This window comes from Cucumis melo, chromosome 11 (assembly GCF_025177605.1).
Source record: "Cucumis melo cultivar AY chromosome 11, USDA_Cmelo_AY_1.0, whole genome shotgun sequence".
NCBI classification, from domain to species: Eukaryota; Viridiplantae; Streptophyta; class Magnoliopsida; order Cucurbitales; family Cucurbitaceae; genus Cucumis; species Cucumis melo.
Genome location: NC_066867.1, coordinates 27,783,534 through 27,844,481, shown reverse-complemented (window position 1 = coordinate 27,844,481; position 60,948 = coordinate 27,783,534). Strand labels below are relative to the sequence as shown.

Sequence of the window (60,948 nt, the reverse complement as noted above, 5' to 3'; positions counted from 1 at the left end):
TAATTTTTTAAAAACTATTTATTGTAGCTCATATTATTATCATAATTTATATAATTCTTCTTAAGTATAAATTTGTCATAAAAGTTATATTAATTGAATGAGAAATGAATAATAAATGTAATAAAAGAAAAATGAATGAATTAAATATTAGAGGGAGAGGGTGCATATGAATAGATTTAGGTGTAGATGTGTCCATGTGGACAATTAAAAACAAGAGAAGGGTATTGTAATTTAAAGTTTGTATAGATACCATTGGGATTGGGCTTTCAGAATTGATGTCCCAATGCTATCCACTCAAACACATTTCTTGCAAAACATTATCCTAACACACCATCAACTCTAGGTTTAATTAATTAATATATGCACAATTACATTTCTTACTCCCATTATTTTTTTTAATTTTTTTTAAATATTTACATGATATCTAAAATTAAAAAAAAAAAAAACACTCTTAAGAAATAACCCGAAAAAAAAAAACTTTTAGATGTTACACATGCATCTATTTTTTAAAATTTAGGAGTATTTGGGACACTGAGTTGATTATTACGATATGTGATTTATAATAATGTATACTACATTGTTGGTATATTGATGCAGAAAATATTATATTACAAATGAGGAGAGAAAATGGTTTTAAACACTATAATAACTTAATATTCAAGATAAGTTGAGTATCTAAATAGGGTCGTTGGGAGTTGAAAATAGGTTTTAAAATTTTAGAGAGGAAATTATAAAAAAAAAAAAAGAAAATGGAGGGACAGGAAATTTTGAATGAATTGAAAAATGAAAATGAAAAAAAGTGTTATGTGCGTTTGTGGTTAATAATTAATATGATGAGGTTGAGAGGAGAGGAGAGGAGAGGGAAAAAGGGGTGAAAGTAATGTGAGGGATTTTGTGTTGGAGAGACAAATAAGAGAAGTCGGTGCTGCCTCCTTTTGTTTTTCTCACCAATATTATTATTAAACTTATTTCCCCTCTAAATTAAACTTAACTTTTCCCATCATCCTATGTTCCCTTTTTCTTTTTCTTTTTCCTTTTTCCTTTTTCTCTCTATTTCTCTACTTTTAAATATTTTCTTATTATTTTAATAACAAACCTTCCCATTCCATTCTTATTTTTCTTTCTTTTATCCCACAACTTTATTTGATCAATTTATTCAATTAAATATGTATTTCATAATATAAATTATATATTACGAAAATAAATAAAAAATTATCGATTTTTTTTTTTAAATTAAAATAGGTATTTTGTATTGTATTATAAATTATATGATAGTAAAGATTATACAACTATTTTTAACATAAAGCATTTATTTAACCTATATTTAATTAGTTAATTTGCTCTAAATTTTTTTTTTTTTTCTTTCGATGTCTTATTTAATACGATACCTTTAAACCTTTTAAGTTTATATTCAATAAAAATTCTTGAGCTTTTAATTATTCTATTTTAACTTTTTTTTTTTTTTTTATAAGGCAAAGAAAGTGGTTTGATTTTGGGTTTAGTGAAAGTTATTGGTTGGTTGTTTTAGATATAAGGTTATTTAATATAGGAATTAGTTATGAAAAGAGAAAAGAAATTTCTTTTTGTTTGGTTGGATTAAAATGTAAAAACGTTGACATGCACTACAAAGACATGAAACACATACGACCAAGAAACGCAAAAAAATGTCTGTAGTTTAATAAAAATGAAATGTAATGGATATTGAAACCTGCCGACAGCATGCGGAATCAACACCCAACCATAAGGATCAACAAATTAAATCAATCAATGTGTTTTTAATATGTTTTAGTCCAACCTTTTGATTTTGCATCTCTTTCCTCTTTATCAATTTGTTTATTTTAAATTTCAATAATCACCCAATATTTCTGTTCACACCAGTTAGTCTCCTACCTCCAACTTATCCTTAATTGAATTTCCCAACCTCTCATCTAATTCTTGTACGTAAATAAATCTTAATCGATTTTTTAATGTTCTCTCTGCTTCAAATTACAAATTTATCATTTGTTGTCGTGTAAATGTTATGTTTGTCTTTTCTCATTCAAAATTTAACACCATCTCTTTTACTTACATATAGAGCTTAGTTCAATATGTATCAAATAACATGTAGATAAAACTTTTGTAATTGTATCAATTTACACCCTTCATTACGTTTCGTTTGATTAAACATGGTGTGAGATTTAATAACTTTTGAATCAAACTTGTAAGTTATTGTAAACTAATCAATTTAGATTCTAAATTAATTATTTTTTTCAAACTCTTGATTCTAATTAGATTAGTACATTGTATTACTTCAACATTTTGAATTAAGAAAGTCTATAAACACAAAAAGAATCTTAAATTGCATTAGACAATTTTCAAATATATAATCTTAACAAAACAGTATACACTAATATCAATTTAGAAGTCTAATTGAAAACGACCATACATTTCACACGACAAACTAAGTTTGAATGAGACGGGGGGCCATATAAACACGCATACAGAGGAAAGGAGTTTGAAAAATATAGTATGAAAGTGATGGAAGCTAAGGAAGGGGATGGAGGAAGAGAAAGCAACAGCTTAACAGCTTCTTTCAATGGCGGCTAATAACACAGAGAGTTTGACAGAGAAATTAGACCAAACTTAGGCTACTTCCTCAACCCTTCTTCTTATCATAGATTCGATACATACACATCGATCCAACTTTTTTCTTTTTATATAAAATCAAACTAAACCATATTTTTTTCATTGATCTAAAAAAAACAAGATATATACATGGAATATTGTGGATATCTATTTAATTATAGTTTTAATTTTATTATACACGAGTGTTTTTCTTTTTTCTTCGAAAAAGACTTGTCACAATGTTTCATGTTATATATTTGAAATTATGAGTTTGGATAGTTACATTTCATTGGAGTACACTCGTGCATCCAAACACATTTATATATTTTTATAATATGTGACCTTTGTGTGTTTGGTGTTGAGTTTGTGGAGATGTATTATTTTTCTACCTATATTATTATTGGATTTGAGAATTTTGAATTATTGTAATTTGATTCTTATAAGTGCTATGTCCTTTCATTTTTTTTTTAATATATGGTGTAATTTAATTTTGTATAGTTTATAACTTTGGTTTTAACCTTTAGAGTACTTTCCCTCGTATAAAATTCAAGGTTTAAAACTTTAAATATTGGATTTTGTTCATTAAACATATTAGTATAGAGGTAAAAGTGATTATCTTTGGAAGAAGAAAAAAAAGGACAAAAATGACTTTTTATTTTCCCTAGGCCGCTTTATGCATTATAAAAGAAATATTTATGAAATCTACGATTTTATAGTGTGAACAGATGGAGTATGATAGTTTCTTTATACTAGAAATTTATTCTTATATTTATATTTCTATACTATGAATAAAATATAGAAAAAAAAAATAATATTATCGATTTAATTTCTAGTTTTGTCTTTGGTTGTTACGATTATTCAAATAGATAATGATGTCATTTGTATGGTTATAAATATTGAGTTGGAAGTGATTAGAGAAAGGAATGGTATGTATATATAGTTTTATGCATAGATTTAGAAATTTTTTTAAAAATCAAACCTAAAATATATATAAAATCAAAAGTGTATGGGGGGGGTGATTTAAATTTTATTTATTTACCATTATCGTACTCTACAACGTTTTACACATCTCAACTTTTATTCAAAATTTTTAAGAAATGTTTCCACCAAAATGTAGTTTTGAAACATTGGTAAGTGGTCGAAATCTTCTTATTGCAAACATTTTAAAAACAAATGATAAAAAAAAAAAATTTAGAGCGTTTTGTTTTGTTTTGTAATAATGAAACCTAAAAAATAAAGATGTGGGTCCTACAACAAAACAAACTCCAATTTATATTGAGCGTTGTAATTAAAAGGATAAGAAAGGAAAGGTTATCTTCTTTTCCCCTTTTTTTTCTTCTAATGATTTTTAGTTAATATTCTCTATGCCCCAATAAAATCCAGACACGTCTATGACTCAAAGGTAAAAAGAAAAAGAAAGAAAAAGCCATCCATGGAAATCATTCCAACAAAGAAAACAAACACAGAAACACCCATGATCTTCTTCTTTTTCCCTTTTCTCTCTCTCTCTCTCTCTCACGACATACAAATACAACCACTTATTCAGTTGATATTTTTAATCGGCATTGAATTGTTAAGGTTTGGGTAAGTAGTTAAATTACAAAAACAAGAAGATTAGACGTGGAATGGAAGTTTAAATTTTGAAGGAAAAGCAAAAGGAAGGTTATGTTTAATTAGGATTAAAGTGGGTGTTGACAACACTTAGGTGATTGTAATTAATAAAATAATTAAAAAGATGGGGGGGTGGGGAGAGGCATAATTTAGGGAGCTTCCTTTGTGGACATTGGTTGAATTCAAATACATTGAAAGAGATAGTTGCCTTATCCAAAAAGGCAAAAGCTTTGCAAAAGTCATTTCCTTCTTCTCACTCTCTCTTTAATTTTGTCTCTCCATCCTTAATTCCATTATTTCACACATGCATCAATTCCTTTTGCTCTTTCCAATTTCATTTATAATATACATACATATATATATCACTAACTCTAATATTTAATTTAATCACAGTAATTTAACAGGTTGGTATAAGAAGAATTGCAATAGAATTGAAAGACGTAAAGAAGAAAAAGAGAGGTGAAAGGGGTCTTGGAGAAGAAGTTGTTGTGTAGCTAAGTGTGGTAGGAAAATGGACACAAACCAAAACCAAAACCAAGACCAAAGGCTGCGGATTCATTCACAAACATTAGTGCAAAAGACTCCGTTTTTATCTGACTAGGATTTCCACCACTCAATTCCATTTCTTTTTTCTTGGAAACTGCGAATTCAATCATAATTTTTAATTTATATAATTTCAATTCTTTTTTTTTTTTTTGTTTTTTCAAATGAAAATACATAAATTTCCACACAAAATCATTAAACTCTTGCCCAACACGTAAACAACCCTATCTAGCTTACACATTAAATGTTTGTGACATAACCCATACACTAAAAAGGTTTGGTCCCAATTTGTCTTTCAATTAGTCAAATTGATGCTCATAGTTTTTCACTTCCACATCCTCTCAAGAGGTGAATTAGTATACATTATGACAAACAGGAATTAATACATTCTTAACATTATAATAGTTGAAGTTTTTAATTCCTTTATAATCCACACTTGGTTATGGTTATAGTTGGTAAAGTTAATTAAAAAAATAGGTTTTTTAAAACCATTATTCTCTCTTCTCATTTATAACGAACACTACTGAATAAGCATACACCCCTCAAATACGAGTATAATAATCAACTCAACATCTCCTAAACAATGTTTCAAATATTATGTTATGTTTTAAACTAGGTAGGGTAGGGGAAGTCTCCTTTATTGTTAATAAAAGAGATAAGGTTAGAATTGTGTTTGGTTTAGAATGGGAGAAGGATATGATTCTTGATTAATAGAGAGAACATATATATGTATATGTATATATGTGTATATATATATATATATATAATGAATTTGATTTTTGTTATATATAAAATAAAAAAATTAGTGACATATATGATGAGATTTTTTAGGGTATGGAAAGTTTAGAAGAAATGTAATTTGGGTGGTAGACCCAATTGCCATATTTGGTGAAACAAAATTGACCACACTTATCTTATTTACAGGTTTTGGACTCTGATTGGTTCGCTCCAAATTGAAAAGAGGGTTCCCCCAATGAAGGGGTTATTTTGTTCCTACTATCTCCAATTATGACTTCTTTTTTTTTTCTTTTTTTCATAGTCATATAGTGCCCTTTCTCAAAGCATATTCTTCCATATCTTGTCCCCTCCAAAGGGGGGTGGGGGAAGATGCCCACGTGTCACTCAAGGGACTCCCTCTCTTCCCCCCCCCCCCCCCCCCCCTCCCTCTCTCTATCTTTTAATTTGTTTCTCCTCCTACCTAAGCTACCCATCTACGAGACCCATTGGGAACCATGTCTTCTCTGCTACCCATCTATGAGACCCATTGGGAACCATGTTTTCTCTACTTCCATGGACAAAGCCATCAAACACCAACCCAAAGCCCAAACAATTAGAAAAACGACACATACAGTAATTTTCTAAGAGTGTGTGAGAGCTATGTTTATAGATAAAAAAGACAATATCCTTAATATGAAAATGTACCCTTGCGTTTGTCCATTACGATCTATAGGATTTATATTATATGTTGAGATTGTGTGCTTCACATTTCTTCTCAACACACTTTTAACTTATTAACTAACATGCTTTTTTCCTAACAGCAAGCTATCGAAAAAAAAAAAAACATGAAAGTGTAAACAATAAAGACTAACAGAGAGATTTGCGTAGTTTACTAACATGTTAGTTACATGGGTAAAGGAAGAGAGTAGCTAATTTGTTATTAAAGAAAAATATCAATTAACATGGATGCACGATACCTATGGGACCTAGAAAATTTATAAATACCCTCCAAAATTCTAGCTCAAAAATGTAAATGCGTACCATGTAACATTGTTTAGGTTTTAGGAACGTAGCACTCGAGTTCTAACCAAAGCTCGTGTGTCATTCAAAGTATCAAATAACAAATTTAAGACATACCAACAACTTCTATTTCTTTCTTCTTTCAAATCATTCCTACGATTTGATTTACCAAAAAAAAAAAAAAAAATTATATATTTTTGTTTAACATAAAATTTGGATGAGTTATGGGAAGTTTTGCATCGAGGTGTGTGTATGAGAAACAGAAGCAATAATGGAGGAGTTGGGCTTTCATATATGTATTTGAAATTGGCAATGTATATATATATATCTTTGTTTTTACAATATCTTCTTATCTGAAGCTTATATGGGACAACAGTGACGCATGCAGTTCTGATATTATACCCATTCCTTTATGCTCAACACAAGGATATGGGAAAAAATAATAATCAATATTGTTATTATTACAATATATAATTATATAAACTTTGATATATATATATATATATATTTCCTTAAATCAAATTTCACATCTGGAAATGGATAAAGACCCAACAAAAGAAACCCTCTTTACAATCTTGCATGCATGTGTAATGTCATTCTTCCATAATATACCTTTCGCGTCAACTTAAGCTTTTCCACATTTTTTTGACCAAGATTCTTTTGCGTCATCCATGAACATGTGTACCTTGTCTTATTGTGCTTAATTTTAAAGTGAACAATATTTTCTTTCGCCAAAATTTGTGATATTATATCATATATATATATATATATATACTTTTTTTTATAACATTAATAATATGAGAGCTAGTCGAATAGACAAAAACATATTATGCGGTTTTAATATTTTATGTTATTAATAAGGTATATGCATGATCATATAATTGAAAGTTATTTGAACTTTTGTTCAAAACGGTTGAGATTAAGAATAATAATGTATAGGAAGTGGAGGATGATTTGTTTTTCCTTTTAACAACTTAAATTATAAGTGTTTCCTATGCTTGTAGCAAGTTTGTCCAGCAATGGATTCCCTTTCTTAGGCACAACCAATTAGATGTCTTTCTTTAATTCTCCACATAATTAAATTAATTGCCTTCCCCATTGATCTCTTCTTTATTTTGTCTACTTATTGTTCCTTCTACAAACCCATTATTACTTTATTAATGTTTCATCTTAACACACACAAACTTTAATTATATTTAATAATTATATTAATCACACCCTTAATAATTTCCAACAATCTCTCGGACTAAATTGGAATAATCAATATATTTAAATTAAATGAAAGTAGCTAGACCCATTATGCGGAAAGTAATTAATAAGATGTGTGTGTAATAAATTGTTTGTACTAATTAATTAATCTCAATTAAGTACTTTCCATGCATGCAATACATTTGAGTAATATTAAAGTATATGGTTTGGTTTCTCTAGACACATTTGACTTTTAAAATGATTGATTATGTTGGGTCAATATGTGAGCTTAATTACAAGATCTAAGGCCAGTAAAGATTGGTTCTTTCATGTAAAAGTAAATGATAGGTTACAAAAAAAAAAAAAAAAAAAAAGCTTGTGCTTTGTTTGTTAAAAGACAATGACAACAAAAGAGTGTGACATTTATTGTGTCGAAACATCACCTTTAATGTTATTTATTTTAAATAACCATCATTATTGGCTATTTACAAAGTAAATATTTAATGTCAAAATATTTGCTTTTACGTTTCTTCTTTTTTCTTTTACTTTCAAATGTACAATTTTAGTTAATATATATTTTTAAAAACTTTAAATTTTGGTCTCTATTTATCTATAGTTGGATTTTTGGTTTATTTAATCATGTTTTAATCTTTTCACTATAAATTTTTAAATCATATATTCACATAACTAGTATGTTTCTTACCAAAAAAAAATATATATATTTTAACATGAAAGTTAGCCTTTGAATGATAAATTCATTATTCATAAAAAATACATTAACTAAAACTAAACATTTAAAATTACATAAACTTCTATGATTTTAAAATTAATGGAACCAAAATGATATTTTAAGGAATATTTAATATGTTCTTATCAAAAGAATTAATTTCGAATTCTGCTTCTCACTCCTACTATTTAATATTTAATAAAGTTACTACAATGCTATCGTGAATAAAAAATATGTGCATTATCTACTAGCAGTGGTTTAGGCCTCCAACTTTCATGTTATTATAATCCACACTGAGTAAGAGTAAAACTATATGAAAAGTCATATCTATTATTTTGTAACCATGCTAAACTAGTATGCACATTTATTATTATAGATTAGTTTAACTCATACTAAATTACTTCAAACATCGACTATTATAATATAAGCTAAAATAGTTCCCGTCTCATAATCCAAACGATAAGAACGTAACTTCACCGGATAATTTCTCCTTACGTACCTGTGCAGAAGAGAAAAGAAAAAGAAGAAGAAGAGAAAAGAAAAAGACATGAACATGTGAGGACGGTTTTGATTTCTAGGTTTAAGAGGTACATTGGATAATGTATACACAAATATGAAACAAAGTCCTAGTCAGATCAGCCCATTCCCTAAAAGCATACTATACACAATACATTCAATCAAAATTATTTCATACAAACGTCAAACTTGGGGACTATGGCCATGCTATGTCCTTGTGAAAAACTGTTCACAGCCGAACAACCAAAAAAAAAAATCAATTTGCCACGCATCATTATGTAAAGGCAACATCTTTTTGGTTATTCAGTCAAAAATAAGGCAAAAGAAAGCAAAGAAAGTCATTTAAAAGTTAGTGATGGCTTATTATAATTTAATGGGTTATCTTACTCAATTAATAGAGTAAAATTAAAAAAGGAGATATTTTTATTGGTGGGTAATGGTAAAGATTGGAAATTTTCGATCAAGGTTAATGCAGTCACTTTCCTTTGTCCTTCCTCAAAAGAGTGGACCTAGAGAGAGAGAGAGAGAGAGAGAGAGAGAGAGAGAGAGAAGAAGAAGAAGAAGAAGAAGGAATTAAGAATTAGCAGCGTCAATATTTTTTTGTTCCTTTGCAGTGGCAGTGGCAGTGGCAGTGCAGCCTATATATTTAACCACACCATACACCCCTTCTTTCTTCACCAACTTCATACCTCACCACAAAATCAAAAACACTGACTCTGAGGCACACTCTCTTCTTTAATGGAGATGGAGAATCAACCCAAATCACCCATTTTCAAGAGGATTTGTGTTTTCTGTGGTAGCAGCCCTGGCAAGAAAACTAGTTATAAAGATGCTGCCATTGAACTTGGAAAAGAACTTGTAATTTCTCTCTTTCCTCTGTTTTCCCCCCAACTCTGTTTTTGTTATGCTCATCTCTTCTCTTATTCATTTGGGATTCTGGGTTATTGATTGAAAAGGGGTTTGGATTTTGGACTGATTTTCACTTTTTTTTTTTTTGGTTGGTGGTTTAGGTTTCGAGAGATATTGATCTGGTTTATGGAGGAGGTAGTGTTGGATTAATGGGATTAGTATCTCAAGCTGTTCATAATGGTGGTCGTCATGTTGTTGGGTTAGCTTCTTCTTTTTTCCTTTTTTCCCTTTTTGAGAAAGTTCATGCTAATGACTAAACTCTTCTTTGTTTTTGGGTTTTATTTGCAGAGTTATCCCTAAGACCTTGATGCCAAGAGAGGTATGGTACTGTTATATCAAGTTTATCGTTCGCATTTTTCTTAACTATTGAATTCTTTTTTGGAACAAATGACCAAACAAATAAGTTGGAAATGGAGAGAGAGCCCCAACATTATCTGATATATTTTTGGTATTCTCAAATAGAAAGTGTTTTTGTTTCCTCTTCTTGTGGCTACCTTCTCTAAGATAATATGAACACCAATTTATTTTTCTACAAACCCATAAGACAACTAGAGAAGCTCTTTTTTGCCCTTTTTTCTTTCTTACGTGAAAACCCACTTGAACTGTCTTGAAAAAGAAAGAGTGTGGAATGAAGAAATGGGTTATAATGATTTTATTACCCCTTTATCCATTTAGCTAGAGAGATTTGTTCTTCCACACACATGCATATCTCTGATTTTGGACTCTTTGTTCGATGGAACTAACACAAAAAATAGGGATTCAAATGAGAATTGAGGCAGTGAGGTAATTTTGCAGATAACTGGAGAGACAGTGGGAGAAGTGAAGGCAGTAGCAGATATGCATCAAAGGAAGGCTGAGATGGCCAGGAGATCCGATGCCTTTATCGCTTTACCTGGTTTGTTTACTCACAAGTCTTATCTGCTATTCAAAGAAAAAAGAAGAATTCATTCTTCTTTCTTTTTATTATCTTCAATCACTGTGAATAATTTGTCTGTTTGCTGCTCCATGTCTCTTGTTCCTCCTCATTTTAGCCCTACCAAACCTTAATGTTAACCATAAACAAAAGTTGTGGTAGGACAATTTTTGGGGCCCAAGCTTTAGAGGAGGCACTTAGCTTAGGCAAAATAGACTTAGACTTAGACTTAGCCCAACATTTAAATGTGTAGCTGCTCTAAAACTGGGCCCTGCCCTTTTTGGTCTTGTTCTAAGTACCATCATCTTCCCCTTTATACTTGCCATTTAAATTGATGCATACCTCCCTACCTTCCCTTTTTAACACAACCTATTAATATTCTTTGAATAATGTTAAAAACATCATAAATTGTAATGAAAATCAACAAATAAAGATAAAGATGAAAAAGCATAAACGATAGAAAAGAAAACAATAACAAAAATTACACGGTTCTTTTAACTGTCAATATTAGTTTAGCTTAATTGACATAATGTTCGCATTATCAACCTTAAAGTCAAAATTTCAATTTCCTTAACCAATGATTTAATACTATATCCTTTTTAAAATTAGATTACAAATCATATGAACTTCTAGGGTTAGAAAGTTCATATGGTGCAACTCTCGTACTCATTTAAAGTGCTAACTATTAGATTCAAGACATTTCAATATAGTCAAATACTCAACTTCAAATTATGATTACATGTGCACTAGTGGGTTGAAGTTGAATAAAAAAACAATATATTTTGAGGATTCAAGTAAACATCTAATATAAATATAGTTTTCAAACCTTTTAACTATTTGAGCTATTCGGATGTAGTAAACTAAGAAGATAGTTTTGTTATATTGGGATTAAAGATAATGAGGAGTGGAAGGTAGTTTTGTGAGATGTGATTATGAACAATCTCTGACACAGGAAATTGGGGTGCAGCCTTTTTTTCCCTGAGAAGTCTGAGGAATGGCTGCCAAATTGGCAGTCTATTTGTATAGCTTATATAATTCAATGGTACAATCCTTAGCTCTAGAGAAAGAAAAGAAGGTAGAAATTAAAGCAGATGGTCCTAAGTCCCCTGTTTTTCCCAATTCTTCCCTACATTTATTACAGCCCTCTTCTTTCTTTGTCATTATCTTCCATTGGGCCTAATATCTAAGCCCATTAGCATCCAAGGCCTCAATATCTGAAGCCCAATTAAGTAAACAAATTCAAATTCATCCTCATGCTTTATTATTCCTATTGAAGGTGGCTATGGAACTTTAGAAGAACTGCTTGAAGTTATCACCTGGGCTCAACTGGGAATTCACGACAAACCAGTAAGCAAACATGTTCATGTTCATTGAAATTTTGATTAAGCAAGGTTAACTATGAATCGTTTTTTTTTTTTATTATTAAGATGAAATGGGTTTGTTTGTTTGTTTTTCAGGTAGGATTGTTGAATGTGGATGGATATTACAATTCCTTGCTGTCTTTCATTGATCAAGCTGTGGAAGAAGGTTTTATTAGTCCAAGTGCTCGTCATATTATTGTATCAGCACCTAATGCAAAGGAATTAGTGAAGAAAATGGAGGTAAAATCTCTACAAAGAAAAAGAAAAAGTTGAACTTTTTGAACGTGCAATGAAGACTCAAATCTAAATATAAAGTTTGAATATTGATTTAGGAGTATGTTCCAAGACATGAAAGAGTTGCTTCAAAGCATAGCTGGGAGATTGAACAATTAGGGTACCCTCCAAAATGTGACATCTCAAGATGAAATGAAATTTCAATACGACTTGACAGAGGGAAGCAAAGATGAAGACACACTACTCTTTTGGTAAAATGGAAGCCACTAATTTTATTTAGAACACCAACGAATTTGCTGAAGTTGGCTTTTTTTTTTTTATAATTATTATTCTGCTATTGTAAACTACAAAAAAGAAAAGGGAAAAAAAAAAAAAAAAAAAAAAAGAAAAGAAAAGGAGAAGAAGAAAAAAAAAAAACTGACATAAAAAGTATTGAAGAGTCTATGTAGTTTGGTATTGGAACTTGGCTTCCTAATTAGTTGTCTTTTAAGTTTTTTGTTTCTCAAAAGATAAGGGTGGTAAAATGGACGATTAGTTAGCTTATATCAAATCAATGTATCTAATGTTATTAACATTTTGAGTTTAAATTATCTATGTATATTTGTTAACCTTCTTTTTCTATCTCTAATTTACTGATGTGATTTTCAATTAACAAAATAAAATACATTTCTAATTATGGTTAAACAATTAGACATGTTAGCATAATGGTAGAAAAAGGAGATATAAAGTCTCAATAAATAGTTAAGAGGTTATCGAGTTTTCTTGATCCTTAAATATTGTTGGGTGATTAAATTATGAAGTATGGTTGATGAGGAAGGAAAAATAATTATTTAAGAGAGAAATTTTATAAAAAAGAATTGTATGTACTTTTAGGGACAACAAAATTCTTTGGCTCCATTATTGTTTTCTTAATGCATTTATACATTATAATGACAACAACTTTTACTTTCTTTCCTTGTTTCTTTTTTTAAATGAAGTATTAAAATTAATATGCATATTTTTTAGTTCTTTGGTATTTATTATATTAGAAAAGTACTTGTTTCAATTTTTTTTATTTTAAAAAAAAAGACAGTTAAATGTTTAATTAAAGGCTATGTGTTTTTTTTTTTTAATTTTATTTTCTTTTATATTTAATAAGTGTTTGAAATACTCTTTAAATATTTAATTTTATATTTAATAAATTCATTAATTTTAAATATTTTTAAAAACTAATTTTTGTTTTTTTAGTTCTAACCAGATACTCCAAATTAGGATTAACATAAACATACTGTTGATTGTGTGTAAACAAACACAAATTTATCAATCTCAAATTTCACTAAATTTGGATAAATTAACAAACCATAACAATTAAAATTTTCTATAATGGTAAAAAAAATCAATTTTATAATCAAAGTGTTTGTTAGAAAGAAAAAAGAAAGAACAGATTTAAGGCATCTCAATTTCCCTAAAATAAATTGGATGTTTTTAAAAAACAAAAAACAAAAAACAAATATATGTACAGCTAAAATGTCCAAATTTGAAACAAATATTTTTCATAAACGAAGGCCACGCGGCATGCAGGTAAGCGGGAGCCATCAAAGAAACGCTTCATAGCGTTACGATCTCTCGATTGAAATTTCAAAAACCATACCAAAATTTCTTACTCTAATCAAAACCAATCTAACACTAAAAACCTGTTTAATCCTCACTAATCCCCCTTCAGATTCTTTCTCCGATTTACATTTCCGGTAACGTTTCAATCTTAAGCTGTCTATTGTATGTTTTTTCCCTTAATTTCTACTGTTTTTTTTTGTGTGTGTTAAATTCCTTTCTCCGATTTGGTTTCTTGTGGCATTTACGTTGCAGTTGTTAATGGCGACGGATTTTTTTTTTTTTTTAGATCAGTTGTTGTTTTGTTCATTTTTTGGATTCGAATGTTTGAGGTTTCTTGAGTTAATGCGAATTTTTCCGACTTTATTGAACATTGATGCATTGTGATCTTTAAGTTTCTTTCCCTGTTCATTTCGGTTAGTATATGTGTTTGTTCATATTTGTACTGCTGAACTGCTTGATTTTCGTATGAATCTCTCTTCTTCTGAATTGCTAGGTGAACTTCGTAAGAATAAGAACGACTGCGAAGTTTATTTTATTACTGTGTGGATGAATCTTGCTGACGGAAATTTTTTGAAGCTCCACTGTTTTTTTTGTTTAAACTTACAGGGATTCGACTTTATGTGGATTGGAGTTTCAAAAGTCGCTCAAAGAATTGATTAAGTTGGTTATACAACTTGAGATTTCATTACAACTATGGGAAGCGCCCACCGGTATGCATATGCTAGTTGTTTGCTTTTATTTGTGTCCTTGTCATTGTTAATTTTGATTGGTTTTTCATACCCTGCTGATTTATGTGGTCTATTGCCTTTCATATTCTTTTCACAGTGGAGGAACTAGGAAAGCAAATGACGGTGCAAGGATTATATTGACAACGTTAGTGGGAGTGGTCTTTGGATTTTTTCTGGGTGCTTCATTTCCTACAGTGTCTCTAACTAAGGTATGTTTTGCTTGATCATAATGTTACTTGCAGCACCCGATGCCTACACCCATTTGATACATTTCATAATTTACAGATTAACTTACCTCCAAGCCTTATATCATCTATTGATGTAGCCACGGATGTGCAAAAACCCCCTAGAACCAGGATAACTGAGACTCATAGTCATGGATCACCTAAAACTCCTAAGGTATCGTTGTTGATTTCTATTGTAGGAAGTAAACTAACATTTCATGCTGACATTTTTTTCCTTCTATTTATTGATATATTGGTGCAAAAGTTCAACATTTAAATACGATTGTCACTGTTCATACTAAATTGCTTATCTTGGAACGTACTTTTCATTTCATTTGTCGATGAAGTATCCTTGCTTTTCTTTCAAAAATAATAATAAACTACTAATTTCTCACAGCTCCTCTCTCTCTCTTTTTTAATTTTTAATAATCTATCAGATATATGTGCCAACAAATCCTCGTGGTGCAGAGTCATTACCTCCTGGAATTGTTGCTTCGGGATCCGATTTTTATTTACGTCGATTATGGGGTGAACCCAGTGAGGTATATATGATAATGATGTATATATACATTGAATCCTAATCAAATTATCTCTGTTCTGGGGATCTTGTGTTAATTATTTTGAGAACGATTTTGGAATAAGTTTTAAATATTTTGTTGTTCCCCCTTTTTTTTAAAGTTGCAGTATCCTCTCTTGAAGCAAATTAGAGTTCTAATTTCTTTTTAAACAGTGTCAATTGCTAACTTGTGTAATTTTTCGATTACCATTTCATGAAGTCTATCAATAATATATTCTCTATAAACTGATGTGTCTTTCAAGGGATGTGTGTGTGTGTGAGGAGAGGGGATTCTTGGGTGCATAGGAATCCACATTTTGTACAATAATCTTTTTCTGCATCTTATTTAGAAGAGCCTGAGTTATGGGTGTTTTTACTGCATGTGGAAGGGATTTAAGCCTATTACTGAGATCCCTTAATCGTGCAGGATCTAAATAAAAAACCCAAGTACTTGGTTACATTCACTGTGGGATTTGATCAGAGAGAGAATATTGATGCAGCAGTGAAAAAGGTCATATTTATGGATTATTGTTCATATTATTCTTACTACTTGCGATGTTGTTGAGGCTCATGCTTGCTCGTATTGTATCAGTTCTCTGATGACTTTACAATTTTGCTTTTTCACTATGACGGTCGGACTACTGAGTGGGATCAGTATGAGTGGTCAAAGAATGCAATTCATATCAGTGTCAAGAAGCAAACAAAATGGTAGGTGTATTGATATTTTGTATGGTTTGTGTTATTTCATCCCGTGTAATATCTGTTGCAATTGGACCTGATCATATATTGTATTTAAAAAGTATATTTAAATCTTACAAAAGGTTGAGAGATTGATTTTTTTTGTATTCTTAGTTCCTTTTTTTGCACCCAGGTGGTACGCAAAAAGGTTCTTGCACCCTGATGTTGTAGCTGCATATGAATATATTTTTATCTGGGATGAAGACCTTGGAGTTCAGCATTTCAATGCAGAGAAGTAAGCATGTTTTTCTTTTATCCTTCACGTGATGCTTGGTTCAATGATCCGATGTGATTTGTAATAGCAATCGCATATTGATCGAACAATCAGGTATATTGAGTTAGTGAAAAAACATGGTTTGGAAATTTCCCAACCTGGACTTGAGCCTAACAATGGACTGACATGGCAAATGACAAAGAGGAGAGGTGACAGAGAGGTTCATAAGTAAGTCCCTTTTCTTCTTTTGGCTGGTAATTTAGGTTCTCACCTTTCATGTTTACGTTGGATTCTGACATGTACATTTCCGATGCTGAAATAGGGATACAGAAGAGAAACCAGGCTGGTGTAGCGACCCTCGGTTGCCTCCTTGTGCTGCGTAATTTTTCTCTTTCACAATTATGGTTCTCCCTTAGTTGGATATATTAACACCAGATCACCTTTTAATTATTTTTGAATTTAGTCCTCTGGAAGCTTTTCTACCCATTGGAATCTCTTTTTTATGAAGACTTGTGAGATAGAGTTTAGAACTACTTACTGGTGGCAATCTAGTCATATTGTATCTTCACAAGATTAGATCACTGGTTTTATATGTCACAGGTTTGTAGAAATCATGGCTCCTGTATTTTCTCGTGAAGCTTGGCGATGTGTGTGGCATTTGATTCAGGTATACTGTTACTACATGATATGATAGGGTTTCAATATAAACTTGCAATATGTGCGCCTTCAAGTATTTCTTATTTTTATTCATATCCTATCTATGTATTTATTTACTTGTAGAATGATTTGGTACATGGATGGGGGTTGGACTTTGCTCTCAGAAGATGTGTAGAGGTCAGTAGTTCTTTTATATGGTTTCTCACACCTCTCTGTACCTGAAAATCAGCTGTCGACTTAAACTTCACCTTTTAATCACCTCAAATATGCATAACCTAAATTGAAGTGTATGACGTATAAAATTGGAAATTTTGAAGTAATATCAGAGTTCAATCCTGAAAAGTTGCAATCCATAAGTCTTCCATGGAAATGCTCTGTTGACAAGTACAAAAATGAAAGGAGGTCACATCTTTTATATATCTTCTCAATGACATCAACTTTTTTCTTTTTATGGATTTATGCAGCCAGCGCATGAGAAAATTGGCGTAGTTGATTCACAATGGATTGTTCATCAAGTAATTCCTTCTCTTGGTAGTCAGGTGAGATGTATTTGCAAGTTATTTATTGTGAATGAATTCCCCACCCTGTTCCATCTCATTTCTCTGATTCAACATCAGACCAAGCCGTGTGCATGCTGAAGCAGTCAGTCAGTCAGTCATCCATCACCGATATTACATCTGTGTTATTGTCTATATTTCTTTCTTTCTTTCTTTTTTTTCTTCACTCTTTAAATTAGGTATCTTTTTTATCTAATTTGTTAAATGTGGCATTTTGTACTTAATTATCTATACTTTCAGGGAAAATCCGAGGACGGGAAGGCTCCATGGGAAGGGGTAAATATCAATGATATTTTCGTCTTTTCAATTCCAAATAAGCTCATTGTTTCTTTTAACCCTAATATATTGTTGGTTTTAAAACCAACTAAAGTTGTCTTATGTTCCTCATTTTAACCCTGAAGGTGAGAGCAAGGTGCAGAACTGAATGGGCTGAGTTTCAATCTCGCCTCGCAAATGCTGACAAAGCATATCTGGCTCAGATTAGTAAGGTGAAGGTGAAAAGTTTATTGAAGAGAGGAGGCTTGTGAAGTTGTCTCAGTTGTTATTATGTAAATGTCCTCTTCTAACCTTGAGGACTTCTTTGATGGTGTCCTTGAGCGAGATAATACATTTTATTGTAGGATTTTTTTTTTCATTTTGTTTACTGATAGAAATAATTCATATTAAAAGGTAATACACAGCAACAGTCCTTTTACCAGTTTCACTCTATGTAGTGTCTATGTTGTTCTGACGGGGGCAATATAACAGAATTAGTTTCTAGAAGTTGAACAAAGTACTATGAACACGATACGTAGCAACATCGTATTGAGAACCATTCATATATTCGTAGTTTTTGATAATTTTGATACTTTGTCCATTTATGTTGGTATGGAAGTTGGTTTGAAATGGGCGTTTTCGTTTCATTTTGGCTAAAATGTCAAGAATCCTGATGAGATTCTAATGTAGACTTGCAATCTACCACCGGGGATGATGATTGAAGTTAGTCATCATCCAACTTTAGACCCACAATTTTCAATGGTCAAAATTCACAAGATGCAAGTAGGTCATTCCATTGGTAACATTAGGAGTATGTGAAAGTTGATGAAATTTGAAGTTAATAGGTTGGCGTTAAAGTAATACCTTTTGGAGTGTAGAGTAGATGATATTCTTTGATAAATGTGTAAAAAAGAGAAGAGGAAGTTCATCAACAAATTTGCAAAGTTTTTGTTAGAATAAGAAAATTCAATTCTACGACTAAATTATAGATTTGGTTCCTATGGTTTGACAGAAAGTTTAGAATTTATAATTAAAGTTTAGTTCATGTAGTTTGATAATTACTCGTTACTACATTAGTGTAACGTTGAAAACAAAAATAGTTTAAGTTATGAAAAAAAAAAGTTTACGGTTAGGGATTATAGTATTGAAAGGAAATGTATTAGTAATAATTTGTTAATTACTATTTAACTTTGTTGTTGAAAAAGGAATAGATTGAGAAGGAAAAGAAAAAAACAGAGACAAAATGTCAAGATTAATAAAGAGAAAGATGATAAGTTATTTTCTTGGAAAGAGTTAGCTAAGGTGTCAAATGAAATAAAAAAAATGTGTGTGGGATTCCATAATTGAGGTTAAACCAAAACAAGAGAACCATTCCTTAGAGGCTCAACAAATGCTATTGTATGGTATTGTATGTATGGTGGGTGATATTAGAAAAAATTAGGTTTGGAGTAAAATCCAAGGTTCTTCACCTAACAATAATGCAATTTTCAGAAACCCAAAACTCCTTTTGCTTGCATTTCTAGACACCTCTCTTTCTCTCTCTCTCCTCACAACTGAATGTTCACTTCACCATCCTTCCTTGTTTGCCAAGACTCTATTTTAACCATCTTCTTCAAACATTTCTCACAGTTTTTACCTATTAAAATTACCCACGTTCCTACTATGCACTTCCATTTTGACTCAAACACCCTCAAAACGTTACCTAAACCAAATAATTATAATGTTACGGAATACATGTACGATTGACCAATTATACTACATGACATATCAAAATCATTCTTCAGTAAGTAAATTATATTTGTTAACTAAGTTGTTGTTAGCAAGGACCCTTCGTTGGCTTGACCTCCATCCTGCTTTCTTATTCTTAGTCTCACGTTTTGAGTCAACTTGGGTGAAAGATTTTCACACCAATGGGGTGTCGAGTCTAACAAACTTTAATACCTTAGTTGGTATAGGAAGTGTATAGTTCAAGTAAGCACACGAAAGGAAGATCAAAACTTTATTTTCGGGATTACTTATTATTTCCCTTTGGCATCATTGAATGTGATTATTTATCGCGCTCTCCTCTTGACAGCCAACCGTGGTTACCTGATGTTAGGATTGTTAACAATGCTCGGGTTGCAGGACACCGTTATTTTACAACCTAAGGCTCCGGACCTTCTAAGATGTGTGTTTCTTCATGCTACCTCTTAGGTTTTGTTGGGCATGAACCTGCTTGTAGATGATGGGTCTTGCCTGAGGCAACCATCAACAGTTATAATCCTAAGATAGTGAGATGTACTGTAGTTAAAAAAATGGGAGTGTGGTAAGTGTAAAGTCAAATGTTCCTGAGGTGAGGGATTTGTTAGTCATTTCCTTTCATATCAGAATAAAACGTTAGCATCCCAACGGTAATTTGAAAAATGGAGGTCTTTGCTTGAAGTGGGAGTCAAATCATATGATGATAAAGAGGGCCTTCTCCAAACCAAAAAGCACCAAAATTATTTTAATTTATTGGAATCTTCATTCTTAAAATCCAAATACACTCTTTCTTTAAGCGGTAGGCACCAACTTTTGATACCCCCACCAAAAATATAAGCCTCCACATTCCTACATTCTCCTTCAAGCTTTCAATCTTTCTGTAAGAATCAAAAACTTTGCAGCCATTAACACTTGTTGGATGAAGCTATAGCAGCTCTGAATTCTTGATTGCTTGTTTGTTTCAATCATTTTGATCAGAAAATGGGAGAAATCTCAGGCTTTCAATTGGGTGTCATTGGAGCACTATTCTTATCAGTGGCATCTTCTGTCTCCATTGTCATCTGCAACAAGGCACTCATGAGTAACCTCGGCTTCCCTTTCGGTGCGTATTCTTTCTCTTTTAACATTATTATCAATCAAGCCGCTTATGCGTGTAGTGTGGTTTCTATGTTTGAACTGTATTATCATAAACTATCACAAGAAACTAGAGAATGCAATACCTTTTATAGAAAAGAATATGAATCCGACCTATTCATGTTATCTTCTTAAAGTGGTTTTAATCCCTCTAGTAGATGAGTTTCAAGAGTAATTGTTTCTTGGGATAGAACATATTGCTTTTTCTATGGAAACTAACACCTCGTCCACAAGGATCAATGAACTCTACCAGTTAAGCAACACTTCAATGAAATTTTAAAATAGAAGAAAAATCTTATAAGAACAAAGTGTACATAAACCAGTTAAGTTGAAGAAGAGACATATTTATGTTTATAGACTAATATATATTCTTTAAATTGGTTAATAGTTGAAAAGATGCATCCATTGTGAAAGAATGCTACTCATGGAATTGAAAGGATGCAATTCCCAACAAAGAGACACGTACTATTTATTCTAATATGAACTCTTGTAATGTCATTTATTTTCTACCCGAATGAAAGTTTCTTAGTTCATCTGGTGAGGAGGAGGAATCGAGTGTTTATATCTTAACTGGTTGAATTGTGTTACACACAAAAGAATCCAAGAAATAGGTGTTAAGAAAATAAATATATGATTAAATTCACTTTCTTTGTGGCAGCAACTACTCTGACTAGTTGGCATCTGATGGTCACGTATTGCACTCTTCATGTGGCTCATCGCTTAAACTTGTTTGAATCCAAACCAATTGACACAAAGACGGTTGTGCTTTTTGGGATGCTCAATGGCATCTCCATTGGATTTCTTAACTTGAGCTTGGGATTCAATTCTGTTGGATTCTACCAGGTTGAGTTTAATTAATTATGATTCTTTCTTTGGGTTCTTCTTTTCTTCCCTACCAAACTGATATACTATGTTTTTATTTCATTTTGGTTTAACTTTGTGTGGTTCCTTGTTTGTTTTTCTCTGCAGATGACAAAACTTGCAATTATTCCATTCACTGTTATGTTAGAGACTATTTTCCTTAAAAAACAATTCAGGTACTAGCTTTTTCTCCTTTGTCTAATCACAAAGAAGAATTTAATTTCTCACTTAGATTTTTTCTTGTTGTAGTTCCAAGATTAGGCTCTCTCTCTTCCTCTTGCTAGTTGGAGTTGGTATTGCTTCTATCACTGATCTTCAGCTCAATTTTTTGGGAACTGTTCTTTCTCTCTTGGCTATCATAACAACCTGTGTTGGCCAAATTGTATCCTTCTCCTCCTACCATTTTCCATTTATGTCTTTATAAACTTTCACTTCATGATTGATACAGAGAAATTTTGCAGTGTTTAAGATGTGAAGTTAAGTTCTGGAGTTTAGAGTTAATATGTGAACTAGTATGTGTTTATAGCGTAAAGTTATTTAGTTTGGAGTTAGGAAATGTTAGAGGGAGTGAGAAAGAGGGGAAGATCATATCTCTTGATAAATTTGGAAACTTCAATAATGAATCCAGTTGAAGTTAATGGAATTGAGTTATTTAATATCAACTTATGAAGTTGTGACTCGGTGGGCAAAAGACACCTCCTTTATGTTTTGTTTTTCTTAACTTGGTGTTTAATACAGCTAACAAACACTATTCAGAAAAGGCTGAGTGTATCTTCAACGCAGCTACTGTATCAGTCTGCTCCATTTCAAGCAGCCATTCTGTTTGTGTCTGGCCCTTTCTTAGACCAATGTCTAACCAAGAAAAATGTGTTTGCTTACAAGTATTCTCCTGTGGTTTTGGTATGCTATTGTCCATTGGATTCATTATACTCTTGTCGTTAGTATCTTCTTTTGACTTATTAAAATGAGTGTATTCTTGGACTTGCAGGCTTTTATCATCCTTTCATGTCTGATATCTGTATCAGTCAACTTTAGCACATTTTTGGTGATTGGAAAGACATCACCGGTGACATACCAGGTGCTCGGCCACCTCAAGACATGCCTTGTTCTTGGCTTTGGCTATACTCTTCTCCATGATCCTTTCACTGAGAGAAACCTCATTGGAATCCTAATAGCCATTGGTGGGATGGGTTTGTATTCATATTTTTGTACCCAAGAGACTAAAAAGAAGCAGGGTGACCTCTCTTTAGGATCTCAGGTACCTCCTACTTCTTGAGTTCATCGAAAGATGCATCTATATCTATCTTTATGCAGCCTGCTTTAATCACACACAAGAATGTATTGTTTTTCGAGAAAAAAAGAAAATACTCAACTCTCAGGAAAATAAGGTCTTCCAAAATATTATCTAAATGAATTGGGTATGGTTTTGTTTCAGATAAAAGACAAGGAAACAGCAGCTCTTCTAGCAGGAGTTCTTCAAGATAAAGAAAATCATGAAGTGAAGAAATCAAACAAGGATTCTCTGGTTTAATTAACTAAATGAGATATGGAAGGAGAAGATATATAGATTTTCAGGAAAATGTTTTTGTATTTTTCTTTCCTTTTTCTCATAGAAGGTGGTACTTCTTAAATTCTTTGAATAAACACCCCATTTTGGTACTACTTTTCAAATTGAAGTACTCCTCTTTAGGATTTTGTCTGGAGACTATTGAAAGAACCATATTGCAGATTTATGGTCACTGTGCTTTGAAATCACCAACAAGGCTAAAAGAGCCAATGAAAAATCTGCTTAAAAAACAGTGGAGATCCTACCCTAAGAAACCATATAATCTCTCCCATTGGAGAAAGCTGAAGAAAAAGAGATGCGTAGCGCAAAAAGATGAACATATTATAAACATTATTTTGTTGTTCATTGTGAGGAAATAGTAATCAATGTTTATTATTGTTGTTTTGTATCTTTATTAAATTCGTAGAGATTCTTCCATTTGTCACAGAATAGAACCGAATAAACATCTCCTCATCATCATAAGCCTACCGCACAAGGCTTTTTTTTTTTTAATGGACAAACTTCTAATGGTTTCCAATTGGCAGCTAAGTTGAAGGAAGAAAATGGAACATTTTGTTTTCAACAGTAGCAAGTTGCTGAAATTAAGTTATAAATTGTTAGTTGCCCCTGTTCCTCGCTTTTCTGGACAAACAAGAAGACACGGAATAACCAAACCAACCACTTCTTCATCTCCTCGTCACAAACGAGAGGAAAAGACATCTTGAATGAATGTCAAAACCATAATAGCATCACCAAATTTACTTGTGTTTATAGCTTAGGTTTTAAGTCGAGTTGGTTGGTGTTACCTTGTATACCATAATAGGTGTGGATGTGCTGCCTACAGTCAATGCTTTGTTGCTTTACCAAATGACCTATTAATCATCCTATTCTGAATCCATTCTATATAAAGTGGGGGAAATTTTTCATTTGGTTTGATATATTTGCTTAGTTAAAAATTTGGCCTCCAACAAACAAATGTAGAATTGTGGCAAAAGCACAAAAGAACGTTTTGATAATGCTAGAGAGTCATCCTTCATTATTTTCAAAAACTGAAGCAAACAACATTGGCCATCTGAAATTTAAGTTATCTGTGAAAAGAATTCCAAAGAAAAAGTAGAAAGTTTCTTTTTTGGGTACTAAGAAGTAGGGAAGGTTATAGGCAGATTACATCAAAGAAACATGGCAATAGACTTTGATAGGGAAATTTAATACCATACTTTTATTATTGTATAGTTGAACTTCAACTTTTAAAGCCAACATTCTTGGTTGCATCACTGTGGAAAAGAGGGCCAAAAGTCCAAAGATGCTAAAGCTACCTATAGGTAACTAAAAATGTTTTTACCCTACAAAAATTTAAAATGTCGATAAAATTATCAATATCTTCGATACCTTGCATTCGACAAAAACCTTGATCATAAATCTCATATTTCTAGCGTATTTTGTTTTTGAAAGTTTTGTTGGTTTAGTTTTTAAGATGGACAAATAGAGTTAAAAGAGGCACAAAATGAACTCGTGAAATTAAATTGCATTCTTTTATTGATCAATTCTAGTAAAGGTGGGTATTTGTGAGATAATTGGTATTTGTCATCAAAATCATTCTTTTTGTCACACCATTTATTATCCTAATGTTTTTTTTTTATTATTGTTATTATTATTTTACAAATATATTCCAAAAGAGAGACCCTCGAGATTATGGCAAAAACATACACCACAAAAATTTTAAATAACTGAAACAAAGAGAAAAAGTCAACCAAACAAAATAATAATAAAACAGTACTAACTCAAGGAAAAGACCGAATCATACTCCATGAAAGAACTCCTAAATTGCTTAAAATAACAAATCAAAACTTTTGATTTTTGAACGTTAAAAAAAAAAAACAAAGAAAAGAAATTACTTAAATTTATAATCAGTGAATAAAAGTGTCAATGTGTGTGTAAATATTTAATTTTTTTGCAATTTTGGACATTGAGTTGTGGCACATCTGCATCTATATTATATGATTTCTAAGATAATAATATGAAAATGAGGAGTTGAAGATCACCACATTGTTTGAAATCAGTACTACCGTACTTATTAGCTATCTCAATTTGCATCCAAAATTGCAATTAATAAATGTACTACTCCAATAGTTAATTTGAAATATAAGTTTTGTTTTAAAAGAAAAAGAAGAAGAAGAAGAAGAAGGTGAAGGTGGTGAAGGTGGTGAAGGTGGTGAAGGTGTGGGTATGGGAGGAGGTGGAGGGTGGAATGAGAATTTGGATCACATGGGGTTTAGGGAGTGGCGTGGATGCCGCAGGGGCTGTCTCCATCCTTTGTCGGTATATATCATAGCCATACCCAGGCCCACTCTATTTTACTTTTGGCCCAATTCAACCCCCACCCTATTCTTTTTCCTTTTCTTTTTCTTTTTCTACCCATTCTTTCGCTATCTCAATTTTTACTTTTTAACACTTTTTTAAATAAAATACGAGTATCCAAGAATTTGAACCTACAGAAGTGTATTAAGTTTTATGTTAAGGGCATGAAAAAGAGAAGTTGAAAAGCTATCTCCATCAATGTGGTTGGTATTATTAATTTGAGAAAGGTCTTAAATATAAAATATGTTTTTAAGCTGTATGTATGTCGGTATCAATGTTGATTCCAAAACCTAACTAACTAAACCCACCCCCCCAAAAGAAAAAAAAAAAAAGAGTTTTGTAATATCCCCCATTTATTAACCCTTCAAATAAAAAGAAGAAAAGAGGAAAATCCTTTGTCCACGTCATCAGTTTCATGACAACGATTCAGCAATAGTTGTCATAAACTTTGTCCAATTCCTCTGATGCGACATGTCGGTAATGACGTTTGTTTCTTCTCTCTCTCTCTCTCACCCATTTTCCAGCTCCTCTAAATAAAATTCCTTTTTTTTTTCTTTTTCTTTTTGCTTGCCAGATTCCTTTTTGAAAAGAAAAAAAAAAACAGTGTCCAAATTTATACTGTTGTTTAAATTTATTTATAATAGTAATAAAGAATAAATAAATAAATAAATAAATAAAAAGGAGTTATTTGGTTTACTTTGTTAGAAAGGGTGTGGGTGTCCGTATTATGCATCCGATGTTGGCAGAACGGTTGGATTTGAAATCAATCTTTGTTGTGCGTTTGAAACAAACGTTGCCTTTATGAATTTGGCCAATTTTGTTGTATATTTCTGGAAATGCAAATTAAACTTTGTGCTTCTTTCTAATTCACCTTATTAATATTATTACCTACTACTTCCCCTTCCCATATAAATATCCTTTCTTATCTTATCTTCTTTTATTTCATTTCATTTCTCTCTTCATTGTTAGGCAGAAAAACACACACACAAGTATGTATGCATGTATTATATATACATATTCACATACTAATACCAAACACCAAATCAGTGTGTGTTTTATGTCAGTGGCTTATATTCATCCACCTAACATCAAATATTGTTAATATATAGTTTATTAAGTATTCTTTTCTTCCTTTACTTTCTCTTTTTTGTAATACCGATCCATTATAAACAAAGATCCATCTTCTAGAATTTTAAGGTATTGATCTCTAGTGTATGTATATCGTAATTAAGAATTTTTCATCCTTCCTTTTCTAGTTAATTCATTATTGTTATCAATATCAAATATGAAGGAAGCCAGGATTTTATCTTGCATATTTTTTCTCTCCATCTCTTTGAAGCTTATCAAATATATTGTTACAAAATGTTTTTTTTTTTTTTAGTTTTGAATTAGTTCATGTCTTTCTAATTCATTCATTTTAATCACGTTCATGAGTTATTTTTTCTCTCTCCTTCTAACTAATCTAATGTTTTGGTTTCATTTATTTTACCGTCAATCCATTGTCTCTCTTAACTTAAATTTTAGAGGTAATTTGTTTTTTTTTTTAATATAGTTAAGTGTGTTGATTTTTATGTGTAAATATTTTGCCGCTCTTCAATTTAAGTTTTTTAGATTAATTATATTGGTAATTTTTAATATGGTATTAACGTTATCGTTTTTGGGTTAATTAATGATTTAACTAGCTCCTTTGTTTCAAAAATGACATGTTTGTGCTTTAGGTTTTAATTTGATTTTTAATCGTCCTTTATTTGTTTTCTTTTTATAAAAAATTCAACTAATTGAAAAATGCATGTTTAGCATTTATAATGGTCACATCAAACGTCATCATTTTATTAGGTCAACCGATGTAATTAATCATACTTTGACCATTTTGTTAGAAATTAAATTTCAAAGGTCGAATACTAATTAGAGATCAACTTCATATTTTTAGACCAATTACAGTCGAAAGTTCATCGATCAAATTATTTAAAATTTGATACAAATGGAGCCGATAAACAAAATTTTGGTAAAATTCAAATAGGAGTTCTGTAATATACTTTTGTGTTGTTTTTAGAATATTTTACTTTTTAAAATTCAATTATATTGTTATTAAAAACAAGTTTAGAAGCTATGCAACATGAGTTACATGGCTTTAACAACAAAACTAATTGATTGTAATTAATTATAATGTTTTAATTCCGTGAGATTAGACCTAACTTTGACCAACTAAATAAATAGTTAAAAGTGCAATATTGATTGGAATATTAAATGAGAAGAAGAAGAAGAAGAAGAAGAAGAAGAAGAAAGGGAGATAAATAAGCACAGGTTTGGATCAAATATGTGATGGGAGTAAGGTAAGAGGGTGCGGGGTAGAGCTTTGGAGGACGCGGCTGCTAAATGTTTGATTTTGAGCCACATTACATTAATATTCAAAGTGTTGTTTTCACTCATTCCATATCTTTTCAATTCTCTTTTTTTTTTTCCTTTTCCTTTTCATTTGTATTTTCATTTTACAGATTTACGGTAAATAATATTACAACTTTTATGAGCTCATAAAAATATGCAAAATATTTATAATTTCATTTTCTTTTTTTCAATTTTAGTAATTGCATTAGGAAATCTCATTTATGGAAACTCAAATAGGACGCTCTGAATTTTGGAATTTTTTTGGATGGATCAGTCAATTATATATATATATATATACGTATTTTCAAAACTATTTTGAGTTTTTAACCACAGCCAATAAAGAATAGAAGAATGATTCTGGTTCATATTTTTGACTTTAGTTTAATTGTTTGTACGAATAGTGGGTTGGCTCATAACTTAGTTGGGCGAGCTATATCTAATACAAAACTATGCACATTTGAATGGACAACGTAAACAATTTTTAAAAGGAAAAATTTTTAAATAAGGATTTCTTAATGATAAGATTCTTTGCTTGTCAAAATATTTCATAAATTAGATAATTCGTTTTTATCTTAAGTGGATGAAAACTAACTCCAATTTCATCATAAAATTTGCAAGTTAAATTATACAAAATAAACCCCTAAACTTTCAACACTTTGTGTTGAGAGTATTCTTAAACTTTCAAAAGTTTTAAAAGCACGCCTAAACGACCGAAATGAGTTTAAAATATACTTTTACCCTTAGTTAGGATGAAAATTGTTAGTTTTATGTATAAAAAAATATTTTTTAAAAATAGTTTTGGATAATAACCCGTTAGCGTTTTTATGTCTAAAGATATCCTTAAATTTTTAAAAGTTAAATGCTCTAAAACTTTTAAAAAATAATAAAAAAAATAGGTAAATTTTTATAAATGTAACAAAACATCAAACTATTTACGATAACAAAAGGCATGAAATTAGTCACTTTTTAAATATTTCAAGTTTACCCTTCCATCTTTATTCTTTTCTCCTTGCAATTCATTGTCTTTCTTCTTCTTTTTTTTTTCTGCTACGATTTTTTTCCATCATTTTTCTTCTTTTCTGATTTTTCTTTACGTCGTTTACATTTGGGTAACCAAATCTAAATGGTCGTGTACAAAAAATAGAAAAATCTAAAAGATCATGCATAAAGAATCTTGAAAAAAAATCATTTAGATTGGAGTAGCCAAATGTAAATATCGTGTATCAAAAGAATTAAAAAAAAACCGTTTAGCCAAAACTAAACGATTGTGTAAACAAATCTAGACAATCGTATAAACAAATCTAAACGATCGTGTAGAAAAGAATAAACGACGGTGTAGCAAAAGAATTTAAAAAATCGTTTAGCAAAACCTAAACGATCGTGTAACCAAATTTAAACGTAACCAACTTAAGTGATCGTGTAACAAAATTAAACGATAGAATTGAAAAAATAAATTGTAGTCATATCTAAACAATCGTGCACCAAACAATAGCTAAATCTAAACGATCGTGTAGCAAATATATTACGCGACTGCCTGGTTGAAAGGAATTTATGTGATTGTTTTAACATCGTATCAGTATGTTTTAAAAGGAATTTTTTAAATAGAATTTTGTGAAATTTTGTATTTTAACTTTAAAAAAATGACTTCTATTTTAGTTGTTAAGAAATTTGGTGTAGAACCGAAAAGATAAGAAAAAATAAGAATACCTTATATAAAAATAAAATGAGGATATATGTATATATCTTAAATTATTTTTTTCGAAGTTAAAAATCTTCAAACGAGTTTATCATCTTACTAACAATAGAAAAAAGAGTTATTTTTACAATAAGATATTAACAAGTTCAATTTTATACCAATGATGAGAGCAATTATAAATTTGTTTTTAGTTTAAGGATATTCATGAATCTTTTTAATAGTTTGCAGATATTTTTTAAACAAAATTTCAACTATTTTCATCCAAAAGTAACAAAGTATTTATTAAAAAACTTATTTTTAAAGTGTTAAAGGTATTTTTGAAACTTTTAAATACAAAGCTTAAGGATATTTTTTATAATTTAGCTTAAAATTGTATTTATTTTTTCTTTTGAATTCAATTTACCTAAAATATATTTGCATTAACTTTTTCAAATTTTTAAATGATTGTTTATAAGTAAAAAAAAATTGTTTATAGCCACATAGAAGGATAATCCAAACCAACTATTAATTTATGTAAAATAAATGATCTGAAGTTAACAATAAATATTTTGGACTAGTTAAATTATATTGCATTGTCATTAAGTTTTATTTATTATCAACTTGCTTACATTTTTTTCTTACCATAAACTATATTTGATGTTGTCTCTCGCATGCAAATGTCTAAAATTTAAAGGATTCTTTTTAATATAATAAAAATTGAAACATTCAAGCCACAAATCTTTAGTCATCAACATATATGTACAATTATGTTCACTTTACCGAACCTTAAATTTAATATATCGATTAGGATTAGAGAAAAAGAAAAACAAATATGTAAATAATGGTTATAGTTACTAATTATAACTAAACAGTAGGGAACAGTAGATTAGTGTTGACAACTCATTAATACAAAATTTCTAATTAAAGCATATGAATATTAATTAGTAGTAGATATATAGATACAATCAATTTTTCACCCATTCCTTTTTTTAAACAAACAATATTAAAAGCCCTGAAATAACCCTCCTAAAGAAAAAAAAAAGACATTAATATGGGTAACAAAACAATAACTCTTCTCTCTTTGGTTTTCCTTTTACTTCACTTTATACCTATGTTTAAAATAGTTAATATATAGTGAAGAAAAGAAGAAGAAGAAGAAGAAGAAGAAGAAGTATGCTAATTAAATATGTGTTTTTGGTCTTTAATGTTTTAAATATTACTTTTTGAATCTAATCTTATAATTTAATTTTTTTAAAAAAATAAAAAATAAAAAGTTATTTCCACACGTTTTCAATTAAGCATCAATTTAGGGACATGATGTCTCCGTTTAATTAAGATGATGCTACCAATTGTAAGTACTTTAGCATTTTTGCAAAAGTTAGTTCGATTATAATTAAGATTGTTTACTTTGTATCTTTTAGTATTATTGTCTTCTTTATCGTTAGTGTAACTGCAACATATTCATACAGACATGTCGGTAAAAATGTACGTAATAATAACGATATTTGAGGGTAAAAGATTAGAGAGCCGTCATTCGGAAGTATTTGAAAAAAGTTTATAGATCTCATGTAACTTACTAATGAAAAGAATTGAGCCTTCAATTAGTTTTGAATCAAGTGAAATGAAAGTTGCATTTAAGAGTGTAAAACTAAACATTAAATCTTGAATGAAATTGTGAGTAGAGGGATTGTTTTTAATATGACATAACATAAGTGAATTTTGACCAAATAAAAAATTATTCCTTACGTACCTAAAATTTGTGTTCATCATTATTTCAAAGTAGGTAAAAATTTTAAGTTTTATCTCCTATTAAGTGACACTATATTCTTCTCTTAAATTTCTATCCATTTACGTTCAATTATGACAATTAATTTTAACATGCATTAAATGTTAAAAAGGATAAAATTGAAAATTTGAGAAACCTAACAAACCAAACATGACTTTTTGTCCAACAAACTAAAACTTTTTAAGAGATGGTTAAATTACTAAATTTTAGGATTAAATTCTCCTAATAGTTTAAGGATAAGTTGTTATGTCATTTAAATTTTTTTTTGAAAAAGAATCAACGAGTAAATAAAGGACATTCTTTCACAAAAACAAGAGTTCCAAGGACCTTATGTGTTTTTTAAACAAGAAAAGAAAACAACACACCAAAATAATCATATACAATTAGGTGAGTAACAAAATTACATCTAACGAAAGAAAAAGCACTCACCTTGATAAATAAGATATGGTGTATCATCAACCTCATTCTTAGTTTTAGAAAGATTTGAAAAATAATGAGTGTAAAATAACAACTACGAAATCTGACTTAACCGTAAGAGAGATTGACAAGAAACGAGCCCGAATGGATGAGTCAATTATAATCAACATGCTAAATAAAAACAAACCAAATATTTAAATCTTGAAACCCACAGAAGTAAATTAAAAACAAATATGAAATTGATGCCTACAAATTTCTTTGGAAGTGAACATAGTTTGAGGGATAAAGAACAATAATTCAATAAAGATGATAATAGTAACTATAACCTCTTCATTGGAAGTGAAAGATTCTTCTATCCCATCCATCCATCTGTAGTTGGGTGTAAATATATATGTGTATATATATATATATGGCCCAAAGGAAACAGAGAGAAAAACAGAGAGGTAAAAGAAAGAAAAGGAAAGGTAGGGTTTAAAAGAAGAGAAGAGTAAAAACAGGATTTGTCTGCTACTTCTTCATTCACTGTACCCTTCGTTTTAGGATTTCATATTCATCATCCACCATTCCATTTCATTTCATTCCCCCATTTTTTCATCCCGCGATACGATACGAATCCAATCCCCCAACCATAAACACACACAACCTCCTTCTCTTCTCTTTCTTTCCCTTTTCCTTGTTTTCTCGTTTTCCTTTGTCCATTTTCAGATTGTTTGTTTGGTTCTTTTGTTTGTTTCCTTCCCCTTCCCTTCCTTGGCTTCAACCAACACCCCTCGCCATTTGGGATCTATACACATACCCTCCCCCATTTTCACTCTCTCTTGAATGCTTCACAACAACCTCCGACCTGGGAAGATTTGTTCTTTCTTCTTCATCTTCTCACTTGGGTTTCTTTTCAAATTTCATTTTCTGGGTTTTATTTTGACTTCAACTTAGTAACCCAAGATGCTGAATCTGAGGGTTTTGGGTTTGGTTATTGCATTCCCACTCTGAGCTTCTTCTTCCCTTGTTCAGTAAAGGAAGCTGTACTATTGGCGACAAACAAAACTGGGTTTGGGTTTGGGTTTGTTTGAGAGGGCGAGGCTGATCTTAAGGTAACAATTAATTCTGATTCAATTATTATTTCATGCTAATGAAAATGGGGTTCTCTGTTTTCTTCATTTAATTTTATTCGTTTCGTCTCTTTTTCTTGGTCAGTTATTAAACACCCTTGATGTTGAACGTTCATTCTAGTTTGAAGAGGGGCTCTGTTTTTCTCATTAGTTTTCTTTGATTCCTTTTCCTCAGGGTTTAGTTTACATTTGGGGGGAAAAACGCAATCATTCGAATGAAAGAAGCAGAGAAAACTTTAGATCCTCAACTATGGCATGCCTGTGCCGGAGGTATGGTTCAGATGCCGGCGATTAACTCCAAGGTTTTCTACTTTCCTCAGGGTCACGCCGAGCACGCTCAGGCCACTGTCGATTTCACCTCTTCGCTTAGAGTCCCGCCTCTTATTCCTTGCCGAGTGCTCGCCGTCAAGTTCTTGGCTGACCTTGAAACGGATGAGGTTTTTGCTAATGTAAGAATGGTTCCATTGCCGAACAACGACCTTAATTTTGAGGAAGAAGGTGGGTTTGGGAGTAATGGGTCTGAGAATAATATGGAGAAACCGGCTTCCTTTGCCAAGACGTTGACTCAATCCGATGCCAACAACGGCGGTGGGTTCTCGGTTCCGAGGTACTGTGCAGAGACGATTTTTCCACGGCTGGATTACACGGCGGATCCGCCGGTTCAGACGGTGATTGCCAAGGATGTTCACGGCGAGGTTTGGAAGTTCCGCCATATATATAGGGGGACGCCTCGCCGGCATTTGTTGACTACTGGGTGGAGTACTTTTGTGAATCAGAAGAAGCTCGTCGCCGGTGATTCGATTGTTTTTCTAAGATCCAAAAATGGCGACCTCTGTGTCGGAATCCGGCGAGCCAAACGCGCAATTGGGTGTGCCTCCGATCACCCGTACGGATGGAATCCCGGCGGTGGAAATTGCATCCCACCTTACGGTGGATTGACGATGTTTTTAAGAGATGATGACAACAAGTTGAGTAGAAAAGGGTCTTTAAGTTCCAGTGGTAGTGGTGGGAATTTGAGGGGAAAAGGTAAAGTAAGGCCGGAATCAGTGATGGAAGCGGCGGCGCTTGCGGCGAGTGGACAGCCGTTTGAGGTGGTTTATTACCCACGTGCCAGCACGCCGGAGTTCTGTGTTAAGGCCTCATCGGTAAGAGCCGCCATGAGGATCCAATGGTGCTCTGGTATGAGGTTCAAGATGCCATTTGAGACTGAGGATTCTTCTCGGATTAGTTGGTTTATGGGCACCATTTCTTCTGTTCAAGTTGCTGATCCTATCCGTTGGCCTAATTCTCCATGGCGACTTCTTCAGGTATCTCCTCCTTCGCCTTCTCTCTGTTTCATTCATTTTCCTCTACAATTTCTTCTGCTCCGGCCACTGTCGTTGAAGTGCATTAATTCACCTGAGAAGCTGCTGTTTAGTACCAAAGATTTGATTTTGTCTGGTTTCATTTATTCCTAGTTTCAGTCTCGTGATCCGGAAGATTTCTAGGTGCTCAAAAAGAAGATACTCTTTCTCGCTTCAATAGTTTACCCCTCTTTTGCATTTTTGTTGTTTGAGAATTTATCACCGTGTGAGAGATAGGATTTGCTCTTATGTGTGTTGCTGATAGAATGTGGGGCAAGTTCTTCTATTGTGGTGAATGCGGTTCAGGTTTGATTTTGGTAGAAGAATGCCTCATTCATTATATCATATTTCCGTCATGCTTTATCACGAAATCATTTGCCTTTTCCTATGTCGTCAGGCCTTCATTTGTGCTTCTCCGATTGCATTAAAGTAGTGTGGTTCATAGTGTAATTTTGTTCTTGAATTTATACGGTAAAACCCTACCTGCAGGTGACATGGGATGAACCAGATTTGTTACAGAATGTGAAGCGTGTTAGTCCATGGTTGGTTGAACTGGTATCGAACATGCCCGTCATTCAATTATCACCTTTTTCTCCACCGAGAAAGAAGTTTCGACTACCACAACATCCAGACTTTCCCCTCGACAGCCAATTCCCACTGTCGTCATCGTTTTCGAGCAATACCCTTAGGCCAAGCAGTCCCATGTGTTGTTTATCTGATAACACTTCTGTAGGCATACAGGGAGCCAGGCATACTCAATTTGGAATATCTTTATCAGATTTCCATCTCAACAACAAACTGCAATTGGGGCTGGTTCCGTCCAGTTTTCAGCAGATTGATTTTCACTCTAGGATTTCCAATCGATCAGTTACAGACCACAGAGACAGCAGCAGTCATAACTCGTCGGTGTTGCTAAACGGGGAAAAGACTGGTCCAAAGTTGGAAAGATCCGATTCAGTGAAGAAGCATCAATTTTTACTCTTTGGTCAACCTATACTGACTGAACAGCAAATCACTTGCAGCTCTTCCAGTGACATTCACTCACCTCGTACCGAGAAAAGTTCCTCAGATGTAAATGTGGAGAGGGTGAAGTTTCACTCCGATGGCTCAGGATCCGCTTTCAAGCAGCAAATTTCTCCTAACAAATCACCAGGAGTAGGATTTCCATGGTACCAGGGTTATCAAGCCACTGAACTCGGCCTAGACATCGGTCACTGCAAGGTATTTATGGAGTCAGAAGACGTAGGCCGCACACTCAACCTTTCGGTCATCAGTTCATATGAAGAACTATACAGGAGGCTTGCAAATATGTTTGGAATGGAAAAACCAGACATTCTTAGCCATGTTTTGTACCAAGATGCAACAGGTGCTGTGAAACAAGCTGGAGATAAACCATTCAGGTATCAACAATTCTGATAGTTTATTCATCACACATACACTGTCATCCTCAATCAACTTATATATCAAGTCTTCTTCCTTGTGACTTCAGTGATTTCATCAAAACAGCTAGAAGATTGACAATACTAACAGACTCGGGTTCAGACAAGCTGGGAAGGTATGGATGAACTTTTCATTTCTTGCTGCCAATTTGTGTTTGAATCAAGAAAAATAATGAAAGAAAATTGAAATTTTGATTTTGTAGGACATTGATGGACGGAATGAGAAGTGGTGAAAATGGATTAGATGCTTCAAACAAGACTGGCCCTTTAAGCATATTTGCATAGTCTTTCCTGATTGTGTTGATGATAAGGGAAAATGAACCCAAGAAATGTATCTGCTCCAGAATTCTGCTTGTTTCCTGGGGAAAAAAACTCAAATCTCAATCATTTTATTAATCATGTTTTTGTCTTACTATGTATCATCATCAAATGTAACTGTCTATAAATATTATGTCTTAACCGGATCCTGCTTGATGTCAACATTATGCTTGTTAATGACTTGCCTCAAAGATTTATGTCAATAGTATTGAATTTTGCCTTACACAACCCGGAACCTAATGAAAAATTATTTTGGAGACTGTTACCATGTGGTTGATACTTTTGCTTTTATTTGGACATGTAACATTGAGTTTAAGAGGAATGCAGGAATGAATTCAGATTATTGATAAATGCTTAAAATAGTTTGAAGTCACTATACAAAAAAGATACACTTTTCTTTTCTTTATTATGGCATAAAATATAAAAATTCTAAAATTATGCATGCTTACCCTACGTGACGATTTATTTAAAAGACTTAATGTCTTATGGATTTTTTTGACACTCAAATATTACAGAGCGTGGGTTGTCTTGTGAAATTAGATCGTAAGTAGGCCAAATACTCACAAATTGGAACAAACCTTTGTTGATTACCTTTTGAGAATTTTTTCTAGAAAGTGGGAATGTATTGATTTATAGGGATAATCTTTGTTGTTAGAAGCATTTTAAGATGTTGGACACATGAGAGAACCACACATTGAATTTCAAACTTATATCTAGTGATAGACTACTAAGAGGCAACCACACATCAAATAAATTTTGTAGACTCGAGATTTTAAGAATAGGGTTTAGATAGATCTCTCCCGAATCGAATACAAACATTTCATTTTCAATGGAAATTTGTTTTAGATCCAAAGTTTCTATTCTGATGTTGTCCCTTTTTGAGATGGGTTATAATAACCAAAGCTGTAGTTTTGAGTCATAAATGTGGAACCTTTGCACATGGAATGGGGAAAGAATTTAATGCATAATGTTAATGGTGGAACCAAATCATGGTCCAACCTAAACCCCCCCTTTGCACCTGGTAACATCTTCTAAACCCAACTCATCATCCATTCAAAAATTTCATGGGTTTGTTTTGAAATTTGAAGACAAAAAAAGGGTCTTTTTGCAAATCCCAAAAAGAAAAAAGAAAAAACACATTAGCAAAGCGATTGAAGAATAATTAGTGAGTGAGTTAAAGTTGCACGTTCAATGCAAGCACACGTGGGAGTGAGGGAATAGTCACGTGCCGTCCACCATTTTGTGTCGCCGTTTTGGTGCTTGTGCTTGTCTCTCGTGGTTGCAGTTTTGGAGTTGGAGATTTGACCCAAACTCCCCCACTCCCTTCCTCTTTTTCATTCAAAACTTATTTTTCTTTTTCTTTTTTCTAAACTTAAAAATTTGGCTATACTTTATATTAAATAACACTTTAATTTCACAATTGTTGAGGTTACCAAACAAAACAAAACCCTTATGAAGATCCCAATGCTAACATGTCCATGTGTGGCCAACTTAAAGTAGACAATTGGTCAATGATTTTGAACTTAGGGCCAAACCCAATCATTTTTTTAATTTCAATCCATCTTCTATCATCATCATGTCATTTTAAGATTATTGTACCTCTAAAATAATTGTTGCTTTATTTATATAAATATGTATTTCTTCCTTAATTATTTATATTTTTTTTATACTTTTAATTACCAAACTATATATTATTAGTTTGTATTTTTAAACTATTGGGAAAAATCATTGTTATATAAAATTGAAATAAATCAAATTTTGTTTCAATTTAAATAATTTAATAAATGTTCGTTTTTTAAAAAAAGAAATTACATGAGTAAAGTGTAAGATTATTTATTTAATACAAATCATTTGTACAATATTAGGACAACATGAATAAAAGAGGGGATTTTGATTTTAATATAAGAGGTGGATTGCAAACCAAGTTGAAAAAGGACTTCTCTGCAAATCTTGCCCCTATGGCTTCTTGTTGAATAAAAAAAATCTTTTAAAAATATTAATAAAAATATTTACGATATAACAAAATCTTAGTATCTATTCACTGTCAAAATATAATATTTTATTATATTTGTAAATATTTTCAAGAATTTTGTTATTTAAAATAATTAATTAAAAATAGTGACAAATTTTCATATAAGCTAAAAGTTGGTAGTTAGTGATTTCAAAAATTAAAAAAAAAAAAAAAGATGATTTTTTTTAAAAACTATACAATGATTTGTTTAACCAAACGTTCGAAAAGACCATTTAGATTTGTTGTCAAATTTCTTATTGATCCTTAAAAAAACAATTTTATAAACAAACCATAGATTTAGATAACATTGCAAAGGAGTTCGAATACAAGATGGTCTGTTGAATAACTTGGATATTATATCATATCATGGTTGGCTGACTTAAAAATTGAAGTGAAAGGAAATGTAATAATGTAATAATACAAAATAATGATGGGTCATGGGAAGAACAAAAAAAGGAAATGATTGAGAGACAAAAGAGGTATTTAAGGGTGTGTTTGCATGTGTTAATGAGTGTTACATGGCTGTCATTTTCATATGTATTATTTCCCAATGTGAAGTTGTTTCCTTAATTATTCTATTAATTAATTCCAACATGGCTCCATTTTCTATATATATATATATATATCACTTTGACACCAAGCAACTTGTGTGTGTTTTTACACGTGATCCAAGAACCACACGTGACACAACCTTTATCCCAAAAAAACATATAACAATTTTCTTTTAGTGCATGCCACATAATTTCTTTCATTCGTTAAAAATTTAAAAAAAAAAAAAAAAAGAAAAAAGTTAATGCGTGTTAATTAATGCATGTAAAGAAGTTGAAAATTAAGAGGGAGATGTAGAATGATATTTAAATGGCTACTTGGTATGTATAATTGATAGTACATTACAAAGAAACTATATATTATATGTAAGATGAAATAAATGTTGTGTCGTATAGTCTTGCAACACCCTCTTTTCTTTTACCACACATCATTGGTATTCTCAAACTTAAACTTGGTCAAAATAATTGTTATCATTCTATGGAGTTTCAAAGTTAAAAAGTGTTGTTATGTTTTGTTTTAGGATGATTTTGTGATTATTAGAATCATTTCAAAGTATATCTTTTGATTTTGCACTTCAAAATTTAATTTTCATATTTAAAATTTGAGTTAATTGAATGGTTATGAAATCTTTTTTTTTTTTTTTTCATATTTTCTCTTCAAATCTTACAATGATTTATATTTTTCTTATATACAATAGTTGAATTCTTAGCCAAGTTTTAAAAAATAAAAATTGAATGCTATCTTTTTTTAGTTTTCAAATTTTGGCTTGGTTTTTTAAACTATGGTAGAATGTAGATAACAAAAGAAGAAAGTTAGGAGTGGAAGTAGTGTTTATAGACTTAATTTAAAAAACAAAAAACAAAATGATTATCGAGAAAGGCATAAAAGAGCTCTAAAAACGTTTTAAAAAAAAAAGGTCATTGGTAGTAGCCATCTTATATGCACCTATCTAAAAAATATATAACATCGTACAAGTTTTCTAACAGCTAAATATTGTAAAATTAAGCGGTTTGTCTCATGAGATTAATTAGTTAAGATGCACATAAACTAACATGGATACTTACTCATGAATATGAAAAAAAGAAAAATGCATTTAAAAATGACAAAAGTGATTAAAACGTTTTAAAAAAAGTAATTATATCTTGAAAATCTAAGTTGAGTTATAAAGGCTTTAAACCAATACGTTAGAACTGAGAACGCTTCTATTAGATAAGTAAAGAAATAAGGGAGATAATAGAAAAAGTTTAGAAAGGCGAAGGACAATAATAATTAATAGTAAAACTTAATTGCTTAATTAACACTAATAAAATTAGAAGACTAAAGAGGATTGGAATATAACCCAAACATGTGAGCTAAGTTTGGATGGACATAAAAAATTTATGGTAGACGTTCCCAATTGTGTTATTTTCTTTCTTTCTTTGGGGGGGTTCACGGGGAGGGTAAAAGGTGTATTGTCGTTTAATGGGGTAAAGTGGTAATTTAGGAAGAAGCGACAGAGATTTCATGACGTGGCACTCTATACCCACCCGTGCGCTGCGTCTTTCTTTCTTTCTTTCTTTCTTTCTTTCTTTCTAAATCACTTCTCTCTCTCTCTCTCTCTCTCTCTATCACTCTCACTCCTAACGAACCCAAACAATTTTTCTTTTTTTCTTTTCTTTTTTTTTCTTTTTTTTTAACAACACATTCGGCGCGTAATCTAAAAGCGTATTACGTGTAGGGTTGAGATGATGTGGTCGTAATTGGATTTAATTAAACCTTTCTTTTGGCCCAAAGTTTTAAACATCAATTCTGGACCCACACACACCCCCCCCCCCCCGATATTTTATGCTTCTCTTTCTCGCGATAAGCATCTTTTTTTCTTTTTTGTCATGGCGTCTTCTTACGATAATTTGCTTTGTTTGTTGCCATTTTCTTTTCTTTTTTTTTTTTTTGTTTTGGTGTTTCGCATAAAATATTATATTGAAAGCCTTTGTCGTTTTTAGAGGGAAACAGAAAAGACGGTTATTTTCAATTTTGTGTTGTAATTAATGATTAACACCTCTTCTTTTTTCCTTTTTCGTATAACTATTCCTTCCCTCCTTATCATATCCCTTCCACTTTCCTTTAACATATTTTCAGTGCATTTTTATTCTTTCCTCTCAACTATTCCTCTTTGTACCCTTCCTCACGTCATATAGTTTTATGTGTTTAAATGTGTTTAGCTCAACGATAATTAACGTCTATCTTTGTACTCTTTATAAAATTACAAGTTTAAAATTTATTATTTATTTTATTTTATTTTATTTTAGAAAAATAAATGGCTCATTAACATTTTTTAATTTCCTTGTCAAAATATATATATTATTAATTATTTGATTGAAGTATACTGGACTTGCAAATTTGACATTGAGCTGTACTTTTTCAATTTTCATACTGCTATAGGTATTTGAATAGCTTGCATATGCCTTAACTACCCAATTAACATATTTGTTTCAAAACTCATGTTGGATTATTAGAGTTGTAAGAATAATATATCCCACAACTTGGATTATCCCATCCATACTATAAGGGTTGAGTTAGTTTAAAATACGGGTAGAGTTGGATTGGATCTTAGGTTAGAAAGTTGAAAAATTCAAGTCAACCCAAGTCAATTTGAATTAATATATATAAAATGAAAAGCCAAAAGAAGTGTTGGCCAGTGAAGAAAATTAGTTTTATTTATGTTGAGGGATGTCTACAACTAAAAGCTATCTCTACCATTATCATTATGATGTTGGGAGAGCATTTATAATATGTCCCATTACACTCTCTTTAACTTTATGTCTTTTCTTTTTTCCTACAAAATTAACTTTTTGAGACATAATATTGACTCTACTTTTATGAATGTGATTCAATATTTCATTAATGCTTTTTCTTGATTATGTTGTATAAAAGTTCATCTTCAAGAATGTGAGTATTTAAAAGTCAAATTAAGAGGCTTTTTAAGATATTATAAATAAAAGCACTAAGGAGTGATGACAATGTTGAGAAAATTTTAAGATATTCTTGTGCTGCTTTTTTTTTTCTTTCACAATTTGATGCTGATTATCAAAAAGTTTATTAAAGACACATAATTGAATAAGTGATTTGTAGAATGGGACCATAATTTTATTTTCTTACACTCAACTTTCAAAGGTAGACTACGAAACGTATCTCCCTTTATTATTTAAGACCCGAAAAATATCTGTTAAAATTAAATGTCGTGTATTTCTAGCTTTATTTAGGTAAAAAACAGCACTTCTATTCAAGATTGATAAGCGAAGTTAGAAAAGAATCACATTCAATCCAAAAAGAAATAGAAAAATCAAATTTTACTCGAAATTATGACTTGTATATTTCTCGTGGGTTTAAACTGAAATTATCAATTGATTTTTTATCTTTTTCATGTTTAATTTAGATTTGATATCTGGTTTTGATTATTTTTTTAGAGTTTTCCTACCTACTTGATTTTGATGTTAGTCTTGAATGCTCAAATAGTTCGTTGGCACACCTATGTCACTTGGTTGAAAATAGTGTGAGTTTGTACTGAAACAATTTTTTCAATTTTAGTTTTGCAAGACTATTAATCTCACTAACCATTTAGGTCAACGCTTGGATTTGCAAAAGGAAGGGAATATGCTCAAAATTGACTCACAAACTATCTTTAAAGAGATTTTCTATATCTTGAGAAAACAAATCCTGATTTTGTTAACTAGCATTTGTTTTTAAGGCCTTGTTTTTATACTATTCATTAACTTATTCCTCTTTTTCTTTTTTTCTTTACATTCTAAATGATTATTCTATGCTCAAGATCACTTTTTATGAGGTATCTTGTAAAAGTCTTTTATATATGTGTTTTTGGTGCTTCATCTACTTTCATAACTTATCTAAATTGTAGATAAGAGCTAGGAGTTCGTCTAAGTTTTTTTGTTGACATTTTTTAGTATCAATAAAGAATATGTTTAACGATGAACTTTGATATTTTGAAGAATCAAGAAGTAATTATCCAAGAGACCTATTAAAAACAAAATTTACTTTTCAAGTAGTTAGTTTAATCACAAAAATTATTGGTTACACTACAAATTCACCCTCTTAACTTTTCAATCAAAACATTGTCCTAAATTCCAACCAATAATAGATAGTCGAACATTCCTCAATATACTATAACAAAAGACGTCAAATCGAAAAACAAACAACCAATTAAAGTGAAGTTGAAAGTAACTCGACCATAGAGGTAGAGAGTAAAAATTAGAATTAGAAATAAATAATGTATGAGGTGATGGTTTCCACAGTAAAGAAGAGGGGAATAGTACGGTAAGGAGTTAAGACAAACAGAGGCTTTTTAGTGAGAAATAGTGACCTAAAAGTGAAAGGTTGGCTAATGGCTATTGGTAGGAAAAAGAATAGAGTTGGGGTTTTTCTGCTGTGTGAACTGTAGCATAAAACGAATAAATGTTCACTAAAAGCTTACAAAAGGAGATGGAAAAAAGTAAAGGCATTTGCAGGCGGCAACCGTACCTGCTTGGCCCCAACACAACAGAGAACATACATATGAAATATGATAATAATAATAATAATAATGATAATGATAATAACATTGACATGAAATGGAATGGAATGGGGAACCCTACAAACAGGACACACCACACTGCAACTTGTCTGCCATGTCCAATCAATTTCATATAAACGATAAAAAAAGAAAACTCTTTCTTGTTTGGTGAAAAGAGAAGACACTGTCCACTTGGGTTTGGTCACAGTGGCAGCTCTAGTCCATGCCTACTTTAGCCCTCCTGGACTTCTAGCTAGGTAGTTCAAACTATTCAATTTAATCAACTGCTAGTTATTAGGGTTAACGGAGCGAGGCAGGGTCGAGGAGCTCCTCATCCCATTCTCTATCGAAGATTTATTTTGTGTCCTCAATTTGACTCATCCTTGGAAAAGCCGAGGAATCTCCGTTCCAATTGAGTATCTTCGCGAGTTTTTTGTCAACCCTATGTATTATGTCTCTATGCAAGATGAACGACTTTTTTTAGCATATAGTGGTAGTTGAAATCATTTCCGTCTCAACTAACACCATATAGTCAAACCCCACTTGCATGGGTCAAGAAAAGACACAATTATATATATACACAAACAAACAATACAACTAAAGCCAGTTAGAGATCGAAAAACACATTTGAAACGGACAATGATGCAGCTATTGAAGTATTAAAACACTGCCAAATGGAAATGGGAATCCAGAATGAACAATAGTGATTGCCGTCATGAAGGGACGGTGTACTTGAGTGTTATTGAGACGGCAATCAAAATTATAATGATAATGTTTGCATAAAATCTCTGTAGGATTTGGTTTCATGGGGTTTATGTTATGGTGGAGACAGGTTTGGTATTGCCCATCATTTCTATCTCTTCCGATGGGATGGATTAATATTCTCAACTGTTTTATAGAGGCATTGTTTCGGGGTTATAGTTAGAATGGGTGCCTAAATTGTACTTGAAGTTAGGAGATTTTAAGATTTAAATATCTACATCAAATGTCTAATAATCATTTGCTTTTCATAAGGTTTCTCTTTCATGACTCCATTACTTTGTCTTCATATCCTACCAATTACCATAAATTAAACCAAATAAAATTTGCCAGATACAAAAAAATGAATCCACATACACCCAAAATAAGTAAGATCGTCTACGTCTCAATCCCTAAAGTAAATCAAGCCACGAATGTAATGGCAGCTTAGCAGCAAAGAACCCAATACAAAATACAGACAAAGGAATACAATAACGTACGCCTCAACTCAACTATATGAATATAAGCTACATAAGCATTTAAGTAAAACAGAACATCTTGTCTTTGCCATCCCTAATTTGAAATAAAGCATATTACGGAAGGATGAGAAGATGGCAAACCTGACAGGGAACTGCTAATAATGTATAATCCAAGCCACCGCAGGTTGTGCTCGGATAGCGGCCAGATAACTCTCCAACAAGGAAGCATAGCATAGAATGTTTAATTTATAAGAACATGCCTCTAATTTATTAAAAAGCAGTCTACAGTTTTCGTGGTTACAGATGTAAATACGAAGAGAAACAATAAAAAACATGAACTTCGGGCATTAATGAGATCATTAGCTAGAAGGTAGACCCAAAGTTCTGAAAGCTGTTCGCCAAACTCTCTCGGCAAAGACTCACAGCTATCACTTAAGTTTTTCTTTTACCCAGAGAACTACAGAAGATAGCAGCAGTCGTCAAATTTGAACCATGCCAATATGTCCAGCTATTTGAATATGTTAAAATTTTGTCATAAGAATCAAGAATGCTGTTCTTATAAATTAAATATGAAGTATGATGGATCAGGGAAATCCCATGAATCAGAAATAAAAGGGAAAAAAACCTTGAATAATCAGCATAACAGTCAGTAACAGGTAAACAGTGACAGCCACAACGAATTCTACCATCCAATCTCCACAAAGAAACAAAAATATACTGTACATATGTCCGCCCCATGCACCGATGCTCATGCCAACCGCAATGGTGTCCATGACCGTCGGAAACAACCTTTTCAGGCTTAAGATTACGCAATGTGATTAACCCCACAATCATTCCAAAACAGCAACCTCATGATCCACTCTCCAATAATTTGCATCATTGAACTCCTTGATACCAGCCCCATTCTCATCGGAATTCTCCTTTTCTGGCACCTTAGGGACAACGCTCCTCTTCAGTGGACCTGCTTCCCCAACAATCCCCTCCTTGAGGGCCTGCTCCATAGCCTTTTCAGTGCCTTCTAATTCCACACCAACGAACTCAACATCCTCTTCAAATAATGAGGGTACAGCTGTAGTTTTCTGACTATGATCACTGCCCTCTGATCCATCGCTTGATCCTGTTGTAGTTGGAGAGCCATTTGGAAGAAAGGCTTCTCTTGTTGGAGAGTTGACATTAGGAGCTGCTAATTCAATTTGAGAGGAATCATTGATATCAGATTTATCACTGTCCTCAAACGGGTTCATACTTGAGCCCCCAACTTGCAAATCTGATGCTTCTCCCCATCCTACCCAGTCGGGCAGAGGCCTGTCTCCATATGCGTCCTCTGCATCTGGTGTCTCAAACCTGAAGAATCCCAAATCGTTAGATGCACTCGACCCAGAGTTCGAGATGCCATCACCAGCAGGTTCAGCCTCAGAAAATCTACTAGGAAGCCCGGACTTGGAACAGGAAGTGTCAATCACAGAATTCTTGCTCACAGTCATCTCCTCCTCGCCAATCACCACCTCATCATCACTACTGCTGTTACCACCGTTAGAAGATCCATTCAGATTAATCTCATCCATCCTCTCAGGTGGTGCTGTGCCTGCAGCTTCACTACTAACTCTGTCGTCTTGGAATGCGAACCAATTGGAGTTGGTGAATAGACTGCTGCAAGAATGAAACACAGCAGATTATGTATTCCACTCGATAGGTTAGCCCATAAAAAGCAGACACAAATAGAAGTTCACATACACTTCCTAGATGAACTTTCTCATAGCCATTATAAAGATATGAATCAATATATGATGAATTATAATGAAGAAAAGTTCCCTCTTCACGCCCAACATCCCATCCTAAGTGTTCAAGCATATCAGTAAATATGCCCACAAAGGGCCAATGAACCATAGGAAACAAGCCTGAGGATTCAACAAGAAGAATGTTGGTATAAGAACAAAATCGTTCACATTAGAACAGATCAGATCATCTACATAATAAAGACCAGGCTTTGGATAGTCACACCGCCATGCGACAAATTTTCCAGGCAATAGTTGGAAGGGCTAAATATTTTCATACGTCAATCGTCCATCCAAACAAGGTTAATGGTTGATGTCACATCCAATCAGCACACATTTTACTCCAAAACCATTTCCAGAAAGAAAAGGTTCGATCGAATAAAAGAGCGTCTACAAACTTTTCTCACTTGGAAGGTTTATTGCCCACAGGCCACACATAGCTACAAATCTAATATGAAGGTATGATCATAGAGAAAGAAACATGCATTCATCTCGCTTTATTCATATTATGTTTCTCATATCAACAAAAGATGATTTCAAACTCACCTTCCTTGATCATCACCAAGCCTGAGCGATGATATAACCACCTCGGCAGATTCATCATCAAAATACACATCCTGTACTCACAAGACACAGCAGCACAGTAAGAATTGAGGAGAATTAAACAAGGAAATGAAAAGATGTCCTGCACCAACTACCTAGCTTAAACATAGAATCCTAAAGATCTTCACCAAAATTAAGCCAGTGTTCTAATCTAAAATCAACTTCCCACACTAACTATAAACTCAAAGCCCCATCACTAAAACAACATGATTACCTCGTCATCTTGAGCAAGAGATCTAGGGTCCTGCAACGAAACCAAAGAAAGAATACATAAATAAATCAAATGTTCAATCATTCTCCACAGAAAAAATGTTAGTATAATTCCTCCACAAAAAGAACATAACAATAGCGGCCTGGTGAATGTATGCGCATGTTGTATACCTCCACAGTATCGATATTCCCATACGATTTATATCTAAAAGCCTGGTTTAAATTATTTGCTAATGCTGCCACATCATAGTCTCTATCATGAAGGTCATCCTCATCACTATCCCTTGTCCTGTCTTGCAATGCAGTTGGGCGACTGAAAATTCAAAAAAGAATTGTTGAGAAATCCAAGAATAGTCCAAGAGGTTAAAATTTCATCACCAAGAAGAGAGCTATATATAGCATAGACATTGAAAACCTTTAGGGAAATAACTTTTACATGAAATAAATTCAAAGAATTAAACGCTTGTTCTCAGCCCTAATAGAGGAGAATCAAACATAAAACGAACACAAGGGGCGGGGAAGAAGACACGGACTTTCAAATTATCTTCTATTGATATATGCTTGAAAGTGAAAATATTAAATATGAACATTCTGCACCAAATAACTTTCATATAACTGACAAAAATAAGATTTTGGTTGCTGAGGATGCATGTTTTCGAGGTTTTGGGAAAATACCGGGTACAAATCTGTTTCAGATAAACAAAAATCCCAATCTGAAGATTCTATTCTCACGAATATAAACATGGAAAAAGCATATGCTAAAACATACCCACAAGCCCACCGATAGACATTTTCAACCACATTGCGGTCATGCAAAGTCGTAGATTGCCACTCATTCCATTCGGTATTTTCCTGCAAGGAATTTAGAGTCAAGTCAACCAAACCAAAATGCAATGTGGTTATTACAGAGAATGTAATTGGACCAAGCTAATAGATAAAAGCAAGATGAGTCTGTTCCAGCATAATTTATCCAAGAATCGTTCTAAATTTAGGTTGATAACAAAAAGCACTTAAAGTAAAGGAAACAAATTTTTAACTGCCACATGCAAGAGGCAATTTAAAGGCATAGTCTGGTTGAAGGGAGACCCACTTAATAAAATAATAAATAGCGCTGTTATCGCTAAGAGAATACTTAATTTTAAATTGTTAAAATATCAACAAAAAAATCATTTAAGATCAAAATGAAATTGAACTCAAATAATGTGGAGGAGAAAAAGATATTTGAAAAAAGAAACAAAAATAGAAATGTTTTTTAAACAGGTAAACAGATAGTGGTCGGAGTACTCCTCGTTAAAGTAGAAATATTTCCATTTGGCAGTTTGGCTAGCATGCACTTAGAACTTCTTTATTCCTGCCAGCCAACTCTTCAAAGTTGGCAGCCAACCCTTCAATTCTTCTAGGAATGTATGAAAGAAAAGAGAGCTTCTTCATCAGCTTTTTTTTTCCTTCCATTTCGAATTGCAACCCATCTTCCTTTTCTTCTTTTTTGTTAAATAGCTGATAAGTGGCTGAACAGAAAAGCGAGAGATGACATCTTTTATTCTGTTTCTACTTGACTTTTCTATTTCTTCAATTCTTCTTCCTTGCTTTTTAAATTTTTCTTCAATTTTACATTGGCGAACTTTGGTACTTCATAACAGAAGAATAAAAGAAGAAAGTTTGAGGGAAAAAGGTTGAACAATTGAAAACAGTGAGCATGTGGCCTTGAAGCAAAAGGTGGGCGCCTCATTGAAGGTGCTTGCCCTAAGTACTCAAGGGATCAAGGCTCACCTTACCTCTAGCCGTAGGCGAGCAACGGCTGCACCTCAATAATACTAAGATCTAGAGTTGGAAAAAATACTTTAAAACACCATCACTGAGAACTAAATATCATACAATTGTAGAAAGAAAGTTGTACAAACAGAATTGGTAGCAACGGAGTAAAAACCTGATTCATAATGAGCTTATGTGGATTAGGATTATAAAGCATGCCTTCAGAAATAGCACCAAAAAGCACCCCTAGTCTCATATTAGAACATGTCTGGTCATAGGCTCAACATGATATCTTTACATTCTACAATGTTAAATTTTCCCTCCCCCCACCCAAAAAACAAAAGAACACTTCTATAGCCTCAGGACATGGCAGCTATAGTCAACCATAGCCTGAACCTAGAAACCATATTATTGAATGTGTGCATTAATCCCTTCGCACATCACCAGATCAGAGGTTTCCCGAGAGAAAATTAAGAAAATCTAAATTGGAACAGTTTTTTTCTCCAACAACGCATAACCCAACATATAAATGGAACAGAATAACCTACGCTTCTCAATTTTACCCATGTATCAGAGCTTCAGCTCGGCAGATACTTCTTAAATTTTATAATCTTTAGAAAAACTAAGGCACTCCATTTCCACTTTTCGGGCATGAAAATTCAAACAGGAATCATATTCATCTAATGGATTTCTGAGTATCACAGCCACAGGTTTGAAAATTAACAAGGCATTACTCCTTGGCAAGAAAGTTTTGAGGAAGACCATAATAAACATATTGGTAGTGTAGGGAAAAAGAAAATGGTTATTTTAAAAATTAGTAATTATCTAGAAAATTGTAGTTAGATGCTAATCATACACAACACGATGAAAAAAAATTGCAAACATCATATTGAGTGTGGCTGTAACAATTCCAGAATAGTAGAGAAAATAAAGCAAGCCGTCCATACCAGAAGATACGCCCGAATACAACTTTGACTGTTTGCCATCTGAAGAATCTTATTGGAGATTCGTGTAGTATGTCCTAAGTTGCATACTCGTGGTGCTCGTTTTCCAACAGCGGGAATTGTTGGCTGCAAGAACAAGAAATGTTACATATCTTTAAGCTCTCATAGATTTATTTGGTTTTCATGTAATAAAGTACTACAACCAAGAATGTTACTGTTTCATGTCAACCACTAACATCAAGGAAAAAGAGAATCAATGCAAATTGGATTTTAATATATAAAGAGACAATGAATGCATGCTAATTTGAAAAATTATACTTTTCTTATGTTGATATCAATGTAATTAAATGTTTCCAATAACATAACTTGTATTATATTAAACCCAATGATTTATATCAGCCATCAAACAGAGTAAGAAATTCTCTACCTGATTAGAATCAGCCAAAATAATTGGATTCTTCTCTGTTTGAAGAATCTTCCCTATCAAATTGCACTCTCGAAGAAGATGATCGACGATGTCGTCTTTCTTGCTTTCCAAACAAGACAATATAATGTTCTCTACATGATGGTGCAAAAAATTATTACAAGGGTACCTGCATCAAAGAACATAGAAAAGCATAAATAGAAATCTATGTAACTTCAACAACTAACCAGCTGTCAAATACAAAAGATCCTGCAAAAATATTTAACATACGAAGGTCCTACAAAAGAAAATTAAGGCCTTTCGAGACTTCAACATTAGGACACGATGAATTGCTTACTCAAAGAATAGATCAATGACACGTTTAATGGTGCCCGAGTTAATTAATTCTTTCTCTGCAGTTACATTGCCTGTTTTCAGAAGCACTGAAATGAACTCCACAATCTACAATAGGACACAGAATTCATTTAGGTTTAAAATAGATATATAATAATAAGTAGTAGTAAACACACACAACAAACAAGAAAAATATCACGCTTAAAATAAAATTCTCTGATACCTAACTTCCAGCAGAGCCATACAGTCACATAACTTGAACATATAAATTTATACAACACAGATTCAGTAACTACCTTCAAACGATGTTTTCCAAGTGGTGGCCGTAATTCTCCATATGTTGTGGGTAACACTTTATCATCAGATGACAAGTTTAAAAGTTTCAACAAATCACCTGTGAGAGAAGTGCTATCAGAAACAAATAGGAGAATTTTACTTCCTACATGTATGTAACTCGAATATTTGCAACCATGGAGACCATGCTGCTGTATTCATGGTGCTACTGACAATGCTGCTTTCCTGCTGTGTACATGCATGCCAAATCAATGGCCTAGATGTATAAAAAAGACCAAAAGTGCATATGCCTATCGATATCAGATCAGTAATAATTAAATATTTCTTCGAAAATTTTGATGATTATTGGCCTGATATTGATGGGTGCATGTCTTTTGTGGTTTCTTTATACATTTAGCCCATTGATTTAGAGAAGATATTGGGAGCACAAGTGTGAACTAAGACACCATCAAAAAAGTGAAACTAGCATCATACACTAACCAAGTTTAGGGAGCATTGCACCAACAGTCTCTGGATCAACAGGAACTGGACATTCATACATATGTTGACTTCGGAAAGAGTGAAACAAAGGAGAATACGCCGAAGATCTCTTTGGATCCAACAAAGAAATGCATACAGAAAGTGAGTGCACAAGGCCAGACTTAGAATGCGAATCTTCCAAAGCATGATCAAATATCCTTGCAACAAAACTGCATCACAGAAATGATTGAGTTAAAACAACTACGACTTACCTACAGACTAACATAGAAATTAATTGTAAAGAAGCATTTCTTGATCAACCTGGGACTAGAAAGTTTGGCAGCAAGAGCAGACGGCGCATTACGGGCTATAGCACATAATGTTTCTGCTGCATTTGCATGAACCTCAGGCAGACTCTGATCCAAGGAGAAAAATTAATATTACAACCTAAACATCACATCTATACATAATATATACGATCGTATAGAAGGCCAAATGTTGATAAAACTTCAATTTTCACTCACAGATGGATTCAGCTTATCAACGATCATTTCCAGCATATCACTCTCAGACAACCATTGCATCACATCCATAAAATTTGGATAGACGTGATCATCAGCACCAACAAGTCTAACCAAAACCTGCAAAGAAAACTCCATTTCTATCAGAGTGTAAACTAAGCAGATTTAAGGTTTTATTGATGGGGAAGCCTTCAAGGCCTATTACCTCCATAATGGATGTAATTCCAATTAAATCAACTAATTGGCGCAATACATCTCGATGAGCCTACAAAAGGGGGCAATGCATGAGATGACAGTTTTGCTTAACGGTAAAACAAAAAAATTCCAAAGAAAAATTAGTCTAAAACATGGCTGTATTTTGATAAGATTATAACACCCTACAACCATCTATCTGAGTAAGCATTATCTGAAGTGATCTTGTATGGATTGACATACCTGGACATAGTGCATAAGAGGAACCGTCTTCCTTATCATGAGGCATATGATTACCTAATTTATTTGAAAACAAAACAAATTTTCATTAAAATAGTGAGAAGTTACAAGGTCGAGAATACAAAGATCCCCAACCCAATCCAAACCAAAAAATAATACTGATAATAATAATAATAATAGTAGTAATAGTAGTAATAATAGTAATAATAGTAGTAGTAATAATAATAATAATAATAGTAATAGTAATATGATCACCTAGAACTTAAAATGAAATTTAAGGACAATGAGATTAATCCATTTTTGCAATAGAATTCCAAGGTACCTTGCTGAAATAACCAGCTAACAAAGCACTATGAGGTCGGTCAGGTTCCAAGAAGGAGAAAAGCATGTCCATTAGCTGTAGTCAAAAGTAAGATAATAATATCATTGTTTATGTTAAACACATGAAACATCAACCATATTATCAAACAGATAATCAGCATCACAAAAAAGAACTACGAGCCTGTACCTCTTCCTCCTCTACTAGAGTCTTCAAGATAACATCAATTTCACAAGTAAAGATCTCACAGGCAATAAACGGGAACCTAATTCAATAAAACAGTATGAATTCAAGGTGTAGAATGAAAAATCTGAGCAGTGCATGCATGTGTGTGGCGCGTGCACATAAATAATTAGAAAAAACTTTTACTTGAATGCCCGTTTGCTTTCAGAATCCTCTGGAGGTTCTTCAACAACGTAACGCAAGAGTTGTTCCACCTGGGCTCTGTCTCGTAGACTGAAGGCAAAAAAAATTGTCCATTAAAATATCTGGGTGAATTTTAAAGACCCGTTCCTGCTCCTATTGATCAAACATGATACAATTCTAACACCCAAGCCCATAAGACAAGAACATTGAACAATATTGAAATAGGCCATAAATGATAACAAAAAGAATCAGATTAGTAATAAAAGAACATGCTAAAAAGGAGCCCTACAAGTTAACTAAACGACTGTTCAGGGCTTTGCATTCTTGGATTATTTCTTCTTCATCAAGAAGCTCTTCCAAGGAGAAATTCTCTTTGTCTAAAATTGATTCCACCTGAAAGTGAAACATATGAAAAGGAACAAAAGATATAATTAGGTGTTGCAAGTACACATTTGTAAGAACATCAGTCGTATTGTTAAGGCTTTGAGATTTACTTCAATTTAAATGCTTCTCTTAAAATTTAAAGAAACATCATACTAAAGAAAGATTTTGTAAGCCTACAACGCAGTACTTTCCTGAGGAACAACGGAAACCTATTTGATATCAACGTTTTAAAAGGCCCCAAGACTTTAAAATTAAATTTCAATATTCAATATCTTAACTTACACCATAAGACTTGTCTGAATACAAGGCTCTAACTTTTAGCCCCTAGATCTATGCCTCCTTTGACTATAAGAGGCTATCACCTCTCATGAAAGGTTTAGAGACTTATGCCTCTATAAAAACACACTAAGACATAAAGCCTCCGTACATCATATAATGCAGAAAAACAATATGAATTTGCCTACAAAAACATAAAAGTATTAATTGTGATAATTTGAACTATTACAACTTTTTCTATTGAAACTTCAAAAGCATTGAAGACAAAATTTCTAGCATATGTCTATCTAATTAATAGTAGAGGTTAAAGGCATCCAAATTACAACTTTTTCTATTGAAACTTCAAAAGCATTGAAGACAAAATTTCTAGCATATGTCTATCTAATTAATAGTAGAGGTTAAAGGCATCCTCTTAGAAGTATTGTTTAAGTGACACAGGGGTGGCTTTTTTATTCTTTATGTGGCTATTAAGTTAAGGAATACTTGGTCAGGCCAATTTCGAATTTGTAAAATGTTTATAATCTTGAGGCTTGAGCCTCATATGCCCCACTTCTTTAAGAGGAAAAACGTCAAAGCTACCCTTAGCCTTTTAAAAAGGCTGTTCATAATGTGGAGTATGTTGAGGAACCAAGCGGGTTTCATCTAATTCAATCATCCATCCAACCAAAGAGCTGATTACATTTGATTGATATTCTTGTTTCCATCGATTGATATTTGTTTTCAAGAAAATTATTGTGTTCCACGAACATGGGGCAGACTTTATCATAATTCAAAAAATTAGCAGAATTGTTATTCAATTCAAGAAGTATCCATACAGCCTAATTTTAGAATTTCTTTGGAAACAGAGTGCAAATGAACATAACAGGTCAACTCTTAATCGGTTAGACTTAAACTAAATCAAAAGTTAGCGAACAAGCTATATAAATCAAGAAGTATCTACACAATTATGCAGCGTAACTCTATAATTTTTTAGGGAACCAAACGCATATGAACATAACAAGTCAACTCTTCATCAGTCGGACTTAAACCAGACTTAATTAGAAAAAAACTTCCAATGGAAAAACCAAAACTGACAACGAGTGCTAACATGATTCAAATTTTGAAACAGTTCATAGGGACAAAAAAAAGAGAGAGAGAGACCCACATAGAGCAGAACCATTTTTCATTTCTCAACTCATAATATGTGCATGTAATAATAATTAAAAACAACGACGACGACAAGCACTAAAACCTGCTGGCAGTCCAACTCAATCAGTCCAAACAGCAAACAATTTCCTAAAAAGTATAACCGGATTGATAAAACCCAAATTCAATTAAGGAACTAGAACAAGAAAAAATGGCCAACGAATTAAAATGAAAGCAAAGTAATTGGTAGAGGTAGAAAACAATACGCATCAACGGAAAAAGAAAACAAAAACAGAAACAGAAATCCATCCATCAGCGAATCTGAAATGAACGGAAAAAAAAAAGTCCGTCCATCTCCGGAACCAATTAAAAAGAAGAAAGAGTGAATTGGGCAGGTATAGTGGGTGTAATTAGATGGGATAGAATGACTTACAGGAGAGGAAGTAGAAAGGGAAGTTAGCCTCCAAAACATGTTGAGGAAATTCGTAGATCTGCGAACCCTATTCGCACGGAAGGGTTTAGTTGAAGAAAAGAGGATAAGAGAAAGATGGAGAATCAAGGAAGAGAAGAGCAGCAGCTGAGAGAGAGGAGCTGTAAATCTGGAAACCCTAATTTTAAGGGAGATGGAGATCGGCAGGAGGCAAGTCCGTAAAGATCGAGAGGAATAGAGAGACAGAGCCACGAATGAAAATTTTTATTTTCAAAATTCTGACAAACAAGGGGACGATAAAATAATATTCATATTATTAATATTATTAAATAATAAATAAATTTTAATAATATATACATAAAATAAAATAAAAAAAATATTTTTATGTATATATGGGAAATACAAACTATATTATTAAATTAAAGTAAAGTAAAGTAGATGAAATTTATATAAATTAAAAGAAAAAATATCTTCTTAGTCGAACTTTGGTTTTGGTGGCGCAAAAGTGCACAACATTACATGAGGATGCACCTGCGCCTCACCATCATTTTTCGTCAAAATTTATCCTCTTTTTTGTTTTTTTTTTCTTTTTAAATAAAAGGTTTTCTTACTACTTTTTGCTAAATATATACACTACATTCCTATTTTTTTATTTTTTTTTTAAATTGTAGATTTAGTCTTTTTTTTAAAATAAATTTAGAATTTAATCCTTCCTTTTACCATTAAAATTTAGATTTTATAAATTATTTATGAGAATTTTTTTATATATACAAATCATCATAACTACAATCTACTTTTTTTTTTCCCAACATGAGTGTAGTTCAATTGACATCCGTTTGTTTCTGAGGACAAGAAGTTACGGGTTTAAATTCCCTAGCCCATGTTGTACTTCAAAAACCTTTTTAAAAAATCTACTTTTCAAAATTATAAGAACCATATTTAAAGTAATTTTGATCTTAGATTTATAGTAACTATTTTATATGAAACTTCAAAATAATATTTACTATACATGTCCTTTGTATTGACATGATGTGTTAGACGTATTTAAATAGTAATACATATATGTATTTGACATGATGTGGGTTATGTATGCGGATTGATAATTTATTACATTAGGTTATTTTATTAGATTGGGTCTATGTGATCTATTTAACCAAGACACTAAATTCTTAATTGAGTATGAACCTAATGAGTAAAAGCCTATTCCTAGATTGATTAGGATTTAATGGTAACCTTAATTAAACTTCTATATAAAGAGACTTGATGTCATGGTCCCAACACACCAAAACAATTAGCATTCAGTCTTTCTTGTATTCCATCAAGAGAAATATCTGACTATAAGCATTCAGTGTTTTAGTTGATCCCACTAGTAGCATTCAAAATTTTTGTTGAGGAAGACAATAACCACTTTATAGTTATATCGTCGATTCTTCAATGAAATCTAATTTATTATTGACAAATTGGCATGAATGGTCTTAGGTTAATCTATTATATATATTTAAAGTATTTACATAGTATACATGGCATTTAATGATTTGTACATGTAGATAGTGTATCTTTGGATTTGGAGATTTCTTACTTTCTTCTCATGGGATTGTCGAATGGGGTTGTTTATAATATTCTTTTTAGGACAATGGTATATGGTTACATATAGTGTCAGGAAGATGGTGTCTCTCTAGGTTGCAAGGCAACCACATTAAAACTCATATAGTGGTCCATATCATTGAACTCAACTTCCATTATTCCATGAGTTGTTCGAATAGCATTGAACTTGAAGCTCCAACTTTTTCTTACACTTTTGGACTTACCTAAGACAACCTTTAACATTACTTTTGTTAACGACATTCTAAACAAATATAGCCAAATAAACAATGAACAACTAGCTAAATAGCAAAATAGATACTCTAGTTAACGTTCAAATAAAGCCTCACAAAAATGAAAATTCACCTAAATACACTATAATAAAACACATACCAAAGTAAATAATTAATGTATCTGTCAAGCCTCAAATCAACTTTATTTGATAGATTAGAATCACCATACACAATTCAAGATTCCCTCTTCCTCTCTGCATGTGTCTTATGCTTATTTTCACCTTCAACCTGTTCCACAAAAAAAAAAAAAATCGTGCATGAATCTTTCCGGTTGAAATTTGTGAAGACGTGAAGCTCTACACTGTTTTGAGGAAGAAATCGTCCGTTCAAAACATGTGAAGCCGTTAAGTCCATGAAGGTCGTGAAAGACGAACAAAACCTTGAAGATGAATGATATAATCTACAAACTCACATGATTCAAGCAAAAATTAGGTGTAGGAGCTTCAACATTATGTGCTAGGTTTAAAAAATAAGGTTTTTTTTTATGATTAGCAAATGGTTTAAAAAAACATATGTGTTTTTTAAAATATACAATACACCGACCTACCATCTAAAAGATATTTCATAATGTTATAAAAAGTAATATATATAAATCATAAGTTGTAAATTAAATGGTAGAGAAAAGAAGATGGAAATCTTGTGCTAAGTTAGCTTCATAATTGAGATTTGAAAAATCTATAATATATCAACTCGTTTGAAAATAAATTTCAAATCTCAACGATTTGATTTGATTAAAAAAAACATATACTATTGAAATTGCAGCAAATCACACCACTCTACTCATATTTTGAATTATGTATCTAACAATGAGATAGATGATACATGGATTATATATGTTTTAGTTAACTTGATATTTTAAAGAAAATAAACAAACCAAATATTTACTAAAAAGTTGATTGATGATATATCTTGATATTTAAAAAGAAAAACAAAATTAAAGTTGGTTAATGAAACATTTTGATATTTTAAAAAAATAAAAATAAAACAAATCAATTATTCTTTTTGTTAATTAGTTATCAAGTTAAATCAAATCATATCTAATGTAAAATAAAAATTCAAAAGAGAAGCAACACATTTCTTTCTTCAAATTCATTAGGTTTGAAACACATATCCGATGTAGAAAATTGATGTACCATATCAAGCCAGACAATATTGAAAAAACGTGATAAGTGCGTGTCAAGTGAATTGCTCTACCTAATCAATATGATCTTTGCCAAAAATGGACACCCCTAAATTTGTCATTTTATCCAATATCCCAATAAACAAATCTAATTACACAATTGTCTAAATTTTCTCTGTTTTACATAAATGATCGATAAACTCTTATTTTACTCAAAAGTATTATCCAAATTACATTTTTACCCTTCGTCACTATCCAATATTTAAATTATATAATAATATCAATAACCAAAAAACGTATGGTAGAAAGTTTTCGCAACTATGAACTTTCTAACACAATATTATTTTCAAAACACACACTAAAAATGTTCATCCATGAATTTCAAAATAGTTCTCTTGTAAATGAAACCGACAATCCACAAGAATCTCTAAAGGAGACAACTAGATATATTTGACATATATGACATAATATATTCCATATAATTTGAATTTGCTCTCAATCAAAATATTCATTGAAATACAAGCATGTAATGAATATTTCAAAAATATAATGAGACATAATTAAATATAGGGTAGAAATAATATTTCGTATGAAAAACTAATTTGTTAAAACAAGAGCGAATTGATATTGAAGTTTCTACCTCCACAATCAGAATTTACATCCACTAAAACAAACTACTTATTTCATTTATATCCAATCGTTATAATTGATACCCTCACACTTTGGTAAACCCATTTTCATGCCTTTTGTCATTAAAAAAACAAACATAACTCTCTTATTTCTATTATTAGTTTAAAGTCACATCTAAAAATAGTTTCATGATATAATATATATATGCACACACATGTATGTATATGCCTTAGTTGCTGCCTTTTGAATTTGACCAAAGCTTCACTCTCAAGAATATTATTTTTACAAAAATGTTTGCTATTAATTTAGTTTTTTAATATAATGTGAAAGAGAAGTTTAGATTTGAAATTTAAGCTATGATACTGACGTGATGGCATTGCTCAAAGAAATACATAATTCTAATGCAATGCATCGTCTTTATTTTTTAATAGCGAAGTCCTAGCCTAGTGTCGTATGACGAGTTCTTGGTGGAATAGATGGTTGATTTCTAAATCAAGTATTTTCATTTTCGTTTGATTGAATTTTGAAAACGACATGTTGTATTGGGGTCATTGACGTGGCAATAATGGTGTTTTGGGAATTTGGTTAATGGGAGTGACATCAATATGATGCTTATAACAAATGTGTAACTAGTACATGTATTCAATGTTCAACGATGACTAAAGTACAGTTTAATATTCAAAGACGATTAAAAAAATGGTCATTTTGATCCCTTAAAAATTAAATATAAACAAAAATTACAAACAAGATGGTTATTCTTTTAAAGGTGTAGGGACAAAAATGAATTAGAGTTGAATGTATTTTTGAAAGCGTAAAGAGTAAAATAGATGTTTTAAAAGACTAAAATAGTATTCCAAAAATAAATAAACAACAAATATAATTTCCTAACCATCAAAATTTACTTCTTATAATTTTAGAAGTCAAAATTTAGCTTTTTTTTTTTTTTTTTTTTTTTTTTGCCTTTTATAGAATCTCATAAACAACATGTGATACAATTTCATTATGAAGGATAGGAAGTAAATTATTTTTTTTTTCTAAACAACTGGAATAAACTCGAATATTTAAATTAAAATAAATTTAGCTCAAAAATAATTGAAAATTTTGGATGTTAAAATATGCCAATTTGATAATTGTTGTAGTGATAAAGTGAGGTGTTTAACTATTTATAGTTGTATTTGATAATTTAATTGTAGAAGTGAGAGGTTGAATCCACAAATACTCTAAATATTTAGACCGAAATAAATTTTGTTCAACGACAATTTATATGATTTTTCGTCCTATAAATGAGCGGTTAGAATCCAACCACCCATAATTTGTAGTGTTTTTAATGATTTTTAAATGAATAAAATCATAATGAATTATTTTCATATTATTTTTTTTTCTGACATATTTATTATTCATTTTAAATGTTGTATTTATGTACACACTCGAAATTGTTAAGTTGCTGGTAATATAATATTTTTTTTCCGTACACATTTAAAATTGTGAAATCTTTCGACAAATATTTGAAAACTCACTTAAAACTTAGCGTATGTTTGGTAGAGAAACTAAGCACAAAAATTCGAAAATAAGAAATTTAGTAAAATAGAGTTGTATTTTATGTTTTCAAATATATGTTCGGTAACGGATTGAAAATTTGGATTATGGTTAGGTTTGGTTCATACTATATATTTATAAATTAAAAAACAATATTATTTATCTACTAATATTTAGTTAACAATAAACTATTGTTTTTTTTAGGATTATAATTTATGTTTAAACAATGGGTTAAGTTGCATCAGTCCCTAATTTTTTTGAGAAGGTTAGAATTTAGTCTATAAATTTGATAAAACCTCATGATTTGAAAACCTTCATAAATAGTTCCTACGATTTGAAAACCTTCATAAATAGTTCCTACGAGCAAGATGATTTTCTATGATTTTATTAACCAAAAGAACAAAATTATAGTTATAAATCATAGTGACTAAATTCTATTTTTTAAAAATTATAGAACGAAATTTGTAATCAAACTTCATAATTATTATTTTGTATTATTATATAATTTATAGTACATTGCATAATAAATATTGCATTAAAAGATTGAATTGAGTTTTCATAAAATAAAAGAGAATTAGATTTATAATATATCTGTATTTTAAATGTTTTTCTATGCATTTAATATGATTATGCTTTTTTAAAACGTAAAATCCAAATTCTGGATATAATGAAAACATAAAAAGTTTGTTTTTAAAATTTCGCGTAAAAACAATTTTCAAAAACATAATTTAGATTATCTACCAAATATGTCCTTAATTGTTGAAGTAAAAATGAGTCACAGTCGAAATACAAAATTTGAAAAAAAAAACATATTATTAAAATAAATAAATAAATAAATAAAA

The 60,948-nt window shown here is 31.7% G+C and overlaps 5 protein-coding genes across 8 annotated transcripts; 4 read left to right on the top strand and 1 right to left on the bottom strand.

Annotated features, from left to right (window-relative positions):
* Nucleotides 1-9,437: 9,437 nt before the first annotated feature.
* Nucleotides 9,438-12,956, top strand: LOC103501957 (cytokinin riboside 5'-monophosphate phosphoribohydrolase LOG1). Its single transcript, XM_008465733.3, has 7 exons — nucleotides 9,438-9,784; nucleotides 9,937-10,034; nucleotides 10,124-10,154; nucleotides 10,631-10,730; nucleotides 12,025-12,095; nucleotides 12,206-12,349; nucleotides 12,442-12,956. Exons 1-7 carry the CDS (start codon nucleotides 9,665-9,667, stop codon nucleotides 12,532-12,534), a joined length of 657 nt encoding a protein of 218 aa, XP_008463955.1. The 5' UTR covers nucleotides 9,438-9,664; the 3' UTR covers nucleotides 12,535-12,956.
* Nucleotides 12,957-13,799: 843 nt separating this feature from the next.
* Nucleotides 13,800-18,449, top strand: LOC103501955 (uncharacterized). Its single transcript, XM_008465732.3, has 15 exons — nucleotides 13,800-14,070; nucleotides 14,543-14,646; nucleotides 14,762-14,873; nucleotides 14,950-15,063; nucleotides 15,326-15,430; nucleotides 15,872-15,955; nucleotides 16,037-16,152; nucleotides 16,316-16,417; nucleotides 16,511-16,624; nucleotides 16,719-16,775; nucleotides 16,997-17,063; nucleotides 17,177-17,230; nucleotides 17,518-17,592; nucleotides 17,851-17,886; nucleotides 18,012-18,449. The coding sequence occupies exons 2-15, from the start codon at nucleotides 14,630-14,632 to the stop codon at nucleotides 18,135-18,137; spliced, it is 1,179 nt and encodes a 392-aa protein (XP_008463954.1). The 5' UTR covers nucleotides 13,800-14,070; nucleotides 14,543-14,629; the 3' UTR covers nucleotides 18,138-18,449.
* Nucleotides 18,450-20,343: 1,894 nt separating this feature from the next.
* On the top strand, nucleotides 20,344-23,262 carry LOC103501954 (UDP-xylose transporter 1). 2 transcript variants are annotated; one of them, XM_051091731.1, is made up of 8 exons: nucleotides 20,344-20,485; nucleotides 20,584-20,707; nucleotides 21,398-21,582; nucleotides 21,709-21,776; nucleotides 21,850-21,982; nucleotides 22,339-22,500; nucleotides 22,589-22,858; nucleotides 23,036-23,262. In XM_051091731.1, the coding sequence occupies exons 2-8, from the start codon at nucleotides 20,587-20,589 to the stop codon at nucleotides 23,129-23,131; spliced, it is 1,035 nt and encodes a 344-aa protein (XP_050947688.1). In that variant the 5' UTR covers nucleotides 20,344-20,485; nucleotides 20,584-20,586; the 3' UTR covers nucleotides 23,132-23,262. The 2 variants fall into 2 exon arrangements, with proteins under 2 accessions (XP_050947688.1, XP_008463953.1); XM_008465731.3 differs by having other exon boundaries at nucleotides 20,346-20,707.
* A 9,084-nt stretch (nucleotides 23,263-32,346) lies between these two features.
* Nucleotides 32,347-36,204, top strand: LOC103501953 (auxin response factor 18). The gene is made up of 5 exons (XM_008465730.3): nucleotides 32,347-32,858; nucleotides 33,052-34,183; nucleotides 34,709-35,619; nucleotides 35,709-35,774; nucleotides 35,862-36,204. Exons 2-5 carry the CDS (start codon nucleotides 33,092-33,094, stop codon nucleotides 35,941-35,943), a joined length of 2,151 nt encoding a protein of 716 aa, XP_008463952.1. The 5' UTR covers nucleotides 32,347-32,858; nucleotides 33,052-33,091; the 3' UTR covers nucleotides 35,944-36,204.
* An 8,704-nt stretch (nucleotides 36,205-44,908) lies between these two features.
* On the bottom strand, nucleotides 44,909-55,239 carry LOC103501952 (uncharacterized). Of its 3 annotated transcripts, XR_007824876.1 has the most exons (20): nucleotides 54,950-55,239; nucleotides 53,021-53,124; nucleotides 52,735-52,821; nucleotides 52,555-52,630; nucleotides 52,369-52,443; nucleotides 52,050-52,103; nucleotides 51,820-51,879; nucleotides 51,618-51,734; nucleotides 51,415-51,509; nucleotides 51,115-51,323; nucleotides 50,637-50,734; nucleotides 50,345-50,448; nucleotides 50,011-50,176; nucleotides 49,587-49,709; nucleotides 47,657-47,739; nucleotides 47,059-47,200; nucleotides 46,892-46,921; nucleotides 46,621-46,691; nucleotides 46,034-46,197; nucleotides 45,799-45,946 (listed from the first exon to the last, which is right to left on the bottom strand). XR_007824876.1 is itself a non-coding variant. In XM_008465728.3 (19 exons), exons 1-19 carry the CDS (start codon nucleotides 54,986-54,988, stop codon nucleotides 45,130-45,132), a joined length of 2,553 nt encoding a protein of 850 aa, XP_008463950.1. In that variant the 5' UTR covers nucleotides 54,989-55,236; the 3' UTR covers nucleotides 44,909-45,129. The 3 variants fall into 3 exon arrangements, 2 of the variants coding, with proteins under 2 accessions (XP_008463950.1, XP_008463951.1); XM_008465728.3 differs by lacking the exon at nucleotides 46,034-46,197 and having other exon boundaries at nucleotides 44,909-45,949; nucleotides 54,950-55,236; XM_008465729.3 differs by lacking the exon at nucleotides 46,034-46,197 and having other exon boundaries at nucleotides 44,909-45,946; nucleotides 54,950-55,236.
* Between the last annotated feature and the right edge of the window lie 5,709 nt (nucleotides 55,240-60,948).

Excerpts from the sequence above, each read along its gene's own strand:
- LOC103501957 (XM_008465733.3), top strand. The coding sequence starts at position 9,665 with ATGGAGATGGAGAATCAACCCAAATCACCCATTTTCAAGAGGATTTGT. Across the intron at positions 10,155-10,630 it reads AGACCTTGATGCCAAGAGAG|ATAACTGGAGAGACAGTGGG; the intron begins GTATGGTACTGT and ends GTAATTTTGCAG. Across the intron at positions 10,731-12,024 it reads TGCCTTTATCGCTTTACCTG|GTGGCTATGGAACTTTAGAA; the intron begins GTTTGTTTACTC and ends TTCCTATTGAAG.
- LOC103501955 (XM_008465732.3), top strand. Across the intron at positions 16,418-16,510 it reads CAGCATTTCAATGCAGAGAA|GTATATTGAGTTAGTGAAAA; the intron begins GTAAGCATGTTT and ends TCGAACAATCAG. Across the intron at positions 17,231-17,517 it reads CTCTCAGAAGATGTGTAGAG|CCAGCGCATGAGAAAATTGG; the intron begins GTCAGTAGTTCT and ends GGATTTATGCAG.
- LOC103501954 (XM_051091731.1), top strand. The coding sequence starts at position 20,587 with ATGGGAGAAATCTCAGGCTTTCAATTGGGTGTCATTGGAGCACTATTC. Across the intron at positions 20,708-21,397 it reads TAACCTCGGCTTCCCTTTCG|CAACTACTCTGACTAGTTGG; the intron begins GTGCGTATTCTT and ends TCTTTGTGGCAG. Across the intron at positions 21,583-21,708 it reads ATTCTGTTGGATTCTACCAG|ATGACAAAACTTGCAATTAT; the intron begins GTTGAGTTTAAT and ends TTTTCTCTGCAG.
- LOC103501953 (XM_008465730.3), top strand. The coding sequence starts at position 33,092 with ATGAAAGAAGCAGAGAAAACTTTAGATCCTCAACTATGGCATGCCTGT. Across the intron at positions 34,184-34,708 it reads CTCCATGGCGACTTCTTCAG|GTGACATGGGATGAACCAGA; the intron begins GTATCTCCTCCT and ends CCCTACCTGCAG. Across the intron at positions 35,775-35,861 it reads GGTTCAGACAAGCTGGGAAG|GACATTGATGGACGGAATGA; the intron begins GTATGGATGAAC and ends TTGATTTTGTAG.
- LOC103501952 (XM_008465728.3), bottom strand. The coding sequence starts at position 54,988 with ATGTTTTGGAGGCTAACTTCCCTTTCTACTTCCTCTCCT. Across the intron at positions 51,735-51,819 it reads GAATTACATCCATTATGGAG|GTTTTGGTTAGACTTGTTGG; the intron begins GTAATAGGCCTT and ends TTTTCTTTGCAG. Across the intron at positions 51,324-51,414 it reads GCCAAACTTTCTAGTCCCAG|TTTTGTTGCAAGGATATTTG; the intron begins GTTGATCAAGAA and ends TCTGTGATGCAG.